Here is a 54,185-nt window from a genome sequence, read left to right on the forward strand (position 1 = left end):
ATTTTACCCACCAACACATTACAAGATCCCGAAAGCTGCCTTATTGAACTTAAAGGTAAAGGTAAAGGTACCCCTGCCCGTACGGGCCAGTCTTGACAGACTCTAGGGTTGTGCGCTCATCTCACTCTATAGGCCGGGAGCCAGCGCTGTCCGCAGACACTTCCGGGTCACGTGGCCAGCGTGACGAAGCTACCCTGGCGAGGCAGAGCCGCACATGGAAACGCCGTTTACCTTCCCGCTAGTAAGCGGTCCCTATTTATCTACTTGCACCCGGGGGTGCTTTCGAACTGCTAGGTTGGCAGGCGCTGGGACCGAGCAACGGGAGCGCACCCCGCCGCGGGGATTCAAACCACCGACCATGCGATCGGCAAGTCCTAGGAGCTGAGGTTTTACCCACAGCGCCACCCGCGTCCCATATTGAACTTATACATGAACAAAAACAGAATTTGACTGATAAACCTTTACTTTGATACTGACTCTTTACAGCACACATGGTTATTGCCATCATGTTCTTTCTGCTTGTAGGCTTCTCGGAGCAATCAGGTGACTCCACTGTGGGAAATAGGATGCTACTTTAGATGGATTTTTGGTCTGTTCTATCATGCTCCTAAGATCCTATTCAAACCTTCCAAGGACATGCAAAACCTGTTAAAACATTTTGAATAGCCTGTCTACCATGTATATTTAAATATGCATTGCCTTCCTAACATGATAAATTGAAACTAGAAGATTGAACCAATAGAGCAGAGCTTCCCAAACTGCTCCATGACCATCAGTTTCATTCCAGAGACCTGTAGGGTCTCAGTGGATTTGTGGTTGACCATGGGAGATGGCATATCCATCACACTTAATATTCATTATGACATTTAATTATATGTTTATTGCTTCTGTATTTTATTGTATTACAATTTGAATTCTACAGATTTACAATTGCTACAATAAGAGGGCCCTCAGCAATTTTCAGGTGGAAAGGACTGCAATGATTGGCAGTTGCATGACAAAATTGTTTTATGAAATAAAAGAAACAGACCATAGCCACTCTTTTAAAGCAAGCCACTTTCCAGAAGCATGTCACTTCTATCAATAAAAAGTTAGAAATTGGAATCTTGTACAAAAAATACCAAAGCCCTTGAAAAATAATCTTCCTGATTCATAGTAACCTTTTCTTTTTTCTTTTTTGCACCAAGCACATTGACAGAAATTTCATCGGGAAAGACTGAAGTCCCACTGATGGTTAAGACCACCATTATAGTTGAATGTGTGGCTCATTCAAATAGCCATCTGTCCATAGTCTTGTAACTCTGCAACTCTCCCATTAGCATGCTTTATCTTTGGACTGAGCCTAGCATTCATTTACTGATAGTGTTTTCAAAATGTGTCCCATATCAAAAACATTCACCCTCGGTCCTACTCAGATTGGGCATAATTGAACAAATGTTAGTCACAACTAAGAGCAGCAGTTTGATGCAAATTCTTACTGTGTAATTGGTGGGGTACACCTCTCTCAGAAGGGGCGTGATCTGTCCTTGGGGGGATCTACTGCAAGGCCTGCAGTCCACATTTTGGAGTCATAGGTAAGCTGAGAAATGACAAGTTAGGCTGGCTCTGTCTTGCAGCAGGCATAACGTGGGTGGGGAAAAGAAGGTAAAGACAGCGCATGTTCCCAGTGGTGAGCACTCTGAGGCATCACCCTGGTGAAGGGACATTTACCCAAGACAGTTCCGCAAACCTTCCCAACTTGAAAGAAACAGGGAGAGGAGCCAACCTTGGGCAACTGAAGATTCATTGATCCTAAAATCTGATGCTTTGGGACTCATGGTAAATCAGCAACCTCCTCAGCACCAGCCATAAAGATAGCTAATGCTCTGACCTAGGGTGAGGTCACCTGATGGAGGTAGATAGCAGAATGAGGAATCCTCATTCTAGCCTCAGAGGCAAGTACGCCACCCCATCCTCTTTGGAAAGTGGGAGATTAGGTTATTCCATTAACTGTTTCATCAGCCACTGTTTTGGGGGAGGAATTTAAGTGCATTCTCTAAATTTAGTTTTGCACAATTAAAGAAAGTTATAGTTTCTGTCACCATAGTACAAAAATAAACTTTTAAAAAATAATCAGACTTTTTGCAGTTTGGAAAGTGATGGGGAAATTCATAGAAAATTGTGGGGTGAACAAAGGAAGACATAAAAGCCTCACAAGCAAATCAGGATGAAATCAGCACAAATTATACTTATCATATAACTGCCCCACAAACAAAACAAATGCTCAGTAATGACCAGCTATAATCTATTTTTGTGTGCGTAAGCTTTGTACAAGCAAATGAGGATGAATGCTCAATGAACAGGTAATCTGGAGGACCCAATTGTTTAAAGGAAGTTGCAGCCCTTTATTTAAATCCATCCATGTTTTCATTCCTAGTGTTGGAAATGAGGCATTTACCCCATTGCTGGCTCTTTCTTCTCGATCCAAACAATAATAGTACAGCACAAAATGGCCATAGTAACCATGTGTTTCCTGTAATGTACTAAGCAGTGACACTCTATCAATGTTAGAAATGCCAGCTCTAGATCGTTGACATTTGTCAGTGCTGTGTTCTTCCCTATGTGTTCTATCTATCAATGATTCATTTCAAACTTTAGGTCCTCCTTTCCTGGAATAGGGTTGGATTATCCACCCACGTCTGTGTTCCGTGTTTGCTGGAATTGTGCAAACGGACTTCTAGCAAACAAACCAAGGAATTTGTGCAACAGACCCCTGGGTCAGCAAACTCAGATGTTGCACTGTGACTCTGCAAACAAAAGGGAAACTAATCATTAATTGTGGGGGGAGATGGATAGTTTAAATTCAAGGTTTAAATTCAACCAAAAATACCTAAGTGGAACACATCCCTTCCTGTCACATCCACAGCTTTTTGAAGATGTTGCAGTTGAGAGTCTTCTGTGCCCTGCTGTGCTTCAGCATCACTTGGGTATGAGTTCATTTTATATGATTCTCCTGTTAGCTTACCAGCTATGTTGCTTTTTGTTCTATTGGTCACCTGCTTGCTTAGAAAGTAATATATTTCAGCCCAAGTAAACCTCCTACTACCAGATGAACAGTGAAATGGAAGTGAAATCTGTGGGTTTCTCCTTTCAAATGCTTGAATTCGGGAGGGGCGATTCTTGGGGCATCTGGCTGCATCTCCATCTATACAATTTGTACTTGTTTCTATATGTATATATACAAGAAAAAAGTAATGCATAACTGGTTGCATATAAAAGTGGCCCCAGATAAGGGAATATGCTTTCTCAACCAGCTCCAGAGATTGCATCTCAGTGGGACCCTGACGAGGGTTTTGATGTGGATGCACATCCAGCTATGTCTCTGCATTGTCATCTGTATGTGTTAGCCTATCTCTGTGCATGCATCTTCCTTGCTGGACTGGGGCAAATGAGTGCTTTATAGGCATGTGTTCATAATAAGAGTCTTTTTTTATATGCATTATCTTTGAATTCTTCGTATGAAACCTAGTCAATGAAAGTTGTAATTGTATACAACAAAAAAACTTAACTGAGCTCTCAGTTATATTACAGAAAAGACCCCAAAATTAATTAAATTACGATGTGATAACTCCCCAAACCAAAGCAAACCCAAGGATAAATGCATTACCTTCATATGAAATCTAGCAGCCTTTCAGCATTTCATGAAATTTGTAACTGTATAAAGCAGAAATCAATCTGACAATCTATACTGCTGAGTTGCTGTTTTTAAGATTGAGTCTACAATTAAATCACAATAAAACGGAATGAATCACACCAGGGCATGGCAGATCTCAAAACTGAAACAAAATGCTTGAAGCAAAGATTCTTGTAATGTATGAGCCTAACCAAACCAAACGTTTCCTATGGAACAGATTCAGATAAGCCTCTCTTTAGCTACTAAGCTAAGAAGCCAAGTCAACGGAACACCCATATATAGCCTATTAAATTATGATTGATCCAATCCATTTGCTATTTTAGCCAGCTGTCTTGATGAAAGAGGCATACAAAACTTTGTGTCAAAACACACTGATTTTAACTGAGGAGGATTGCAGCCTACATGAGTGATAAATTCCTCTTTAGTTACTATACCTTTCATATACCTCAACTGTAACAGCAGTTACTTACTAATATTTGCTTGGTGATTTACTTGGCTTATTACTTTCCAGTTGCTTGGTACTTGACAGCATATCAATTGCATGAAGTTGTCCTTTGTGCCAGAAACACACGTCCAGCAAATTCACTCATGACTCACAGCACTTTTGCTTGCATTATACTCCACCTATATAGTAACATTTACCTTTAAAGGCGGAGCTTGAAAATAAATGACATTGTTTCTCTGCTGTGATGCTAGTGAAACAAGAGTTTCTAATTACTAGACTTCATTATTAGGGGCATCTGGGTATATTTTGGGTTGTTTTGGTAACTCAGTGAATCATTATTAAAGAGACAGTGTGGTGTACTGGTTAGAATGTCAGACTAGGACCTGGGAGACCAGAGTTCAAATTCCCATTCCGCTATGAAGGGTGACCTTGGGCCAGTCGCCAATTCTCAGCCTAACCTATCTCAGGGTTATTGTGATGATAATATGGAGAGGGTGAGAACCATGTATGCCACTTTGGGAAGGAAAGAGAAAGAGATACGTAACAATAAATTAGATTTAATAAGTTATAATATTGTTTTGATGTTTTTCCTCTCCTATGACAGGCAGCAGAAGGTGATGGCTCCTTTACAGAGCTTGGAGGAGGAGTACGTGGCCCAAGAATAGTGGAGCATAAAGCCCAGTCTGACTGCAAATCTGAAAAGAGTTGGCCAGTATGCTCTGATGACGAATGGGTAAGAGCGAACAAGCCTGAAGCACATTCATCACACTTTTGCTGTGTCCCACGGTCTCCATACAAAATCATAGTCATGGCACAATAGACCCTAATGACATAGATATACAATGATACCACAACACGCCTGCAATTCAGTAATTGCCAGAAAGGGTTTCTTCAAATTTCTAGATTAACTGAAAATCAAGGATGAAAAACTATGTATTGTTTAGTAATTAAAAAGCTTTCACTGATTATTAATAAAGTCAATTCAGACTACAGATATAACCCACTGAATTCAGTCAGACATCACAGCAGGAGCAAAAGTGTACAGAATCTAGCTGTTGAGCACCCTGTGTGCTAGATTTTGGGCACACACATCTTGGAAAAAACACACAGCACTGCGTTTCCTAAAAATATATTCACATGTGACAAAGTTGCTATAAATACAGAACAATGTTATTATTGCTAGGAAGTCAAATTAAACCAGCTTCTCCAGGTAGCATTCCTGCATAAGCAATGTGGCATGACAAGCAACCATGGTTGAAACTGGGCATGTGATTATAATTAAATCTCATGTGATAATTAAATTACATGTGATTATAATTAAATCTCTATTAGCAGTAAAAATAAAATAATGAACCTTGAGGACCAAATAAGTGACATGGCAGATGTTTCATCTGTAATTTTATTTTATTTGCTATTTCCTCATTTCAGGGCACTAAATGTCCTTCAGGATGCCGGATGCAGGGACTGATAGACGAAACAGACCAGGATTTTGCTGACAGGATAAACAAAATTAAGAAACTGCTTGCGGATAATCAAAACAGCTACAAGACATCAAACATTATTAAACAGGAAATCAATGGCTATCTGGATAGAAATTTGGCCAGTGAGCAACGTGAGTATCATCCACACGTGTATTGTCATCTGACTTCTCTAACAATTGCCAAATACAAACAATTGCTTGTTGCATCCTTCTTATATAAGACCAAGTGGACTCAATCATAGAACACAGTCACAGAATCATAGAACTGTAGAGTTGGAAGGGATCTCGAGGGTCATTTATTCCAGCTGCCTGCAGTGAAGGAATCTCAACTAGCTCATACATGACAGAATAGAATTGTAGGTGTTATAATTACACACAAGGAAGACTCATCAAGAGCAACAAAAACTTTCACAACACACTTGCTTTGCATGATTCCACTGTCAAAATAATCTCCTTTCACAAGCTGCCTCCATGCATAATCATACAAAGAGGGGAGCAGGATCACACCAGCTGGCTGCACCCCTGGGCCCTGCACTCAGAGCCAAAGCTCTGTAGAAGGGCACCCACTTCTAGGTGCATGTGCCTAGTGGGTCTATATCATGAGAAAGGCTGAACGCATAGGATTCTTGAACACACGGTGTCAACCTGCATATCCAGTGTAACATTAGTTACAGCAGGCCTTTAACAACTGTCTGAGACAATTGGGAGAGAAGCACCCTTAGCCAAAGCCTAATCAGCAGCCTCCCAATTTACAATTATCACATCATCTTCATTAATTACTTTGCTTTTAACCAGGCATGGCTATCTGTTTTGGCATCAAGGACCACATGGACTCATGACCAATCCTCCAAGTTGAAACATTATGGCAAATGTGGGCTTGGTCCAGATCTCCCTTCCAAAAGCAGACCATGTGATATACTTTCAAATAATGTTCTAAAATAATTCTGAGGATTTATCATAGACTCTGTTTCAACAGTGAAAGCTTCATTCTTCAAGGATGAATATTCACTTATTGTCTTAGTATCTACAGTGTAACGACAACAAAAAATGCTTTATTCCTAGATGTGTTGTTGAAGCTGAACTTAACTAGAGATGTCGTGGGTTGAACTGGGGCCTTTTGCATGTAAAGGATGTGCCCTACCAGTAAGTTGGGCCCCCGATATTCTTCCTGAATATTTATGGCCTAGATATGAGCAGAATTCATGGCTCATTATTACTTTCTTCCAACATTTCTTTAACAAATTAAGATCTAACATGAATGGAATACACAGAAAAGGGGAAATAAAAAAAGCTAGGATTCAAATGGCTACAAAAGAGAGTGCCAGATCATGCAGTGAGGTTTTTCAGCACCTCTCTCTAAGAGGTGAATTTTGTGGGTTCCAGTGCAGAATTGAAGGTTGGAAGATTAAGTAATAGGGATGCATAATTCAGGCATACATGGATGCATGCGTCCTTGAGCCTAGCAAAAGAGTTGACAGTACTCAAGTGCTTTTATCTACAAATGGCACCCACAGGGCACCTTGATCTATGCTGGGATCATGACTGGGGTGGGTGTGTCTTCAGGAGTGTTTTTCAATGGGAAAGCAGCATGAGGAGGGAAGGTAAATCCTCCCTCTCAGAGACTGCTGTCCTGATCCGGAGAAAAAGACAATATCATCAAGGGTCATTAACGTTTGGGCCTACAGGAGCCATTTGCTAATTTCCTCCTACCTAGTGTCCTTATACAGTATAATGTGTTGTTATTATCATTGTAATTCAATTTTTACCTTGAAAAGGAAAGACTAACCTATTGCAGCTTCTTTTGCTTCAGAAATTGATGATAACTATGGCCAAATATCTGACGATTTGAGAAGGAGACTTGTGACGCTGAAGCAGAGAGTCGCTGACCAAGTTAGCCGGATTAAAGTGCTGCAGAACACCATCCGGAACCAAGTTGTGGAGATGAAGCGTTTAGAGGTAGGCTGCAACCATTTTTAATAATAATAATAATAATAATAAATTCTTGTTCTGGGTTGAATTCCTCCCACTCGCCCTTTCTCAAGGGCATCCATCTTCTGTGAAAGTACAGTACAAGAGGCATTCTTCTCAACTTCTGGTGGAACTGGACGAATTCTAACTATTTTCTGTTGAGCAATGCCTTATTGCTATAGATGAGGGTTTGGCTTCTTTATTTTACAACAAAACCTTTTGGGGTCACTTTAAGCAGTGATGAAACTGCCATCAGCAATAGCCCAGCAGCATTCCTCCTTTACAAACAAAATAGCCCAATAAATAGTTAAGGATACAACAGCTTCGGCAGACTTAGAATCAAAGCAAGCACATTTATACTGAGGTTGTGGTTTTGTATTTTATACATTGCATTTTGTCTTATAGGTTGGTTGACCATAATACTGTAAACACTTGCCAGACTGACACACTTCTCTTCTTCTCCCATTTGTATTTTCACCTTTCCATCTCTGCCTAGGTGGACATTGATATTAAGGTGCGTTCCTGCAAAGGGTCCTGCTCTCGAGCTGTCAGCTACAATGTGGACACCGATAGCTATGACAAGATACAGAAGCTGCTTTTACAAGCCAGTTCCATCAACTTGCAGCCGGCATATCAAGCTGCTCCCTTGAGGGTACTGAAAATGAGACCTCTGAAGGATTCCACTGTCCCTAGCCATTTTAAAACGGCTCCTCTGTCGGAACAAGAAGCAGGCATCATTAATCGTATCAAACTGGTTGAAGTCGTATTGGAAGATTCAGAGGCTGCTGGACAACCACACACTAGCAAGTTAGTCACTCCTGGTTTTGGAGGGGATACCTCTGGCAGAGGCGATACCTCTAGTAGTTTGAAAATAGTCGGTCCTTCTGAGTCTCGTCTCTCCCGTACATGCGTCAAAACCATCACTAGAAAAGTGATCAGAGGTCCTGAAGGTCCCAGAGAAGAGGTTGTTGAAGAGTATAAAACATCTGATGGCTTAGACTGTTTTCATTCTAAAGATTTAACCAGAGAAGCAGGAGGCACCACCCACACAAGAGTGACCACTGGGACTGGTGGAAGTGGCTCCTCTGACTTTTCTACCCTGCCTCTGAATGCAAAAGAGTTTTTCACCTCAGGTTCTGGTGGCAGAATCCATAGCACAGGGACTGGCACCCACACATCGACCTTTGAAGGACGCGACATTTTCTCTGACCTTGGGGAGGGAGAAACCGACGACTTCTCCATCTTTGACCAGCCCTCCCCCGACTTCCATTCTCATACAAGTGGCAGCACATCCCATTCCAGGACGGTGTCCGGCAGCAGCAGCAGCAGCAGCAGCAGCAGTTCTAGTGGCTTCAACAAAGGGGGCTCCACTTTCGAAACCAAGTCAATAAAAATCCCATCAGTTGAGCTGCAACATGACGAGAGTGGAGAAGACAGACCTGATTTTCATGCACGCAGCTTGAGTGCAGGAGGAGTGAAGCAGGGAGAAAGCTACACCGGGACAGGTACCCACCCACTGCATGGAAAATAATTTTTGAGGGAGCAGCAGTGAAGTGTGCAACCAAACTGACACACAGGTTAAACGAGTGCAGTCCATGCCATTGTTTAAATAATAAGAGCAATGTGTCTGTTGGTTGCCATTTTGGAAAGGTGGGGGACATGGTTTCTCGCCATGAGTAATTGGATTACAAGGCAGTTGTGTACCTAACGTCATGGGTAATGAAAATGTGCATGTAAGCAATCAGTTTGGGGTGGGGGGAGAGTACAAGGATTCGTTCCACTGCAGCCCCAAATTAAGTGTAGCCAGTTGACTTGAGCATGATTACTGTTTGGATTCCTGTGAGCTTGTAATAAAGCTTAACCGAAAACTTCTGTCAACCAGATCAACTTTGTTTTTTTAGACTGTGAGGATATCCACCAGAAACACACTTCTGGTGCCCAAAGTGGCATTTTCAGAATCAAGCCAGCAGGAACCACTAAGGTTTTTTCAGTTTATTGCGACCAAGAGACCACTTTGGGAGGATGGCTTCTGATCCAACAGAGATTGGATGGGGCGCTGAATTTTAACCGGACCTGGGAAGACTACAAGAATGGTTTTGGCAGCGTGGATGGGAAAGGAGAGTTCTGGTTGGGCAATGAAAATCTCCATCTCCTGACCCAGAGGGACACTGTCCTTCGAGTCGAAGTAGAGGACTGGGAGGGCAATAAAGGTTATGCAGAATATAACATACACATAAGCTCTGAAGAAGAAGGCTATAGGCTCAGTGTCTCTGATTATGAGGGGACAGCAGGTGATGCTCTTATCAGGGGTTCAGAGGAAGATGGGGTTGAATACACCACTCACAATAACATGAAATTTAGTACTTTTGATAGAGACAATGACCAATGGGAGGAGAACTGTGCTGAGATATATGGAGGTGGCTGGTGGTACAATAATTGCCAAGCTGCTAATCTCAATGGGATTTACTACTCAGGAGGTCAGTATGACCCAAGGAACAACGCTCCCTATGAGATTGAAAATGGGGTGGTCTGGGTGCCCTTCAAGCCCTCTGATTACTCTCTCAAAGTTGTTAGATTGAAAATTCGGCCTATAGAGACACTCTAGATATCAAAGCAGCAAGAACAAGAACTTCCAAAATTATATATACCTCAACATTATGTAGTGTATGTCTGATTGTGTGTGCATTTTTTTTTATTATCCAAAACAACTGAATGCAGCTGCCTATAAAATAAATGGGTTCACTCAAAAATACATTTCTGGTGTGTTTAAGTTATTTACAAACAACAGCACAAATAGATATTATAAAATGTCAGTTGGGGATGTCTTCCTCAGTTAAGCCATTTGTATCTTTAAAGTTCTATAACAAACGTAGTATTAAACAACGCACATTACACACTGAGATCAAATTCAGAACCATTCCTTCGAAAAACCAGTGCTGGCTGAGCAAAGAAAGATAATCTATAGTATTTAAGTCATAAATGGAGAACCCTTTTTCAGCCTGAGGACTTCATTCCCTCATTGCCAACTTTCCAAGGTCCTCACATGCCAGTGGTGGGTGGGCCCAAAACAAAAGTGGGCATGGTCAAAGCAAGCAAGGACAAAGTAGGCACACATATCAGGGGTGACCCTATTATTCAAGAGACTGAGGCAGCAGTCTCAGTCAGCAGATGCTCATGAGTGCACCCTGCACCCACTAAGCTAGCCTGCTTCCCTCAGGTGTTGTTGAAGATGCTGTCCCATCATCAGTGTTGAAGGATGCCAGTCTGGTTGGCTTTTGAAAATGGAATGGGGTGGAGGGGCACCATCTTGTCTTTTGCCTCAAGCAGCAAAGTGTCTTCATCAATACAACAATCAACAAAACCAGTGTGTGCACAGGCATATCTGTAAATTCCCCCTTTCTCACACAGCTTTTTTTCAAGCTTAGTTGCTGGAAAGGTGGTGGTCCTAATGGAGACCACAGCCGAGGAGGGGAGGGTTAACCATCTACATAAATATTGCCTCCCACCCCACTCTCCATGCAGTAATCAGGCCTGAAACAACAATAGATGGGGGTTTACAAGCCCATTTGCCATACACAGCCTAGTCAGTTAATTTACTAATAACAGAATAACTTTCAAAGGTGGATTTGTTTTGAACTATATAAATTACTTCGGTGAAAGCAAGGCTGAGGTGATCAAAGCAGAATTAAAAGCAGCTGTAGAACAAATGGGGTTGATCCCTGGTCTCTAAATGTTGGAAGAGAAGCCTTTTAAGGGACAAACTAGATGTTACTTTAATTGCCCAGTCACCAGCCATGTCTGGTTTTTATTATTTACCACCAGCCATGGAGGCCCCTAGTTTTTATTGGGACTGCAGCATGAGGAGATGCATAACCCTCCCCTCCCTGGCAATAGGCCTGAAAAATTCACCCAATGCACTGCGAATAGCATTAGTAAAAAGGCTCCCATTAGTGATATCCCATGCTTGCTAGCCAGACAATTATAGGAGCATCTATGTTGATCCACCAATACACTTAAATAGAAAAGGCTTCTCCGGGATCTCTTATCAGTTAAAAATGAAGGTGGAAGAATCAAATAGCTCAATACTCCCTGACATCAGAAACTCTCTGTATTTAGAAAGTTAACATGTGTGGGGAAATATGCAGGGTGAGAGAGAGAGAGAATGGGGAGGTCTCTGAGTGCGTATGATCTCTGTGAGAGAGGTGCACTTGAGAAGAGAGAGCAAGGAAAGATGCTTATGTGAAGTGGGTGACTGGTCTGTGTATGGCGAGTGCTTGTGCATACTGTGTGTGTAAGCGAGGAAGTGTGGCATGGTCACCTTGCATATTTTTTCTGGTACTGGGGAATGATCCTTAATGTTGTTAAATGGCAACAGCATCTGGGTATATATGGATGTGGAATCAATATTGTGTGATCCCCATAGCTGGCATCAGGAGGATGTGGCTGACTTCTCAGGCTAAGCATGAGGTTTCCGGGGTGACGTGGTGGGGGGAAAAAGAGTTTGGATTTGATATCCCGTTTTATCACTACCCGAAGGAGTCTCAAAGCAGCTAACATTCTCCTTTCCCTTCCTCCCCCACAACAAACACTCTGTGAGGTGAGTGGGGCTGAGAGACTTCAGAGAAGTGTGACTAGCCCAAGGTCACCCAGCAGCTGCATGTGGAGGAGTAGGGACGCGAATCTGGTTCACCAGATTACGAGTCCACTGCTCTTAACCACTACACCATGCTAACAACTTTGAGAGAGTAATAAGAGGGCTTGAAGGGTACCCAGACCACCCCATTTTCAATCTCATAGGAACAGCAATGACGACTCTCTCTCTCTAATTTTGTGTTATGCCATCCTCCAATGGCAGCCATTTTGTATTCTGCCATGCCCCTTCCATAGCAGCCATTTTGTGTTAGTCAACACCCCATGGCAGTTGTTTTGTGACTGACATCCATAGCACTTGCTCAATATTCAAAATGTGCCGCTGGACCAAAAAAGCTGGTGACCTCTCTCTTAGTACAACTACTGGTGACAAGGATAAAAACACGTCTGCAAGTTCTTAGCCTGGGGTAGCCAATGTGGCGCCCTTCAGGTGTTGTTTGACTACAATTCCCAACATCCGTCACCATTGGCTATTTGGAGGGCACCGCATAGCTAGAGGGCAAGGACATACTGAACAGGGGGCTGTGAACTAGAAGGACTCTTGTTTTGTAGTCAACCAGAGAAAGCATTGATATCCCAGTATCAATTGTTTCTTGTTAGCTGCGTTGCATAATTATAGCCACAGCCCTGTTTTGTCAGGAAAGGCAGACTTCTGCAGGGAAATGTCTAACCGGACAAATGTTAACTGTTTGGTGACAATACACTTCAGCGAGGTCACATTCAAAATGTCCTGATGTGCGTTAGACATTTTTAGTGCAAACTGTGCAAGAGTGGTTCTGGTCTCAGGTGATTAAAAGGAAGTTGGGTAAAAAGTAGCTTGAAGACAAAATAATAAAAGTAAAGAAAAATCACTTATTGGAATTATTTTTATTACTATCATTTATTAAATTTATATACTGCCCTTCATCAAGAGACCACAGGACAGTTTACACACCCGTGTTCAGAGACAGTATACCTCTGTCACCAAACACAGAAACATAATAGGATCTCTGCTGGATCAGGCCAGTGGCCCATCTAGCCCCGTATCCTGTTATCAGAGTGGCCATCAGGTGCCTATCAGACGTCTGCAAGCAGGGAGACCCAGCTAAAGAAGCATCAAGGTGAGTTAAGCACCCATTCATTCATTCATTCATTCATTTATTTATTTATTTATTTATTTATTTAACACAGCAGCTCAGTTTGCTTCCCAGAAGCCTCTGGCTGACTTCTGGGAAAAGAATGCTGGACTCAATGGAACACTGAACAAATCCAGCAGGACCTCTTACGTTGTGAAGCTTTTCCCACAGAATTTGAGACAAGAACTCATTTCCTCACTTTGAATCTACTTTTGAATGGAGAAGTTGTGGAATTCCCTCCACACAAAGATGCAGCTGGCTTCTTTACAGTACAGCTTTTTTCGCAGCTCATTACCCTGGCCTTTGATAGCTGTGAGGTGTGATTTAAATTGTATAATACTTAAAATTGCATTAGATTTTCATGTAAATTCTTTTATCTGATTTTAAACCGTGTGACGGTCTTGCAACTTGCCCTGGGACCTTAAGGTCAAGGGTATGTGTAAGAAATCCTGTAATAAAGAAATGAAGTTATTGGAGCAGAAAATGTCAATTCTATAGAGGAAGTATGAGGTATTCAAAAGGTTTTTGTGTTGCCTATCTGTCACAAATGTATCCCAGGATGTTTGCAAACTATTTCAATGAGGTTAATCCAAGCCAGGAACCCCTGGAACTACCACCCCTGCAAGGTAAAGGGTTTCTTACTTGGCTTTGGGAAGGTTGTGCAAAGGTTCTGGCAGTGTCCCTGAGCTCTCCTGCAATTTCCCAAAGCTTGGCACCTTGCTCACCTTCGGGGAAGGGAAATAAATGGAGAGTGGGTTTTCTACCCCTCTCCCTTTATTTATTTCCCTCCCATCCCCATCTGCACAAAGCTGTGATCACATAAGTAAAATAAGTGTAAGATGCGACTTGCCTGTATAACACTTCTGCTTTTATTCACAGTGCATTTAACCAACATAAACATGGCAGAGTGCGTGTGTTTGCCAGTTAATGTTTTAATGCAAAGTTAGGCTCAAATATATCATGAAACAGATATGAGCACAAAAAAATTGCCACTGTTTATTTAAATAACAATCACTATTCTTGGATGATTGGTCTAATCTTCATGCTGGCTTTCTTCAGTGAATGCCAGGACCCTTTCCAATTCATCCATACTATGCCATCATCTGTTCCGTGTTTTGCCATTTCTGAGGTATAATGCCCACCCCAGTAGTATCTGCCATTTGGATTGGCGGAATGGCAACGATTGTACCACCAACCACCACCGTCTTCTTTTGAACACTGTTTCTTTGGGTCTGGATTTGGCCTGCGGGTTGAAATATACAAAAGGTATATTTTACATGCACCAATAAAAAAGTAAATGCATAATCTGCAAATCCAACATATATTAATTTATATTATTAACTGTTTTCAATTCTGAATTTTAAAGTGCCCTGGTGAAGGGCGGGTAATAGATTTAAATTAATAGTAATAGTAATGATAATGATAATTACAACCATAATAAATGTAATTGTGCACCCAGTAATAGCTGTATCTTCCTTGGACAAAGTAATCTCTATTAATCAACCAGGAGATCATCCTATGGTTCTCCGAATGATGACTTAAATAAATTATATAGTTTATAACTCTTAACACTAGGATACTTTTTATAATCTGTTCCAGCCTGAACATGTCTACATGTCTAATCAAAAGTAGCTCCCCCGAATTAGAAACATGCCCCCCCAAGCCTGACGGATGTATCTGTGTGCCCATCAGCCATCGGTGTTCATTTATTGCAATGGTAATAAACTATGTCAGCCCAACAGGATGCAGTTGTGTAACATCAAGAGTTGCAAAGGAAGCAATTCATCTCTAGTCAAACCCAAATGTGTCCCAAGTGTGTGTGCCAGAGTACAGTAGCAAACCAAGTACAAATGCATACACATACCAGCCATCATTGTCTCTGTCAAAAGTGCTGAAGAACATGCTATTGTGGATTGTCATTGTTCGATTTTCACCATACAGCTGTGACGCTCCTTCTAACAAGGCATTTCCAGCTGTGCCCCTGTAGTTACTAACTGAAAGCTGATACTTGTTTGCTTCCCCCTGAATGCTGAATCCTCCATAGTGTGCTTTAACCTTATCACCATTCCAGTCTTCCAGTTCAATTAAAAGCTCAGTGGGTCCCATTTTGGTAAGCTGGCTGATTTTGTCATTTCCGAGCCAATATTCACCTGTGGGATAATGAAAACACATTGGCTAAAGAGATCTTCAAAGGGGTTTCTTTGTCCTAAATCTGTAAAACCTGAACCAAACAAGGCAGTTCCAAGAATTATGAGAACACCTAGCTGGACAATGAGTTAAAACCATATGTCATTTTTTTAAAACAACAGAAACAGAGAAATCTTGCTTATCCCTGCTCTTCTAATCACCCCAATGCAACCAACAGTCTTTTATTGCTTTATGTAAGAGGAAAGTTCAGAGACTGTTAAGACAGCTACAGAAAACACTTCTTGACACTGTTTTGCTGTACAAACTTTATGCATCTATAGAAAAAAGAAGCAAAGGTAGTCATTATACTGAGTGGGACTATTGACCTACTTTGCTCAGTGCTGTCAGCACTGACTGGCAGCATCTGTCCAGGGTTTTTGGCAAGGGACTCCCCCAACCCTACCCAGAGAAGCTGGAGAATGAACTTGAAACCTTCCACATACAAGGCAGATGGTCTACCACTAAGAAGTCATGCACCTCCCAAGTTGCAGTATGTCCTCTCACATTCTTCACCAGCCAAAGCAGCTGATAATAGTTCATTAATAAGAAGCTGCTCAGAGTCAAGATTCTTACCAGGGGTGTCACAATAGTTCTTTCCACCACTGGATGCAACATTTCCAAACCCTTTTTTATAGGAATCCCATGTTCTTCCAAAGTTAACACTGCCATCTTGGCGGTTTTGAATAAGAAGCCAGCCTGGAAAAGGTAAAAGGATACAAAAAACACCAGTCATTAACCAAAACAAAGGAAAGAAGAAGAAGAAATATGCTGGCACAGGTCATTTTAGTGTATCATCAATATGGCCTCAATAATTTGTGTCTCTGTGTGTCTGAATGTACTGGTATATAGAAGACTTCAGTAAAAGAAATAGCTGCACGTCTATCTAAAGGACATGCACTGTCTATTTGGACATTCTCATATCATTTCAATAGCAGAACTTATCAGTGGATCATTGCTTGTGATCATTGCTTAACTACCAAATACTTAATTTCAAAGTAAAGTTGACAGGCTGTAACTGTTTTCTTGTTAACGCAAAAGCTGCAGGTGCAATACAGCTGGTGCAAATTCCTTTGCCACTCTTTCGGTTCTCTTTAATCAAGATAGTAGCAGCTTCAAATGGGCAGCTTCAGTGAGTCTTCTCCCTGAATAGCCTCCCCCTTTCTCCTTGCCACTGTCACCTGGACTTGCTCTCTCCCTCTGGGACCAATCCACACCACTGCCTAGAAGGCAAGTGGTGGCACAGTTCCTTCACCTTGCTCTTATCTCTGTTTGCATCCTGGAAGGGGCAGATGATCAGGCAGTAACAGCACAGATGGGGAGGGGCAAGGGGTCCTGGTAATCAGCAAGGAGCTCCTGTGGGCCACTGGCCTAACTCACCTCCATTGTCTGTTTTCATGTCGCAATAAACTCTGTATGGTTTGAAAAAAGGATCCGGTTGGACGAGATACATTTCAGATGTTTCACCTCCTTTCCGAATTATGTCTTCGCACTCTGCAATCAGAAAGCCATGATATATGTTGCTGAGCAAGCTACAAAAATCTTTCCCTCCCCCCAATAGCTTGGTATTAGCAGAACCAATTACATACAGGCGTAAAATTGTTTACTGCCTCCCACTTTCTTTCTAAAGGATGAATGAAATTGAGAGGATGAAAGGAAGGAAAGAATACAGTCCCTGTACTGTCCCACTCACATCCCTCAAACACGGAGTTTTCATAGGGTCTTTGTGTTTAGGGTCCACACCCAATACTTTAGGGGATCCTACTGATGTGAAAAGTCTTTCCTCCACCCGTTTTGTTAAAATACAAGGTTCCCTCAGTAGAATGAGGTAATAAGAGATTTTCATTAGCTTAAGCCGGCATGTCAGTGAACCAGTTACCACTAGGGCCATCAACCAATTGGTTGGTTGAAAGGAAGGAGAGGAGAACAGCAGGCAAGTTGGCCTTAGGCCAAGAATGTGGAACCTGCAGCTCTCCAGACATTGCTGGACTACAACTTCCATCATCCCTGACCATGCTGATCAGGGATGATGGGATCTAAGAATCCAACAATAACTGGAGGACCACACATTCCCTGTCACTGTCATAGACCTTGGGATGAAGTTACAGGGCTGCTGTAGCCAGACCATCACCAGCCACAATGGGCACAGAAGCTGTAGCTGAGGGTCAGATTGCCCTGCTCATTATTTGGTGGTCACAAGAGATGCCTCATTGGAGATGACAGTGCGGTGTAAGGGTCTCTGTGAATGTGCTGGTGGCACCCTCAAGGCTACCTGTGCACCTGTCAAACTGCGGAGCAAGACAAGTCAGGGAAGAGAGAGATTACCTTTGCCCGACACCACAGGTATATTGCATGAAACAGTACAGGGAGAGCGACAGTCTTGCAACTGAGAGGTGACAGTTTTTTGCAGCTCTTGTATTTTCTTTTGCAAACTATCCACAACTGAACGAAGAAGTCGCAGGTTAGTTGGGATGTTGTTGTCTAGGTTATCTTTGATGAAAGTGTAGTGCTCCTCAACCTCCTTGTTGTATTGAGAAATTACATTCTGGTTATCTGGGGGGGAAAACAAATTCATGTATACTTTTTTTTTAAAAAAAACTGCTAACAGAATAAAAGAGCATTTATTGTGTCAGTACATAGACCATAGCAGACTTTTTTCACCCAATAGGCTAGTAATCCGACACTGACTCCCACTGCCCTTGCATTCCTCTGCTGCATCCTTTGTGTATTTCTTTAGATTGGAAGCACCTTGAGGCAGAGAACTGACCTCTCATTCTTTGTAAAACAGCATCAGTGTTAATAACACTTATCCAGAGGAAACCCACTGAAGTTAATGGACACGACTAATTTAAGTTCATTAATTTCAATGGATCTAGTCTGAGTAGGACTTAAAGGTAAAGGGACCCCTGACCGTTAAGTCCAGTCACAGACGACTCTGGGGTTGCAGCGCTCATCTCGCTTTACTGGTTGAGGGAGCCAGCGTTTGTCCGCAGACAGCTTCCGGGTCATGTGGCCAGCATAACTAAGCTGCTTCTGGCAAACCAGAGCAGTGCATGGAAACGCTGTTTACCTTCCCGCCAGAGCGGTACCTACTTATCTACTTGCACTTTGATATGCTTTCGAACTGCTAGGTTGGCAAGAGGAGTAGGACTTAGCCGCATATGTATGGAGGGTACAATAGAAATGATAAATACTAATACAGTATGTTATAAACCATGATCAAAATTTCACTTCTGCTTTATCTCCTGGACAAGCACTTCAGATGTTTGTAGATGACATCTGCCTATCTGGTCCAGCACAAGAGTCAGGAATTATTACCCTGATTAGAGATTGATGGCTGGCTGATATGATCAAACTGCCATACTGCTAAATGTGTCATTTTCACACATGGTTCGTACATTCCAGTCCCAATATAAATCTATTCAAAATAGACAGCAGTGTTTAAGTTTTCATTTAATGCTATTTTTATGTATGATTTTAATGTCTCTCCTTTTTTCTATTTTTGTTGTGTAAGTCACCTTGAGATACCCAATTACAAAAATATAACTAATACATAAAGGTAAGAACTAAAAGAATTTTTTTAAGCATTCTGCTGTCCCACCACATGTTTGTGCGGGGAGTGTGGTCACGAATGTGCCCCCTGGTGGTCTTTATTATCATTCATCTTTCTCGAGAAGCCTTTCAGGATACCCAGAGCAAGGCAGTTTTGCCTATGAATTGATTTGCAGCACATGATAAATGACAATAGCAGGGTTTACCTAGTATTTGTTTCTGTTTCTTTGCTAGCCTCTCATCCAGCAGATGGGTATAAGAATATATAGTTGAAGTGGACTGCTCTAGCTTCTGCACTTTGTCTGTTAGATCCTGCACAGTTGGCTTCACCGTCCTTTCCTGTTTCAGCAGCGCAGTCCGCAGCTCACATCCAGTTGGGCATAAGACTCCCTGTAAAAAGCACACACACACAAACACAATGCAGCTGAATGCAGTAGGTTAGAGTTAACATGACATTAAGTACATTTTTTAAATTCAATGTGGATGCTTTTTTAAAAAAGTAGCGATGCCATCCCATAGTGCTTGGGTGTGGGTGTGTATGGAGTTCTGCATAGGTAAAAAAAAAAGAGAGAGACACATAATTGGCCCTGTCTTTCTGATTGCTTAATTCATACATGACCATGAGTGATATGGAACTGAATCACAAGAAGGTTACCTCCACAGAATTTCAGGCATATAGGGATCGGGCATACAAAGTAGGTGCTAACAAATCAATTAATTGGCTAGCCACACATTTGCAGCTGGTTTTGTCATAACAGATGGCTAGTAATTGGGGGAGATAAAGAATAGAATGTCTGTGTTATGATGTGTAAACAAGATGAGTTCTTAAACCATTAAAATAGCAATTGTTTTAAAGCAGCTGCCATATAAATACCTGATGGCCACACAGATGTTTCACTACAGACCCGGCAAAGTAGCTCTGATGCAAGCTCCCCAGCAGTGCATGTTTGTAATTTTTGAAATATCAGGATTACAGCCCAAAGCAAACCAACAAGAAATGGACTGATAAGCGCATATACTTTCCCACCAAAGTGCTTCCGAGAGGTAGCCGTATCAAAGAGGATGAAACCTACTACTTGCTCTTAAGAATTATTGTCCCACCACACTAGTAATGCACATAAACCTACCAGCTCTTCCGACATATGTTTGCAGCCTCCATGGTCAGGGAATACAATCTGCTCTCTTTTTCGGCCAGCCACAGGTGGTTTGGTTGGACGAGCCCGATATCGAAAGCCACTACTGGGAGGAAGAGGAGCTGGGCGGAGAGTTGGATATGGCTCCCGTTTTTTGTTCAGTGGCCTGTGACCTCGTGCATCTACTCCATCGCCGTCAACCTGTTCACCAACGGCAGTGGGAGGATAAACAATCCTGTTACTGTTATAATCTGCAAACAATTTATGTTATAAAAAGAATACGTCGTGCATCTACCGAAGTATTTATTCCTCCAAAGTTTTGTTCATTTTCCAGTTGCTCTCTCCTGTGTAGTTTGGGGAGGGGCTGGGGCTGCGTATTTTTAAAGTTTTTCCATATGTCCTTAATGGTTTAAAATGTTTTCATCTATTTTACTTATTTTTCTTTAACCTGTACTGTTTTGCTGCTTTGTCATGTTCCACCTGGGCTCCTTTGGCAGGAATGGCAGGATGGAAATTGAATAAATAAAGCTGGCAGGTTCACATGTAACCACAAGCCATAGTTAAAACAAACTAAGGTTTTTAAGCCAACAACAAACCATGGCTTCAGATTGTGGTTTGTTGGCAGTGAATAAAGCACAGTTAAGCACTGGGCAGGGTTTATGTGTAATACTAAGTCATGGTTTAATAAACCATGGGTTAGTATTATGAACAAACCAGGCCTGCTCTAGTATTTTGGACTGGAGCAGGGGGCACAGGGGTCATCAAGGAAGCTCAGAATAAAACTGTATGCGGAAATCTGTGGTTGGAGGCAAATAAATTCTTCAATATATTTGACATTCTTTTGAAACCCATTAAGGGATGGGGAAATCACTTAGCATGTGATCTGGAGAATAACAGCAGATAGAGAAATGCCTGCCTATTTATTCTTTGCTTGCAAATGCACCCTTCCCAGCATATTGTTAATTGGAAAAAACTGCATTGAAATGTGCACTTTGGTCCTAACAATTATGAGGTTTTGTGCTTACAAATACATAAAGATGCATAAGGAATAGGGCTAATATCCTTTAGATATTCCTAACCTAACATCCCAATGAAATGAACAAAACCTGAGAAAAAATGAATCCAAAAGCAATGGAAGGCAAAAATCAATTTTAAGATAAAATGAGATAATATATTACAGTACAAATAATTACCCATTGAACTTCATTCAAAAGATTAACTGAATTCACAAAAGGTGACAGTGTTCCCATAGATAAAGTTCATGTGCTATTGAATTGTCATGTTAGAGAAATTTTCTTCCCCCTGATGGTATCATGTCCTTTTCAGTATCTTATGTGGAAACAGTCAAACTATACCTGAATAATCCCATGAGGACCAGCAGGCCATCCTCACCCCACCCGCCAGCTTTATTTCAAGAAATGAATGATAAATGTCTCTGGAATGGCAATATTAAATAAATTCTTAAATTGGAGGTAAGTGCATTTTTTTCCACATACACAATTATTTGACAGCAAATTATAAGCAAATATATAAGTTTCTGGAACGGAATCCATAATTGTCACCATTATGTGGTTTGTTTTTCTTTAATTAAGAAGAAAACTCGGTCTTACCGGAGCTGCGGTTGTGGTTACCTATATAAAGGAAAAGGGAAGAAAGAAGGGAAAAGGATCAGCATTAATAACACATAACTCAAGAATTCAGCCCTTCTTTCCTACATGTTTAATTTGCAAATTATTATTTCCTTAATGCAAATAAAACAGTATTAGGTTTTGCCTCTATTTTCTGAAATCTAAACCAAAAATGCGAACACATAATTATTATTATTTTTTTAAAAAAACCTTTATATTCTAACCTCCTCTTCATCATCATAGTCAACAGCAGCCTGGGATTTAACGATGACAACAACAGAAAGGAGAAACAGCAACAGTAGTTTCATGATTTTGGGTTGCGGGAGCATCTTAGCAGCTTCTCTCCCCTCTGTAAAATCAGAGAAAGCAAGTCAGTGATCATATATAAATGAATCAACCTGAAGTATCTTAGCCGGTTAACGATAGGTCTGCCGTCCCACACACTGTTAATATTTAACCTAAATGTTCAGAGTTTGTGCCTGGACAAAGTCTCCAGTTGAGCAACATCTTTTGCTATGTACCATCTTCAAGGGAGGACAAATGGGTGTCATTTAAATATAGCCATGTTCATTTGCGGAAATTAAAAATGTTGTAGTCGTAAGAAATTGGGTAAAGAAAACAGACTAGCAGTGTTTGTAACTGTAATCAGGGTCTTGATAGTCTTGTTCCTTCGTCTCCTTTTTGCTCTTCAGGTCTCAGCAACCCTGACCCAAAGCTATGTATAACTACATTGTCTCAGATCTAAAGAAAATTAAATGTCATCCTTTAAGTCCCATTGAAATCAATAGGGAGAGTTATGTGTTGTGACTATGCCCCATTAATTCCTATAGAGTTGGTCTTTCCTTTACTCACGTGTAGTTTCCAGTCTGTTACTGTAATTTTACATACCCTTACTGTGGTTTTGGATATTTTTCATACTTTGTAAATTCTAACCTGGTCTTCAAACGGCATTGCATGCTGCCCATCCTAAACCACGTCATCTCCATTTTAAAAAGTGCAATTTATCCTTCAACCTTAAGTCTCACTGTGCAACAGATCAGCAGCTTTGAATGCTTACACAATGAGAAGAGCTTGTGCAAATCTTTAATGTGGCACATCTGCCAGATTAACCAGATGATGATTTTTATTTAAGCTTATTAGTTGCATGCTACCTCAAGCTTTCTCCACGCCAAACAAAGATTTATAAGCATCTATAATCTCCCTTCTAACAGTGCCTATCTAAGTGAGATTGAGTGGTATCAGATCTCCTGCTGCAATCCAAGCCCTGCTGGCTTGGGCCAGCCAGCACAGGAGATACATGTGTGACTTATCTCCTTTTTTCCTGACATGGCTCTACTTGGAGAATGGCCGTAGCTCAATGGTATAGCATCTGCCTTGCATGGTGAAGATCCTAGTATCTCCAGGAAAGGGTGGGAAATACTCCTGCCATAAAACTTGGGGGAGCCATTGCCAGGCAGCGCAGATGAGCCAGATGTACTGAGGGTCTGACTCTGCATGTGGTAGCTTCTATGTAAATTATGCCAGCTTCAGGAAGTCTAATCCTGGGGCCCAACAAACATACAGAGATGGTCTCTGTCCTACCAGTGGACATACTTTGGGGCTTAATATTGACTACTACTAGTGAAAGGACTGCCAGCGGTAACTCTAAGTCTGCAGAAATATCCATGAGTATAGTCATACCTTGGAAGTCAAACGGAATCCGTTCCGAAGTCCGTTCAACTTCCAAAGCGTTCGGAAACCAAGGCATGGCTTCTGATTGGCTGCAGGAAGCCCCTACAGCCAACCGGAAGCTGTGTCGGACATTCAGGTTCCTAAGAACAAACCGGAACACTTACTTCCGGGATTGTGGCGTTCGGGAGCCAAAACGTTTGACTCACAAGGCGTTCAGGATCCAAGGTACAACTGTAGTTGCTAGAATACCAGTTGATAGAATAACAGCTGCTGGGAACTTGAGCTCAAATCCTGTTTGCAAGCTTCCCAAAGGCATCTAGTTGAGAACAGAATGCTGGACTAGATGGGTCATTGGCCTGATCCAGCAGGCTCTTCTTATGTCATAATGTCGTGTAAATACCACTTCCCAGAACAGCAGTTGGAGCACACAGGATAAACAGAAGTTTGTATATAGCCAAAAACATGACTATCTGGAGATATTTAACACTTTTTAGCAAATGTATAGACATACAAAATTGTGCTATACTTGGAAGTCTCACTGAGAGTTCAATAGGACTTACTCCCAGGACCAGAGTTCTTGAAGCTCAGACTTTGGGACACCCATTCCTGAACATATTTACTGGTATCTATTATTTATTGGCTTGTCTCAGCCTAGGAGTATGTGGAAATGGAGCAGTGAATACAAGTGTCCCACAAACCCACCTAACCCTGCTCCCACTAAGGAAAATAAAAACCACCAGCATTAACTCTGGCTATAGCCATTAAAAGCTGGAACAAATAAAAATGTCTCCCAGCACTTCTTGAAAATGATTATGTTCAAGCCTTGAATATCTATGGGGTGGAAATTACACAATTTTAGGGTAACACCAAGAACCTCTCTTTGCATATCCTTGTTGTTCAAATATGGCAAATAGGTAATACAGTATGTTCATTTCCTTGACCTGTTATGAACTACGTTGCTTTTTCTTTTTTTGATGAGGCAGGAAAACGACCATCTTAGCAATTATTGGAAGGTACAGTAATTCATTCTACTGAGAGAGAATATGTAGCAGATTCTTCTAGCTCAAGAGGTGGAGGTGAAGAGTTTTTCTTAAAACAAGAAAATGTTGGCTGACATTTCTCCTTTTCCTAGGCTTTCCTCTTATTTACCTATATATTTGGACAGTGGAGAACAGAGATCCTAAACTGCATCGTTTGCCTTGTTGGTTTGTTCAGTCATGGTGCAATGCCCTGCTTTGACTGATAAGCCAAGGCCACTAGTTAGTGACTCTCAGATCAAATGATATGTCTGTGTGCAGCTCTGCAGAATTCTATGAGTAGGCCACAGATAAGCCACTGTGTTTGTGCAAGAGGGGGCTCTTTACTGGTTGTTAACTTATTTAGAAATGTCCTTTTCCCCCAAGCAGGGTTGCAAACCTACTCTGTCTTTTAAAAGAGCAGTGCAAACATGAAATCTCTCTCTGGCCCTCTCAAATTGTAGTCTGAAGGCAACAAATATTTGTAGTAGTTTCTCGTAAGTGAGAATACATCATGACAATATGCTGGAAGCAAGCAAGTACACACACACACTTTTAAAGATTAATGTGTGGGATGCTTCCTGTTTATTTTCATCAGCTGACTTAACCCGGTTGTGAAATTTAGCATGGAACTTGAACTAAACAATTAAAAAAAGCTTTGAAAGCTCTCCAGAAAAGTGGGACTCATCAAATGAATAAACAAACAATTTAAAAGACTTCTGTCCATATCCAAAATAGTTAGCTGTAAAAATATTTGGAAGAAACTATAATCTGATACGATCTGGGATTTGTTTGTTTTTTGAAACTTCTTCGAAGGAATTTGAATCTTGGCTATCTCTAGCTCTAAGGGCAAGCAAGGATCTTTTTTAGAAACAGTGCAGCAGCATTTCTACACATACATGCCTGGCAGCATGCATGTTTGCTCAGAAGTAAACCACACTGAGTTCATTGGGGCTTACTCACAGATAGGTATGTATAATATCAGAGCCAAGTAAATCTTGCCAGATTTCTAATGTTAAAAAAACAGAATCTTTTTCTTGGGGTCAATGAAAAGCTAACTCATGCACTCTTCTGTTCAGAATCTGTAACTACACTTAGTGCCCTCTGAGGTACAAAACATAACTGAAGCCATCCGATTAAACTTGTCCACAGATGTAGTGGAACTCAGTTTTACAATAATTATTACGCAATGCTGTACACACGCACACACAAACATTCCACAGCCACTTTTGCAATTCATTATATTCAGTGTATCTTGACGTAATGGGTGCTGCCTTGAGCACAATATTCCCATTTTTATTTTCACAAATTTGCTTTAAGCATTATTCAGTAGCGGCGTCAGAAAAAACTTGGTGAGCAAGAATTGAGTTGCCACCATTTCTGCAGAGCAAGCAGCAATGCTAACAGCTACGACATCTCAGAACTTAATTTATTTACTACACAAAGGTAGAAACAAATAAAATGATTTAAAACAGCAAAAATAAGTAAAAATCCACAAACAATAAATTACTGCAGTGACCCAGGGAAAATTAAAATATGTTACTATACCAGAAGTGAAGGCAGCCCTCAATATGAAAAAGGTTCCTCACCCATGATATAAAGGTGGCATTTGAACTGCTGTAGTGCATTACGGTAGTTTCAGCACACGGATAGTCATATAGCATTCATAGGAAGCTGTGTTATGTCAAGTCAGACCATTGGTCCACCTGGGTCAGTACCATCTGCATTGACTGGTGACTGCTTTCCACGGGTTTTATCCGTCCATCCAATGAGTACCTTTTACATGCTAAGGATGTGCTTAACTGCTGAACCACAGCTCTTCCTGGTTACTTCCCAACACTGCCACAGTTTAATACCTTTGGAAAACTATCCAGCATCACTGATGTACATGGGATTGGAGCAGCCTTATTCCCACTAAGTTTAAAGGGATTATTCCAAAGGACTGCAGCTTCAGTTAGTCAGATAGCACAGTAAAATCCAATCTGATACCTTACCCTGGCATGTTCTGCAGCCTTACTTAAACGGAATTGATTCCTGGATCATACCAAAATATGTTTCAGATGAGTAAATAACAATGATAAAATGTGTGTTTGAGTGGGAGGGGTGTGTTATTCTTGTTTTTATTATGTATTTTGTCTTTTTCATTTTGTCATTTTATATTGTGAACCACTCTGAAATCTATGGATAAAGGGCGATATACAAATTTAATTAATAATAAGTTCGCAATGGTCCTATGGCTCTGTGGCTTTCAGTTTCAGAGCATTTTTGTTCACAAACCTCCAAGCTCCTGATTATAAATATCACTGGATGGCGTGACGCCCCGTAGGTGTTTCTATGAGAATGGCTAATGGGGAAAGAAACAGAAACACGGGGGTTTGAATTGCATCCTTCTCACGCGCTTCCCTGGAAGTCCCACGGGGACTCGCTCTCTAGCCAGGCGCATATGGCATACGGCAAGGGCGTGAGGCTGCCGCCACACTGTCTTGAGCCATCAATTCATCTCTCTCCGGCTCTCAGCCCCCTTTGCTACGTGCGGGGTTGCCGTTTCGAGCGGGCAGCCCTCCGGTGACGCCATCAAGCGAGCGCCCGGCACTGGGTGGAACCGAAGAGGTTCCGCCCTAAACGCTGCCCCGCGCAGGCGCAGCAGAGGGAACATCGCGTCAGTTCCGGCGCGGCGACGGCAAAGCGCCGGAAGTGGCGCCTTCTTGCTAACGGGGCTGCGTCCGGCGTCGGTTTTGCCGCGGTTTTCGCTGAATGACCAGGTGGTTGTAACTGAGGAGGCTGGCACCATGGTGGAGGTAAGAGGATGGAACTGCCGAGGCTCGTGGCGCGACGAGTTGAGGGCCGTCTCGCTCCTTCGCGCCGCTTTTTTTTGGGGGGGGGGGCTCAGCTGCGCGAAAATTAGACCCTTTGAAATCAGCTGGATGAGGCAGTTGCTTGTCTTCGGTTTGGGCGAAGAGCTGGACCTGCCTTCCTCCAACGCCGGCTGTGCCTTAGAAAGGGTCGAACCGGAGCGTGTGTCTGCGAGAGAGGAGCTTGGAGAGTTGCGTTCAAAATCCTTCCCGATGCTGGCTTGGAGGAGGGTTTTCGCACATTCAGGGTGTCTTACAGGCAGATAGTAAGCATGAAACGTGAAGGTAGTCATGGAAAAGATCAATAACGAGTGTTGACTTGCGGAAATGGCAAAAATTTAACTGGGAAGCTCAGAAATCGAGACGACAAGAATGGGGAAAGTTTATAGTTTATGTACGAGACCACTGTAAGTAGCTTAAAACATTGGTAAAATTTTAATCACACTAGTCAAGTAACAGAAAGTATGGATAATTTAGAAGGACAAAAATTTGGGCAAGTATTGATACGCAGTTGTAAATATCATCATTAGGACCCATGGAAGGGATGGGGGGAAGACAGGAGATTCAGAGTAATCTCAGTATTTGGATTTGGAATTGATTTTTGTTACATGTTTATACCTTTTAAAAATCAAATTATATATATATATATATATATATATATATATATATATATATATGTATATATATATATAAATGAGTGTAGACTTAATCCCACTTCAGAAATAACAACTCATGGATTCCATCAGTACACGAACTAGCCCCTCTTCCTGGCATTCGAACATGCCAGTGAACATCCATCAGTGATAGTTGGTAGCTAAAGGGGCTCTCAGGTGGTTCTGGATTTAGGAATGATGCAGGAATGTTTGTTTGCTGCTGCTTTACCTTCATCTGGTGATAAAGACTGAAGAGTTATTTTTATATATATCTCTTCTGAGTAAGGAAAAATTGTTCACTTGTATACCTTGAATGCAGAAGGCCTCCCATTCAGTCACAGACCTGAAAAGCGTCTTTGGTGACAGAACTGGGAAACCAGAAAGGTCTGAGATCATGGAGAGTTACATCCATAATAAGCAATGCTGACAGTACAGGCTATATGCATAGTGTTAGTGTTTTTCCATTTCCTCGGATAGTGAGGTTTTTTTTAAAAAAAAGGTGTAAGTTTTTCTACACCCAAAAATAAATAACACTTGGTGAACTTTTGTTTGCTTACTCATGAAAAGTGACAGGAAAACTGCATTTCCTTTTTAAAACTAGGTGCAGAAATGTTGGGAAATCCTTGTGCCTGGTCTGAGCTTTATTGGTGTGCTGTGCTTACATGCTCATAATCCTTTAAAAAAGCTGCAATTATCCCCAGATCTTCTTCATTATAAAATAAGCTGTCTGTAAGGCACACATACTGCCCAAGTGCTGTTCTTTTTTTATTCCTCAAATACCTGACAGGTCAGGCAATAGGAAGATGAACACTGCTGTATCCATCTTGCCTGTACACATACGTAGAGGGATGCTGCTATTACATGCTGGGTTATGCTTGTATGGGGCCCATGTGAGATAATTATCCCATGATAAACCATGTTTGTGGATGAATTCTACAAAGAATTCTAGAGTATTTAGCTTTTCTGCATTTTGCTACCACTCAGACAAAAGTATTCACTGAAGAGCAGGGGAAGAAGTTTGTGTGATAAATGAGTTACTATTTACCCAGATCATCATCAGCTTCTAGGTTTCAGACCCTTTTTTCCAAGTACTAAAGATAATGCATAAAATGTCTGGTCTCATTTGCATGTTAAGTTAAGCCAAACCAAACCATGGCTTTGGATGCCAACTAAGTGGCCTTGCATTGATACAGGAATGCTAGTCTCCATCTTGCAACAGCGCAGCCAGAGGTCTTAACTTTACACGGGTGCAAAAGCCCAAGAAGGCTGTGGGTGTAGTGCAGGGCCTTGCACAAATTGGGTTTGATGGCAGAGGGACAGTGTACCTGACAGCTATCCATTATGTCAGATTTGGTATCTCATTTTGTAGCCCTGAAAAGTTTGAAAGTTTGTCTTGAAGCACAAACTCTAACCAATACAGAGTCTTGTAGGATAAACAGCATCATGCACCTTTCACCAAGTAGCAAGAATATGAATGGCACGTTTCACAGACATGCAGCCTCCACATCCACAATTTCTCTGTGTGTTAGAACATGGGAGACATTCCTGAACAACATGGGTCAGCAAAGAAATTTGGGGAGCACAAAGTGCATACAGAACATTAGTGTTAAGGGACAAGAGAGAATGGAGGATAGGATAAGTAAATGCAAGTGCCCATTTTCCTAGCTGGAGAATAAAATCAGGTTGACAAAATTGCTGTTAAGATGTTTAAAAGAGGCAGAGATTTTATTTATGGTGTAATGGAGTATGGAAGGAAAACAGTTTCATCTACATGGTGAACGGCAATTGAAGTAATGAATGCATGTTACTGAATAACATTCTTTGTTATTAATAGTAGTTGGGGTTTCATGTGTGAACCCAAATACTTCCATGCTTCCACATATCATTTTGGGCGCAAATGGGTTTAGTCGGTGCTTTTGTTAAGGAGTAACTGACTGGGACAAATGTGTACACCCCACTTCCACTGCATTCGAGCATGCATCAGTTCCTTGGTCTTTTATTCATCATTTGTTTGTCATAGCTGCTTTGTCACATAAACAAGGTAGGAAATTCCAGTATCACCAATGTAATTGACATTGGCTTCCCAGTGTAGGATAATAGTAAAAAGCAGTTTAATGTGGCCTCTGTATTAACATTATCATGCTAGCCTGATCAACCAAGCAAGTAATAGTTGATTGGAGCCAACAAAAAATGAGAAACAGTTCTCTGACTGGGCGTGCAGAAAGCTAATGGATCATGTTTAATGTTCTGTAAATAATGTCCTCACTCTGTTTGTTTTTATCCAGTTTTACAATGACAATAAATTTAGGGGAACTCTGGCCTCTAAATGTATATGAAAGGTGACTTGCCAGAAAGGAAGTGCAGAGCTTTTATGTTTGGATTTACACCCAGTTCACCCTAGGATGGAAAACAGACTTTTGACCAAAGCATTAGTCTAATGTCTTTGATCTTGACACTCCGGAAAGGAAGAAAGTTAACTTAATACTTCATTTGGAAAGTTCAGTCATAGTTTTTAACACTTAGCAGATTCTGTTGCAGAGTAAACAGGTACTTATTAGGATGGGGGCAAGAGCTATGCTCCCTTTTCTCATTTGTTTTTGGTACTTTGCCTTCTTTTTGAATGGAGGTGGGGAAAGTGAGCTACACTTGTTCTAAAGGAGAACAAAATAAAGTCAAGCTAGCCACGTATGCCTAAGTACTGTTAGTCTAATACCTTTTATTGGACTCAATTAGAACATCACAATACTAGTGAAAGTAACATTTATGGGTTATATTTTTCTAAGTACACATACTACTGCAAACTATTTTTAAAAACATTTTACATTTTAGTAGCTATTGTACTTCTGTTTATTTCTAGGACACATTTCTTTGATATACTGTAAATTAAAACAAAACTAGAATTGTATAACAATGTTAACAAGCAGCTAAAAATACATACCAAAGAAGTTCACCAAAAAAAGTATTTAGTAAACATTATTATTTAGTAAAGATGTATCAAGTACATACATACTTACCGTAGATAGTTAAACACAGTGAATTGTATCCAACTCATTTATGCTCAAAATAGTCCAATTGAAATTTTAATGCTACAAATACAATGCTCAGGTTGATCGCGATCTACTGGTAGATCCCCGCGAGGTTTTGCTAGATCGCGGTCAATCTCTGGCCCCCTTTCCTTAGCGTCGCTAAAACTGACTCCTGCCTCGCACCCTCGCCCCGCCCTCCATTGTTGTTTGATCTCTGGAAGGTAAGAGCTTTCTTTGTGTTGCTGTTTTCATTCATAGCGATCTTTTTGTGAACGACTTTACCCCTTTGTCCCTTGTCTTTAACCCCCCCAAAAAACGGAAGTCCCCCCCAAAAGCTATATTTTTAACCCATAAAAACTTTGAGCTGAACCCCCAAAAAACAGGGGTAAATCACTGCCAGTTTTTAATTCTGAAAGTAGATCACAGTTTCTTGAGAGTTGGCCACCCCTGCTCTAGGGGAAGGAAAGGTCTCTCATGTCATCATGCTGAACTTTAGACCTGAAATAAGTATTTTGTGTTTTCTTCTGTCTACTCCCAAACTTGGCAAGGTATGAAGACTCTCACCATTTGCCTCTTCTGACTTGGCAGAGAGAAGGCTGATTTCTCATATAGTGTTTATGTCTGAATCAGATAGAAGGGTATGAGATTTCTGTCTACTCTAGAGATCAGGAGAAATGAGAACCTTCCTTGAGTTATCTGACATGTGCAAAGGACTTGAGGAAGAGATGTGGGGGTGGGGGGATCAGTGCTCGTCAATGTTCGTTGAGCATTTTTAATGAAATAGGTCTTGCTAAAGATGTGTCTGAAACTTTTCTCCCCTTTAGGAAGTACAAAAGCACTCTGTGCATACCCTTGTTTTCCGATCTTTGAAAAGAACTCATGACATGTTTGTGGCTGACAATGCAAAACCAGTATCATTGGATGATAGGAGGTAAGGAGGATTGCCAGTAAGCTATTGGTGCTTTTGAAGCTACAAACCAGTCTAAAAACTTAATCCATTACTCAGTAACCCTATTCCATAGTATCACAGTATCATCTTGAAATGAACTAGTTCTTGAGGGCTTAGAATCAACATTGGATTGTGTTTACAGTGATGGAGGATGAAGTTAAAACTCGGCTATGTACCCAACTAATCCTGTGTTTGTATCACCCACTGAGTTTATGCTGAAGTATCAAAAAATATTTGGTGGGATATGCATAGTCAGAAATGCATCGTCAAAAAACAACAACAAAAACAGAAGGGGCAGATTTGCTTAAAATTTGTACACTGTATGCCAGCACAGGTGTACAGATGCAAACTTAGAAACTGAACTGTGTCCTCCTGGCAGTGGAACAGATGTCATTGGTGGAGCAGAACTATCCCCCTTCTGCAGCCTCCTGGAACCCCCAAAGTCTGTTCTGGAGGTTTGTGGACCCTCTGTAGCACATTTGGGCAGTGTGTGGAAGCTATAGGAGAGGAAGGGAAGTTATGTCTCAGAAGTATGGCACTGTATTAAGTAGAATACAGTTATATCTCACTATAGTTGGAATAACTGTGACCAGGTGATCTGTGTGCCTGTTCAGCCTGTAGTCCAGGTGCTAACTATTGATGGGGAAGGCTCTAGCTCTCCGTTTTTAGAATTATTTATCTTTAACCTGGATTTTGACTGGGCAGCCCTTTAAATAGAGGGCTTTCCTTTATAAACTAGGGCCTATGAACACCTAGGGTGTAGTAAAATCTAGAAAATTATAACATTCAGTAACATTCCTGTTTGCTGGAATATTTATCTAAATACTTAGCATACTGCATCCCAATATAACTCCACAAGAACATCAAAACTGTTATCAGAACTCCTAATTGTGTATCTTACTTAAAGCATGAGTTTGTTATGATAATACAGTGCATCAAAAATATACATGTACTAAAGTGTTTTCTTATGCAGCCACAAAGTAAAGATGGCCGTTAAACTTCGTACAGAGTACGGTTCTGTGCTTCACATGCCTGTATTGAAAGAAAATGCTCGAGAGAAGGGTGCCCATGGTGTGATTGATTCTTATGGACATAAGCAGTATCTTCAGAATCAAGGTATGGCTACAGTTATAATTGTATAAACCTGAGTATAGACATTTGGGCCCCACTGCACTTTCAGTTACAATGTGGTTACACAATTATTGTGCTGCACTTTCAGTTACAATGTGGTTACACAAATGAGGACCCTGGATTTTTTTTTTTTTTAATCTTAATTTCCTGTTCTTCTGTCATGGACCCAAGGCAGCATACATGTGGTTGACAAAGACATGGCAAGTGGAACTGCATATTAAATATTTGTAGAACAACACGTCAGAAGACTGAAGTTTTTCTTCTTCTTTCACATAGAAAGTCTTTGTGTATCTGACAGTGGCATTGGCACATGGCATGATCTGTGACTTGCCATGCTGTAGCAGCTGGTGATCTTTATCCTAAGTATAGCTTGCTAGTGCAGAACATGTTATTATTAATTATATTTATATCTGACTGTGTTTATTAATGGTTTATTGATACAGTAAGCAAGACATTTAATAATACTCCTCAAAGAAACAAAAATGGAAATAAATGCCACTGTGCCAGAAGAATGAGTGGAAAAATGTGAATTCCTAAGTTTCTTGTTAAGTGTATAAGCAGCGCATAATGCATGTGCTTACAAGGTAGACAGTACCAGCAGTTCTTGTTATGTGCAAATTATAATGAAAATTGTATAAAGGTGTGTTTAGGAATTCAAGTAATTATCTGTTTACTATAATATTTATTAAAGTAATAATCAACAAATCTCTTTCTTTTTAGGTGATGATGATGAATATTTGATAACAGGGACACATCCATATCCCCCTGGACCTGGTAAGATTTTGAACAAACTATATGGGTGAAATTGAGTGCAATTTTAGTATATATATTTTCCCCAGGAAGATGCCACTAATGATGCAGTGCTTGATAGTCACTGTCTCTTAATGAAGTTAGAGGATACAATACCAAAAATAATTGGGTGCGACTTATACATGCAAGTTACACAAGTAATGTTTACTGAAGTGTGGTTTGCATCTACCTAATGAGTTCTTACATGTTATAGTGGAAGTGCACTAGGCAAATTTTGAAATGTTTAAGTATCTTTCATTATTCCATCACTACTTGAAATGAAGGAGATGCATTTGTTCTTAAACATTTGGTTATTAAATCTTTGGATATTGGCTAAGAGATATGATGGTCCTGGAAAATTGGGGGAGGTGTTTAGTGAAAATTAACAGGGAGTATTTCTCTCATGGAACACTTTGAACCTAAGAATTTCATAATTTAAACTTAAATTTTTATATATATATATATATATATATATATATATATATATATATATACACACACACACACACACACACACACACACACACACACACTGGAGCTTAAGTTGTTGTTAAAGTATCTAAAGTGTCCAAATGAGCATTACAAGTTGTCCGGTATACTTAGGTATCCAGAGTATCACGAGTTATATTTTTTTACCTGCATTATAGAGAACTATAGTTTCAACCTGTTCCAAAGAGAGAAAATGGACTCTTTGAATTTTAAAAGCCAGTTTAGCCCTGTTAAAGTCAGGTAAAATTAAATCAACTAAAATCTTTAGATCCATAGCATTAAATACATATGATCAATAATGACTAAGTTTTGAGGGCTGGCTTTTGTCAGCAAGAATAGATTGATCAGGATTTAGTTGGTAACAAAAAGTAATTAAGATTTGTCTTAACTGTGTGTATTTTCTCTTTTATAAGGAGTGGCTTTGACTGCAGACACTAAAATTCAGAGGATGCCTAGTGAATCAGCAGCTCAGTCATTAGCTGTGGCGTTGCCACCTTCTCAGTCCAAGTAATTATATTCCGTTAAAAGCAAAATTATTCTGTGTTTTTAACTGATGATTTTAGCTGATGAAGTTTGCATGGAAAATGCAATGTAAAGAACAGCTATTTAAATCTGTATTAATGGAAATAGAATAATGTGTTCGATCTGAAACTGAACTTTTGGATTTTTTCATTGATGCAGCTTCATTTGTTTTTCTATATTGCTGAAATTTAAGAACTGAATGTTGTCTGATGAGATGGTTTGGAATTACTGTGAGAGCCTTTTCCTTGTACAATTGATCAGCATTTCGTCTCTGTGGAGATGAGACGAAAAAGGGGGCTTTGGATTAAGGAGTGATGTGAAGACAATGGCATATGTTCAGTTCTTTTCCATTTTTGAGTGAAGTCTTTGCGGGACCTTCCGGTAAAAGCTAGTTTGCAAGGATTTGAGCTGTGAGCCACGAAGTCCTGGTTCAGATTTCACCTGTACCCACTAACCATGCAGTTTACTAACCATGTTCACTCAGAAGTGAGTCCCATTCAATTCAGAAGGACTTCCTAGTAAGCGTGCTTAGGTTTGCAGCCTAAATGGCTGCCTCTTAAAAACCTTAGCCCTTCATCTGCAGTATGGAAGCAGTAATGCTGACCAACCTTACAGGACTGTTTTAAGGACACTTTTTGTATTTTTACATTTACATGTACAAGATTTTGTCAGTTACTTGAAAAGAAGCAACTGAAAACAAGCGTCTGCTAACCCTTTGTAGGATAATGTATCTTCACTTTCTCTGCCTCACGTCCACTCCCCCTGCCTTTCCAGAATGGAATCAAATCGAACTGCTTCTAGTGTTGGTGATATATACAGACATGCTGGAATTCCTGAGCGCTCACAGCCTCCAGGTTTGACTCTGGTAAGTCCCCTTAATTGAAAGCCTCTGATGGAGATGCAGTAAATTTACCAAATTGTATTCTTAACAGTGACTTTGTTGGGAATAGGGTTGTGACAGAATGACACTGCATAACCATATAGGGATAGTAGAAACTTATTAGGGCAGGGTGGGATATTTGTTGAGTGTAGTTTTAAAATGTCTGTTCCTTTTATAGGCTATGATGGAAGCTGGTGGGAACAAAAATTCTGCATTAATGGCAAAGAAGGCTCCGACAATGCCAAAACCACAATGGCACCCCCCATGGAAGCTGTACAGAGTAAGTAGGGAATAAGTTGCAAGGATTAATCTCAGGATAAATTGATTGCTAAGCACTGGCAGGCTCAAACCTAAGGCCCGTGGGCCAGATTAGGCCCAATTGCCCTCTGGGATAGTCTTGGAATCGCCACTTAGATTGGTGTGATTGTTCAGACTGCACCATTTTTTTACCATTTCCCCCCGGGCGCCATTCCCCCCACACCGCGGCGGCACCTCCTCCCTCCCTCCTCCTGGCTTCTCCCTGCCCTGTGGAGGAAGGGAACTGGGCTTTGATTGGTGCAAGCCAATCCGAAGCCTCGCCACCCGTGCAATCCATCTTATTTTATAACAATCCATCTCATTTTATAACAATTGCAGGTTATCAGTGGACACTTAGGTTGGGTGAGATGTATTGCAGTAGAACCAGGAAATCAGTGGTTTGTTACTGGCTCTGCTGACCGAACTATAAAGGTAAGATATAGCAAAGAACTGAAAAACCACTGTCTGCTGCTATTGATGCTATTTTAGGTGCTGTTAAGTGTTTCATGACCAGCATAATTAATTGCCCGTCTTTCTTTCTGTTATCTAGAATTTTAGTTGCACCAGTGTGCTGGAACTGGAATTAAATAAAAAACTGAGTTTTCAGACTTTATAATTCTGTGTAGTGGTTAATTTTGTATGCTGCTTAGGTCTGGTTTTGTATGCTGCAACGTCCTTGAGATGTTGGACTTAAATGAGCAGTCTTTGATGTCTTAACTTTTGCAAAATCATCAAAACATTTGTTTTTCTTGCTTCAGATCTGGGACCTTGCTAGCGGCAAACTGAAACTATCTTTGACGGGGCATATTAGTACAGTTCGGGGTGTAATAGTGAGTGGACGGAGTCCATACCTTTTCTCTTGTGGAGAAGATAAACAGGTGAAATGCTGGGACCTTGAATATAATAAGGTAAGCTAAGCACATTGGCAGCAGCTGAAATCTTATTAGTAATTTAAAGATTACCTATTCATGGAGCATCCTGTTTTAACTGAAATATGTTTGATGTGTAGGTTATTAGGCATTACCATGGCCACCTGAGTGCTGTGTATGGCTTGGATTTGCATCCAACAATAGATGTGCTTGTAACATGTAGCAGAGATTCAACTGCACGTGTAAGTAAAACAGATATATCTGTGATGTATTTGATCTGTCTCTTCTTACGTAGTATAATGCTTAAATAGGTTTCCTGTCTCTTGCCAATTTGGATTCCATTTCAAAAGGTACAAATCCTACTCACCCTCCCTGGTTTAGGGTATGTGATTTGGTCAGATCTAAATCATGCAATGAAGACTGAAACTTGGCCTTTGAGCAGGAATGTATAGCACTCCCTGTATCTTACATGGACATAGTCTCTGTTTAGGCAAATTGGGGTATCCCACCATATGTGATATATGCTGTGAATATATGTGTGCATACCTGCTTGTCAATAATGTATTGCTACAGGAAAATACAATTCTGTGTTCTTCTGTATTATTCCCAATTTAAAAAAATACAAATAATGTCACAATGTAGGAAAAATGTCGCATGTGTGAATCAGCTCTTCAAAGCATATATGCCTCCTGCCTGCCTCCTGTTTAGTGAACATTTAATACTTGGCCGACAGCTTCAGTTTCCATCCTAGTTTATGTGTTTCATTATCTTCAGGGGCATTAGGGTGGGTTGTAACAGATACCTTTGTATGAGTTAATTTTTTGAAGGCTTCCTGTGGCCTAAGAGTTATTGCTTTGGCTACAGTTCAGTGTGTTATCTGCCACTGCGTAATACACAAATTGTCAAATGATTTAGGGCAATAATTCTTAAATGCTGGGCTCAAGTTCACAAGAAGATGAGGGAAGTTTGATGATGAAAGCCCAGACTGCTAACAAGTAATACTAGAACTAATAGGTGAGCAGAGGAAGAGTTGGCCTTCCACATCAGGAGAGACTTGAGTGATACATACTTTTGTCATTGGTTTTGATGGTGGATGGTGTATTTATCTGTTCTAATTTGCTTCTAACCTCTCTAGATTTGGGATGTGAGGACAAAAGCGAGCGTGCATACATTGGCAGGACACACAAATGCTGTGGCGACAGTGAAGTGTCAAGCGGCAGAACCACAGATCATCACAGGTATGGTGGAAGTTGTTTACCAAATGCATACAGCATATCCAGCAGTTCACTGTTACAGTCAGCTGGAGTATAGGGGAGGAAAACTGCCGTTCCAATTCCCAGAATCCCTTTGGAAACATATTGAGAACCAGAAAACAACTGATTTGCAGCGATGTTGTGAATTGAAGATGGTAGAATATGTGGCAGAGGGCCTTCTCGGTAGTGGCGCCCGCCCTGTGGAACGCCCTTCCAGCAGATGTCAAAGCGATAAACAACTACCTGACATTCAGAAGACATCTTAAGGCAGCCCTGTTCAGGGAAGTTTTTAACGTGTGATATTTTACTGTATTTTTGGTTTTTATGGAAGCCGCCCAGAGTGGCTGGGGAGGCCCAGCCAGATGGGCGGGGTATAAATAATAAATTATTATTATTATTATTATAGCCCATTTTGCTGCTTGATTTTCAACTGGAAACTAGCAGTGGGAGTTTTTACAATGGGTTGGTGCTAATCCACTAACCAGTAGGAATCTATTTACTTACAAATGTGTATACAGCAGATAAAAGGCCTTTTCAGAAAAGAAGTTCCTTGGCGCTTAGAAAGTTTTACTATTGGATAATCCTAAGTCCCCCCCCCCCCAAGACATTGAAATGCAAGTTAAGGTAACATCGATGCATATGATGATGCCTTCTCTGCAGGGATTCTCAGAAGTAGAGTTGTAATTGTGAAACTTGGAAGTATAACAAAATTGGAGTGTGTGATTCTTTAACATACAGGCAGTTCAGATACTTATCCCATCCACATGCCTTTCTAAAATCTGTTCTTATTATTTCGTATTTACAGGAAGTCATGATACCACTATACGACTCTGGGACTTAGTGGGAGGAAAAACACGGGTCACTTTAACCAATCACAAGAAATCAGTAAGAGCAGTAGTACTGCACCCAAGACAGTAAGATTTTTTTCAGGTTTTTTCCTGTCCTGTTAATGTAATGTAATACATATAATAATATTATAATATAACTACAACAACTGCAACAATGTATATTATTGAAGAAAGTGGTAAATTAAATTGTTAATCAGATATAGTAGTCTTTGGTTAACTGAACTTCCAATACACCTTGTTACAGGTACACGTTTGCATCTGGGTCGCCGGATAACATCAAACAGTGGAAATTCCCTGATGGAAACTTTATCCAGAATCTTTCTGGTCACAGTGCTATTATCAATACACTAGCTGTGAATTCAGATGGAGTTCTGGTTTCTGGAGGTAAATGAGAATTTTAGAAGTAGCTTGAATAGGAATAACTCTTTTTTTCATATTATTTACTGTAACATGCTGTCTGCAGGGCTGACTTATGCAGACAGTTCTGAAACTTCTGAATAGCTCAGACGTCACCAGTCCATTTTGATTGACTCCACAAATGTATAGTACTAGCATTGAAAGAGCTTTGTGTCCCAGACTATTCAAAATACTGCTTTTAACAATTAGAGCAGAGCTTTCCAAATTGTGTTTTGACATGTTAGTGTGTTGGCGTCGCATGAATGCTCCCTGCTTCTCCCGGGGCTAGAAAGGGGTTAGTTAAAGCGCTGGTTTGCTAGTAAAACTGAGTTACTGTGTCGTGAAATGATGCATGTCTAAAAAGTGTGTCACCAACAAAATTAGTTTGGAAAGCTTTGGTTTAGAGCAGGCATCTCCAACCTGTGGCCCTCCAGATGTTTTGGCCTACAACTCCCATGATCCCTAGCTAACAGGACCAGTGGTCAGGGATGATGGGAATTGTAGTCCAAAACATCTGTAGGGCCGAAGGTTGGGGATGCCTGGTTTAGAGCCATAAATGAACTTGGTCCAAGTATGTTGAGGGTGGTAATTGGAAGAATTCTTGTTCCAAATCCCACCTTTATCTGACATTTGATGGAGATGAGGTGCAGGGCCTTCTAAATGGTGGCACCTGTGTTTTACTATAGACTGCAGATGGCAAGCACAATCTTAAGAAACATCCCCCCTTTATCTTACATAAGACGAAATGCCTCTTCTAAACTGATGCCAGCTATGACATGTGCATGCATCATCTGAAAGCACAGTATACTTGCTTCAGAACTACTTGCAAACCAACAAAGGTTTAACTAATTGATGAATTGATATGCTGTAATTCTATGAATCTTTCCTGGGAGAATAAGCTCCATTGAACTCAGTGGGGTTTGCTTCTTTTTTAAAAAAAAATTTATTTTTTATTTTATTGTTAAAATAATTCAACATTAATACACATATATTACAAATATACAATCAAACAAACATACATTTCACACAACATACCTACGTACCTACAACATACCTACAACATACACTCAATCCCACAGATAATTCCTTTTCCCATCACCATCCACCACCCCTCACCCCACCTTTGTGTTAGACTTCTGAGTAAATGTGCATAGGATTGTGCTGATAGTGCTGTTGTGATTACATAGAGTAAGTGGGGTTTTTTATATATAATAAAAACATTAAAGTGAATTTGGGCTGTATATTGAATTGTAAAGCAGGTGTAACACTGATTTTGTTTTTCAGCTGACAATGGTACGATGCATCTTTGGGACTGGAGAACTGGGTATAACTTCCAGAGAGTGCATGCGGCTGTTCAGCCTGGATCATTGGACAGCGAATCTGGAATATTTGCGTGTGCATTTGATCAGTCTGAAAGCAGGCTGCTTACTGCTGAAGCCGATAAAACCATTAAAGTCTACAGAGAAGATGATACTGCGGTATGGAGAACCATATTCTTTTTTGCCACATATTTTATATATAAAACTAGGTTTTAAGATACTCTTAGGACAGAGATTCTGGAAGCATTATCCCTAAACACTGCTTACTGCTAGAGTGATTACACATTAGCTTGGGCAGCCGGCCTACTTCAGCAGCAAATGCATCTCATGGGATGGGAAAATGTAATAAAAAAGCAGTCGCTACAAATAGAGGGCAGTTAGGTTGCTTGCCTGTAACTTTCTAACAATGGAATAAAATGATTTCTAATTCCATTTTCAGCCTGAACAGGGTAGATTTTAAAAAATTGTTAAAAAGAAGAAAGTACTATGCATTTATTCAGAGCAGAAAATGCTTGATACTAGTTTCACAAGATTACAAAAGGACGTATGGATTTGGAGATGGCTGCTGCATTTTAAAAGCAGACAAATATTTCCTTAGCCACGCTGATTATCTGTGACACTTAGAGCACAATCCTGTGCATAGAAAAAAGTCCCACTGAATTCTTGTTACATGTGTGTAGGTTTGCAGCCTATTATCTGTTGTACAGAGTTCTGCTGCATTGCTTGCTCCAACTTAAGACTATAGTGGCAGCAGTCCTTCTGTCCATTATTATTTCCCTGTACATCAAACTACGCTTGTTTTACAGGGGAGAAAATCACTCTGGAATTTTTTATTGGGAACCATTGATCAAAGGAAACTGTGAAATATTTTTTGTTGCTTTATTTTCTACTTTTAAACAAAAGCTTGTCACTGCATATCTTGATTGTATGATGCATTTGAGCCACTTAAATAATTATAGTAGATCCAGTAAACAAATCTACTTGTGTCGTCATCTCCACACATTTGATGCATTGATCTATATTACACTCCAGCTGTGAAATGGGATTAGTGGCTTATCTTACCAGGCCTTTTAATTGATAAATTCTAATGCTTGTGTTTAGAAGTTGAAAGAAACACACAGTGGTTTCCAGTTCTGCTGCCTCCTCTGCCACCGGATACCACCCATAATAAACATTTATTGATATGGTTATGTATATTGAACCAAACTGATAACTTTTACCCTCCTGTTGATGGCAATATTTTTATATTGTTCTCTTAACTTCAGCTGGATCAATAAACTTAGTTCATCAAGAGTGTGATTTCATAGTAAAATTCAATGACACTGATCTTATTAAACATTCTGACTTTAACACAAGCTGGAATTCCAATATGTGTTTTTTTCTTTTCTTTTTCTTTTAAAAATACTTCTAGACTGAAGAAACTCATCCTGTCAGCTGGAAACCAGAAATCATCAAGCGAAAACGATTTTAATGAGAATCCACCTGAATAGCTGTGCCATAATCCTGACTCTGACTACAAAGCCTGAACTCTCCTCAAGTCATTGCTTTGTTTAGTTTGCAGTTTTTATATTATATATGGCTTCCCTCTAGGATATTATCCTCTCTCTGATCCCAGGAAATCAACTGCAGATGTTACGCACATCTGAAGAAGTGAAAGTTTCTTTTAATAAAATGGTAATGTGCTGGTGATCATAGTCACCCAGTGTGTGCATGTCATTCTATGTGGGCAGAAGGTGGTGTGAATCCCACCTGCTCTTTTCTTGTATCCCTCTTCTTTCCCCCGAGGAAAAAAAAACAAAACAAAACTCCTGTTTGGTACTTGATCCTACGGCACCAAATAGTAAAACTGTTGGGGGGGAAAGCCATTGTAAAAGTGATTTATGTCCTTAATACAATGTGCTACTTCATTGAGCTGTAATGCAATAAAATATAAATTTCTTTTCCAGTTTGTTCTTGGGCGTTAACAACTAAAATGCAGAACTGTGCTCTTATATGTTGTACGTGTGGTTCTGTTTCAGAGCAATGGTTTTGACCATCTCGTGTCAGAATCCTACTTAAAAATTTAATGAAACAACCTCTTTAAAATGCTTTCTGATGAGTGTCTATTATTTGATTCTCTGTTAGTCAAACTTTTAAAACACAAGTCTTTTTAAGACTCCACAGACGAGGTAGAAGAGCAGCTCTGAAACGACACAAGCTTTTTGGCTGAGATCAAAAGAGTCTTCTGAGTGAGTGGAAATGCTTCCACTTACAATGCGATGGTTTAGCAATTTTGCTTTCTGACTAGGGCTGGGCGATATATCAATATATGGTCCAAAACCAATTTGAAGCTCACATCGTGATAATTGTTTCATATTTGAGCAGGCAATATATCGCGAAGCATAATGTGTGTAAGGGCTAAGTGATACCTGGTTTTCACCATCACGATAACTCACCAGCTAAAGGTTGCACTGTACCACAATGTCTGAAATAAGGATGGAATTATACAGAGGTGGACAGGACAATGTCCAGGCAACTGCTACTACTTAAGAGGTCTAAAACGGATAAATGACAGTATTATCAATCACCACAAAGTCAGTTTCATCAGCAGGCAAGCCAAAATTCATCCCAATAGGACTTTTGGTTTGGGGCTTGGCTACGAAATTGTGGCATGTAGGACAATCCAAAGTACAGCAATGAGTCATAGTGAATACAAATAATCTGGGACTGCCAGGTCTCCTAGGTGGCAAAAGTAGCAGCAGCCGGGAGGTGGCAGAATCAACAGCGGGGAAGGGGCAGAAGCAGTGGCAGCCTGGCAGTAGTGGCACAATAATTGGCAGCCTGCGAAGCCTCGCCACAGCAGTAGGCAACAGCAGCCTCTGAGGTCTTGTAGTGGGGGCAGTAGTGGCCTGCAAGGCCTTGTAGTGGCAAAAGCGGCAATGGCCTGCAAGGTCTTGTCATGGCAGTTGCAATGACAGTGGCTTGTGAGGCTTTGCAGTGGTGGCAGGAGGCAGTGGCAGAAGCAGAGGTGGCCTGCAAGGCCTCACTGAGGCAGGCTGCCAGCTTCCGCCACTTCCTCCCACTACCCTCAAGAGGACTTGCAGGCTGCCGCCACTTCTTGCCACCATGGCGAGGCCTCGCAAGCCCCAATGTTTGTGTGGCTATGAGGCCTCGCAGGCTGCCACTACTACTGCCATCACCATTGCCAGAATATTGCAATATTATGTTGCTGCCGCAAGGCCTCGCAGGATGCTGCTACTCCTGTCACCTGTTACTGCCGCAAGGCTCCCCCCCCCCCCGGGTCTCCACCGCGAGGACTTGTAGGCCACTGCCACTTCTGCTGCCAAATCCTGGCACCACTGTGAGGCCTCACAGGCCAATGCTGTTACTGCTGCCACTCTTTGATAGCCAAGCCCAAAACCAAAAGTCCTGTTAGGATGCATTTTGGCTTGCCTGCTGCTGAAAGTGACCATGAGGTGATTGATAATATCATTTATCAGTTTTAGCCCCAAAGTAGTAGCAGTTGCCGGGACATTGTCCTGTTCACCTCTGCGTAGTTCCTTATTTCACATACTGTGATATATTGGTATATCGCCATGTTTAGCTGGTGATATATCGCAATATTGAAAACCAGTTATCACCCAGCTCTATTTCTGACTGCAGTTCTGCACGCGTCATTGAGTCCTGCTTTGGGATTCTTGTGATCTTCGCGCTTAGCTTTTCAGAGGATGGAAGGGGCTGCGTTGGAACAAATTGCTAGAAAATCCATTGTGTGCCAACATAACACTTTGGGTTTTGCCTTCAACTCGGAGAGCCCTCCCAAGGTGCCATTTAGGTGCATTGTTCCAGTCTTATACACTTTTTTTTAATGGGTTGGATATCTTCAACATCTTCACTTACTCTGTTCCAATAGCATTTACATGAGTATAACACGTATTTGTGTACATAGAAATTTAATATTGCCAGTGAAATACTTGGTTTGTAATATTGGTTGTTATCAACTGAAGTCCCATAAAACCACAAGCTAGTGTTAACTTACACATGAATTGTCTCTTTTGGAAAAAATGTTCTATTACAGTTAGAAGGTATTGCAAATGTGTGTTAATGTAGTTATGATGCAATTTAAACAAAAGTTTGACCTCGTGAAATAGCATTTAATTTTCTCCCCATAATCTTCACAGTGGTGTAAGTGCCAACTCCCTGGGTTAATACGATTAAGGATGTTTAATGCCAAATAGACATATTTATGGTGTGGTGTGCAAGTTTCATTAAAACATATTAAACAGCTCCGTGGCTGCACCATAAGATCAGCCAGGGACCTAATTTGAAAAACTGCTCAATTGGTTAGCTCCATTTGGATTCTCCTGTATGTGCACGATAACATCTGCTCATGGAAGAGCTATTGTACATTTCTCATCAGAGCATTATGTCAGGAAAAAACCAGAATAAAAATACATTCTACGGCTTGTGGAAACGTGCAGTATGCTCTAAGTTCCCGGTTTCATCATATGTGCACAACCTGTAGCACAAAGATTTGCAGAATAGGGCTAATGGCTATGCACATGGTTTCTCATATACTTTATGAAACAATTTCTTGTAATATGTTGAGCAATCTGATACCTAGTTTTTAACTAAAATTGGTTGTATTCCAGTTGGAAAGACTAGAGCATTCAACTAATTGCTGCTTGGCTAGTGTACTTTGTTGAACAAGTCAGTATATGGTAGTGTTTCAGAAAGTAACCACCTTTTACACACTGTTGGGATTCTGCTCCAGAAACAAGAGCCTGATCTGGTCCTTGGATCTCAGGCAAAATCTTTGTGCTTGGTTTTCCTAAAAGGCTCACTAAACAAGCCTCAGCAGTTAGTTAGTCTGCAACTGATCAACAAACACCAGGGATGAACTGAGATTAAAAGAAGATAGAAAAGTGCAGACCAGGAACTCAGTCTTGATGGTGAGCAGCAAATTAGTTCCTTGGGCAAATGTCAACATTTGCCAGTACTTTGTAAACGGCTTTAATTATGAAACCTGTCAGATGTGAAAGATCAGGTGCGCCATCATGGCATGTTTTAATGAAACAATCTGAGAACGTTTGTCAGGATCAGATTGTGAGTCATAACAACAAAGGCCTAGTGTCAGAGAAATCTGCTCTGTCAGCCCAGCAATTTATAGAATCAGCCAATTGTGTTTTGGAGGCTGGAGTAGAATTCTGGGCCATAGAAATTTGGAGTGATAGTAGTACCGTGGTACCTCGGGTTAAGTACTTAATTCGTTCCGGAGGTCCGTTCTTAACCTGAAACTGTTCTTAACCTGAAGCACCACTTTAGCTAATGGGGCCTCGTGCTGCCGCCGCGCCGCTGGAGCACGATTTCTGTTCTTATCCTGAAGCAAAGTTCTTAACCTGAAGCACTATTTCTGGGTTAGCGGAGTCTGTAACCTGAAGCGTATGTAACCCGAGGTACCACTGTACCCACGATTTCAGTGGGCTTTCTCTTGAGTACTGTTTGGATGTAGCAGATTGCAACAGAGCTCCCGTCGCTACAATTAGTGATGTCCCGTTGGCATATAATAGAATAGCTGTTACCATTTATGAATTCAGCCTATAATACTTTAGAAAGAATAGGAGGTATAAAAATCTTGGGCAGTCTTGCTGTGCCATAAATTGTTCTTTGTCCTTCAGATTGAAAACTTTTTATTTTTTAACCAAGCCAGTATTAAAACAAGTTTCATATGGTCAAGATTACTGACTCCAGGGGTACATTCAATATTACAAGTCTGCACACATTTCATTAAGTTTTAGAAGCAGAAAAGCTTTTGGCCCTTGCAACATGACAAATAGGAAACTGCAGATAATATTCCTGCATATTTTAATAATTTTATAAATGTCAGCAGTTGCTTTCACAAGGAACTGAGTGGCTCAAATATAGGCCTGAGGGAGGAAATGCAAAGAGCAGGTGTTGGAGAACAATGCTTACTTATTTGAACCTTTAATTAGTATTTTCAACAATCTTATTTACATTCACACTGTGAAAGGTGGCGATTAGAACAGTGATTTCCCCAGACAATAGTTTGGCACCATAGCCAGGAGAGCCATTATCGCTGCCAGGTAAGGATGCCTCTACAAACACCTATGGCTGCAATCCTAAACACACCTAAGAAAATAAGCTCCATTAGATACAGCAGAAATTTTAAGTAAACATGAATAGGATAGCACTATATGGCCGAGGGACTGCTAAGCCAGCAACAAATTTGGTGCAATGACAAAATAAATCTTAGATGCCAAGATCCAAATTTGGGGCAAGTACTCTGGTATCCCAGCAGAGATTTACAATCACAATACGCAGCAAAGTAAAGTATGGAAATATAGGTTATTAGAGCTTTAAAATATATCCTTTAAAGTGAGTTCCAAAAATGTTCCCTTAAAAGTTTGTTTCCAAAGTTTCCCTCTTCCTCCAGCATAGGGGGAAAAAACCCACACTTTTGGTATGTAAAGAAATGGTTTACTTACAAACGCTTCAAAGGTCAGATTCGTGTGCTTCAGAAAAGTTGCACAGGGAGTAAAACTTAGTTCAGTTACAAAGTGGCAAAAGCTCCTAAATTATTGGTCTAGGAACCTGAGCGGCTTGTAAAAGCCATGCAGCTAGAGGCAGCAACTCAGAGCTCACACACTGGATCCACATGTAGACTGAGGGTGAACAATAGACTTGATTACCTGTTTCCAGAATTCTAGATTAAGTCTGGCAGGACTGTATGGTATTAACCCCTTCATGCAATTAATTAGATTTAAGAATGTTGGTTAGATGAAGCTGGTTATCCCATAGAAATAAGTGTTGGCACAGAACAATGCTGTTGGCTCTAATAATTTTTCTTGCCTGTTTTTGTCCTTAGCAGTTTCTTTCAGATAACAAATCTGGAATACATTTTGTATGTTTTGCTCTTTTGTTAACTGATACAAGTGTGGAAATTTAGAAAGCTCCATGTTACTTGAGACTCAGAACTTGTTAAGTGTATTTCAAATTGGAATCAGAACTCCTATAATTTCCTCTTATCTGGTAGCATGTACTGTTCTAAGTGTGTAAAATTTCCTTTCCTACCAACATGACTTAAAAGGGTTTTGATTTTAATATTGTACATAACTATAAGAAAGGAAAACAATTTCTTGTAACATAATTGCAAGTTTTATGTGACTGATTAGGATCATAAAGCTTCAAAACAGGATTCCTGTATATGAAAGCATGCAGTGCGGATTAGAGTGGGGATGTTATCATTTGTTAATGGAAGATTGGGCAACAAAACTAAATATTTTGTGTGTTAAGTAAAATATGAATATTGTGTATTCTCTGCAACTTAATCACAAATAAAAATTTAATTACTGAAGCATGCGTGTGTTTCTCTTCAGAACTCAATCCAATTAATTTATTATGTTCATGTCATGGTTACATGTAAATAATGCAGGAAATGAGTTCACTCTCCGGAATATGCATTTTTTTTCCAGAAGGGGAAATGGGTTTTATGTTTCTTAAATAGATGTAAATATAGAAAGAGGCTTGGATCCATTCAACATATTTTGCATGTCAAAAAGGGTCTTGGAGAAATAAAAGTTGAAACAGCAGCAACTGTACGGCATGGAAAACATACTTTGCAGACTTCTGCAACTTGTGATAATGGCCTAGGATCTGCTGTTTGGATTAATCTACCTGAAACTCATCCATGTGCCTGAACAATTAAAGATTAGAACTGGATTGACTTGAGATTTCTCAGTGGTGGTATCTTGTTTAAAGAACTTGAACAGCAGGGGTGGGGAACCATTTTGGCCCAGTGTGCCAGATTTTTATCATGTTGACAGGCAACCTTTGACAAGGTGAGTGGAAACACCCACCTATCAAACCTGGGGTCTGCTGGGGTCCAGGGAACTACTGCGCAAAGCAGGGTTGAATTCTCTGTGCATCAGTTTATAAGCGCTAGGCTCATTCCTGCTTTGTGCAAGGTTCAGGCATGCCAGACACTTCCCAGCTGGAACCTGGCTGGCATGCCCAAATTGAACTGGGCGGATTTCCGTGACTTCTGGTTTGTTACCAGGGGGAAAGAGCCGAAAGTAGAATTTCACATACAGTGGTACCTCAGGTTACATATGCTTCATGTTACATACGCTTCAGGTTACAGACTCCTCTAACCCAGAAATAGTACCTCGGGTTAAGAACTTTGCTTCAGGATGAGAACAGAAATCATGCTCTGGCGGCACGGCAGCAGCAGCAGGAGGCCCCATTAGCTAAAGTGGTGCTTCAGGTTAAGAACAGTTTCAGGTTAAGAACGGACCTCCGGAACGAATTAAGTACTTAACCTGAGGTACTATTGTATAAGGAACTGACTAGGTCATAAAATATACATTTCCAACTTTTCTCCTTTGGAATAAATTTATTCTCCACATCACATTGACAGGGACAAAATTTCTATCTACTTTGAAGCAGCTGCTTTTAACAACACAATCAACTCATATTGAAAGATTAAACATCTGAGAACTAGAATGCAAGAGTAGAATTTTCAAGGTATAGATTGCCCAGTAAGCTGTTTATAAATTATTTCCTTGTGCTTTCTTATTCTACCTTGTTAGCCTTTTAAATAAATATTATACAGGTCTGATCCAAGCTGTGTTACCATTCTAGACTCTTTTGCCTGGCATGGATTCCACATACTGGATTGTACTGACCCAAAGCCCTGTTAAATCACCATGCCAGTATTGGCGGCTCGACCAAATTTGAGAATGCACCCCTGCATTCAAAGGATCAAGCAGGACTTATCCCCAAACACAATAAGCAATATTTGCAGTTGGCACACAGTATTAGATAGAACTCATCCCAGCAGACTCTTGTTTATGCTGGTTAGCCAGCTGGAAAAGCACCTGTGCGACCAGCCACCATAAATTGCAACTGCTGACAGAGAAGAGCTTTGCTAGCACTACCCTTTCTCTGTTGACACGCTCTGGTTGGCTAGAAGGGCCCTCTTGTCTAGCATAAACACCATGCACTGATAGAGAAGAGAAGGCAGCTTCCTCGCTAGCCAGAGTAGAAATACAGTGTTTTCTGGGAGTATCAAGTGAGCACAGGGCCAGCCCTACCATTAGGTAGAGTCAGGCATCTGTCTTGGGCAGCAGTTGCTGTGGGGCACAGAGGTAGGTATTGGGAGACAGCTGTAGGTACCACGCAGCTTGCCCTGCACCCCCAAGCCAGCCTGCTGCCCTCAAGTGTTGTGGTGGCCACTGGCTAAGGCTGAAGAAATAATTGAACTGCCAGGCTGGTTAGCTTCTGGACAGCCAGAAAAATATCTTGGTCCAGCCCTGGTTTGATGTCTTGCTTAGACCAGTGGTGCTGGCATCTACTGGGGCTGATAGGGCAGAAGGCAAGGAGACCAACAATGGGGGAGCAGGAGTAAATGATGTGTAAAGACAGCTCCTTCTGGTTTTGTTCTGATGCTCCTCCCTGCTGAGTTCTACAATGGGCAACACTGAGACTAAGGAAGAGGAGGAGCTAAATACTTTGAGGAGGCAGGCAGGTGGGGGCAGTTTGCTGGCCGAATGAGGTTGGTGGGGCTGTGGCCTGTTTGCCCTAATGCCACAACCTCTGCTGGCTTAGACTCTGCTTGGAGAAATGGAGGAAACCTTTTGGTTTATGCCAACAATTTGACTCAATTTCTTGTAAAATTCTTGCTTTGTTGTTTAACAGTAAATTGCATTGATTTTGAGAAGCTAAAAAAAAAGTCAAGGTCATTATATATACCCAAAATTTTTCTGAATCCTGGTGCATAATAGTCAAATAAGTATTTAAAATGTTTTGCAGTTGTCTTCTAATTAGACAAAAAAAAACATCTGTTCTCTTGCTGATTAGGAAAATCCCCTTTTATGCTAAATTAGTATGTACTTGCAGGGGAAAAATGAAAGAAAGTGACAATGGAAAATTTCACTTTAAACGCTTTGATAAGTACTAACTAAAGAATAGTTACAGAGTGATAAAGGAAAACACTTAATAGCAATTATTCAAATTAAATTATGCTTAGCAGACCAGAAGCTTCCCCATAAATGTAAACACAATTCGTTTGAAGTGAACTGAACCTGTACACAATGAAGAGAAGACATTTGCATAGGATCAGAAGTGATTTGGGACACTGGTAAAAAAAACAAGAGAAAAAAAGGTGAGTATATTGGCAAGCTTTTGATATACACAGACAGGTCTTCAGGATGGCAGATGAAAGTGTGACTCTCCCTGTTCATGCCTTCTGTGCAAGTTAACTGTTCATTAAAAAGGTCTAACTGGAATAATTTTATATACTCTTTCACATAGTTAAACTGTAGGCTTCAGTCCTACAAAGAAGGGATGGTCACCAACTTGGCTTTAAAAAAGATTAGATAAATTAAATGAATTCATGGAGGATGAGACTACCCATGGCTCCCTGTCATGAGACCTCCACCATCAGAGACAGTATACTTCTGTGCAGTGCTGGTAGGGAAAACATGGCTGCAGGTTGCAGGCTCTGACCCCTGGACGGTTAAGTCCAGTCAAAGGCGACTCTGGGGTTGTGGCGCTCATCTTGCTTTCAGGCCGAGGGAGCCAGCGTTTGTCTACAGACAGCTTTCCGGGTCATGTGGCCAGCATGACTAAACCGCTTCTGGCACAATGGAACACCGTGACGCACAGAAATGCCATTTACCTTCCTGCCACAGCAGTACCTATTTACCTGCTTGCACTGGCTTGCTTTTGAACTGCTAGGGTGGCAGAAGCTGGGACAGAGCAATGGGAGCACACCCTATCGCACACAGGAATTCGAACCACCGACCTACCCAATTGGCAAGCCCAAGAGGCTCAGTGGTTTAGACCACAGCGCCACCCATGGGCCCTTGGTGTGATCCAGAAAGGTTTTTATTATGTTAACAGATTGTGTAGTTTGGCCCTGACTATCCTACTCATTTAGAATCATAGAATCATAGAATCATAGAATCATAGAGTTGGAAGAGACCACAAGGGCCATCGAGTCCAACCCCCTGCCAAGCAGGAAACACCATCAGAGCACTCCTGACATATGGTTGTCAAGCCTCTGCTTAAAGACCTCCAAAGAAGGAGACTCCACCACACTCCTTGGCAGCAAATTCCACTGTCGAACAGCTCTTACTGTCAGGAAGTTCTTCCTAATGTTTAGGTGGAATCTTCTTTCTTGTAGTTTGGATCCATTGCTCCGTGTCCGCTTCTCTGGAGCAGCAGAAAACAACCTTTCTCCCTCCTCTATGTGACATCCTTTTATATATTTGAACATGGCTATCATATCACCCCTTAACCTCCTCTTCTCCAGGCTAAACATGCCCAGCTCCCTTAGCCGTTCCTCATAAGGCATCGTTTCCAGGCCTTTGACCATTTTGGTTGCCCTCCTCTGGACACGTTCCAGTTTGTCAATGTCCTTCTTGAACTGTGGTGCCCAGAACTGGACACAGTACTCCAGGTGAGGTCTGACCAGAGCAGAATACAGTGGCACTATTACTTCCCTTGATCTAGATGCTATACTCCTATTGATGCAGCCCAGAATTGCATTGGCTTTTTTAGCTGCCGCGTCACACTGTTGGCTCATGTCAAGTTTGTGGTCAACCAAGACTCCTAGATCCTTTTCACATGTAGTGCTCTCAAGCCAGGTGTCACCCATCTTGTATTTGTGCCTCTCATTTTTTTTGCCCAAGTGCAATACTTTACATTTCTCCCTGTTAAAATTCATCTTGTTTGTTTTGGCCCAGTTCTCTAATCTGTCAAGGTCGTTTTGAAGTGTGTTCCTGTCCTCTGGGGTGTTAGCCACCCCTCCCAGTTTGGTGTCATCTGCAAATTTGATCAGGATGCCCTTGAGTCCATCATCCAAGTCGTTGATAAAGATGTTGAATAAGACCGGGCCCAAGACAGAACCCTGTGGCACCCCACTAGTCACTCTTCTCCAGGATGAAGAGGAACCATTGATGAGCACCCTTTGGGTTCGGTCAGTCAGCCAGTTACAAATCCACTGAGTGGTAGCATAGTCAAGACCGCATTTTACCAGCTTCTTTACAAGAATATCATGGGGCACCTTGTCAAATGCCTTGCTGAAATCAAGGTAGGCTACATCCACTGCGTTCCCTTCATCTACCAGGCTTGTAATTCTGTCAAAAAACGAGATCAGGTTAGTCTGACATGACTTATTTTTCAGAAATCCATGCTGACTATTGGTGATCACAGCATTCCTTTCCAGGTGCTCACAGACTGTTTGCTTAATGATCTGCTCCAGAATCTTCCCTGGTATTGATGTCAGACTGACTGGGCGGTAATTATTTGGGTCCTCTCTTTTCCCCTTTTTGAAAATAGGGACAACATTTGCCCTCCTCCAGTCTGCCGGGACTTCGCCTGTTCTCCAGGAATTCTCAAAGATGACTGCCAGTGGTTCTGAAATCACATCTGCCAGTTCTTTTAATACTCTTGGATGCAGTTCATCTGGCCCTGGAGACTTGAATACATCTAGACTAGCCAAGTATTCTTGTACTATCTCCTTAGTTATTCTGGGCTGTGTTTCCTCTGCTGAATCATTTGCTCCAAATTCTTCAGGTCGGGCATTGTTTTCTTTATCGGAGAAGACTGAGGCAAAGAAGGCATTGAGGAGTTCAGCCCTTTCTGTGTCCCCTGTTTGCATTTCACCATCTTCTCCTCTGAGTGACCCCACTGTTTCTTTGTTCTTCCTTTTGCTACGAACATACCCATAAAAGCCTTTTTTGTTGCTTTTAACCTCTCTAGCAAGCCTGAGTTCATTCTGTGCTTTAGCTTTTCTGACTTTGTGTCTACACGTGCTGGCTATTTGTTTGAATTCCTCTTTGGTGGTTTCCCCCCTTTTCCATTTTTTGTACACATCCTTTTTTAATCTTAACTCAGTTAAAAGTTCTTTAGATAGCCACCCTGGCTTCTTTAGGCACCTTCCATGTTTCCGTCTCATTGGTATTGCCTGAAGTTGTGCTTTTACTATCTCCCTCTTAACAAACTCCCAGCCATCATGAACTCCCTTTCCTTTTAGTATTACTGTCCATGGGATCTCACCCAGCACTTCCCTAAGTTTTATGAAGTCGGCTTTCTTAAAGTCGAGAAATTGAGTCCTAGTATGCTTGGCTGCTCCTTTCCGCTGTATAGTAAACTTCAGAAGAGCATGATCACTCGCGCCTAATGATCCTTCCACTTCTACCCCACTAACCAGGTCATCAACATTGGTTAGGACCAGATCTAAAATGGCTGTTCCTCTTGTAGCTTCTCCCACTTTCTGGACAATGAAGTTGTCTGCAAGGCCAGTGAGGAATCTGTTTGACCTTATGCTCTTGGCTGAGTTTGACATCCAACAAATATCCGGGTAATTGAAGTCCCCCATTACTACTATCTCC

The 54,185-nt window shown here is 41.0% G+C and overlaps 3 protein-coding genes and 2 long non-coding RNA genes across 5 annotated transcripts; 3 read left to right on the forward strand and 2 right to left on the reverse strand.

The window, feature by feature from the left end:
- Nucleotides 1–2,855: 2,855 nt before the first annotated feature.
- FGA (fibrinogen alpha chain) lies at nucleotides 2,856–10,318 on the forward strand. Its single transcript, XM_053403064.1, has 6 exons — nucleotides 2,856–2,966; nucleotides 4,723–4,851; nucleotides 5,547–5,730; nucleotides 7,409–7,554; nucleotides 8,063–9,071; nucleotides 9,468–10,318. The coding sequence occupies exons 1-6, from the start codon at nucleotides 2,916–2,918 to the stop codon at nucleotides 10,169–10,171; spliced, it is 2,223 nt and encodes a 740-aa protein (XP_053259039.1). The 5' UTR covers nucleotides 2,856–2,915; the 3' UTR covers nucleotides 10,172–10,318.
- LOC128420959 (uncharacterized) lies at nucleotides 8,733–12,039 on the reverse strand. The gene is made up of 2 exons (XR_008332185.1): nucleotides 11,572–12,039; nucleotides 8,733–10,884 (listed from the first exon to the last, which is right to left on the reverse strand). It is a non-coding gene; the product is annotated as an uncharacterized LOC128420959 (long non-coding RNA).
- A 2,138-nt stretch (nucleotides 12,040–14,177) lies between these two features.
- On the reverse strand, nucleotides 14,178–22,217 carry FGB (fibrinogen beta chain). The gene is made up of 9 exons (XM_053403065.1): nucleotides 22,053–22,217; nucleotides 21,811–21,831; nucleotides 20,195–20,401; nucleotides 19,274–19,457; nucleotides 17,841–18,068; nucleotides 16,896–17,009; nucleotides 16,092–16,214; nucleotides 15,196–15,481; nucleotides 14,178–14,574 (listed from the first exon to the last, which is right to left on the reverse strand). Exons 1-9 carry the CDS (start codon nucleotides 22,155–22,157, stop codon nucleotides 14,346–14,348), a joined length of 1,497 nt encoding a protein of 498 aa, XP_053259040.1. The 5' UTR covers nucleotides 22,158–22,217; the 3' UTR covers nucleotides 14,178–14,345.
- LOC128420961 (uncharacterized) lies at nucleotides 20,866–22,185 on the forward strand. The gene is made up of 2 exons (XR_008332186.1): nucleotides 20,866–21,672; nucleotides 21,793–22,185. It is a non-coding gene; the product is annotated as an uncharacterized LOC128420961 (long non-coding RNA).
- A 4,962-nt stretch (nucleotides 22,218–27,179) lies between the features above and the next one.
- On the forward strand, nucleotides 27,180–42,733 carry PLRG1 (pleiotropic regulator 1). The gene is made up of 15 exons (XM_053403066.1): nucleotides 27,180–27,313; nucleotides 31,871–31,977; nucleotides 32,969–33,111; nucleotides 33,847–33,900; nucleotides 34,818–34,911; nucleotides 35,701–35,791; nucleotides 35,985–36,086; nucleotides 36,443–36,535; nucleotides 36,862–37,011; nucleotides 37,113–37,214; nucleotides 38,108–38,210; nucleotides 39,031–39,139; nucleotides 39,318–39,457; nucleotides 40,754–40,947; nucleotides 42,200–42,733. The coding sequence occupies exons 1-15, from the start codon at nucleotides 27,305–27,307 to the stop codon at nucleotides 42,257–42,259; spliced, it is 1,551 nt and encodes a 516-aa protein (XP_053259041.1). The 5' UTR covers nucleotides 27,180–27,304; the 3' UTR covers nucleotides 42,260–42,733.
- Nucleotides 42,734–54,185: the final 11,452 nt, after the last annotated feature.

The sequence above is a fragment of the Podarcis raffonei genome, chromosome 9, assembly GCF_027172205.1.
Source record: "Podarcis raffonei isolate rPodRaf1 chromosome 9, rPodRaf1.pri, whole genome shotgun sequence".
Lineage (NCBI taxonomy): Eukaryota > Metazoa > Chordata > Lepidosauria > Squamata > Lacertidae > Podarcis > Podarcis raffonei.

Excerpts from the sequence above, each read along its gene's own strand:
- FGA (XM_053403064.1), top strand. The coding sequence starts at position 2,916 with ATGTTGCAGTTGAGAGTCTTCTGTGCCCTGCTGTGCTTCAGCATCACT. Across the intron at positions 2,967-4,722 it reads TGTGCTTCAGCATCACTTGG|GCAGCAGAAGGTGATGGCTC; the intron begins GTATGAGTTCAT and ends CTCCTATGACAG. Across the intron at positions 5,731-7,408 it reads AAATTTGGCCAGTGAGCAAC|AAATTGATGATAACTATGGC; the intron begins GTGAGTATCATC and ends CTTTTGCTTCAG.
- FGB (XM_053403065.1), bottom strand. The coding sequence starts at position 22,157 with ATGCTCCCGCAACCCAAAATCATGAAACTACTGTTGCTGTTTCTCCTT. Across the intron at positions 17,010-17,840 it reads ACCTGTGGTGTCGGGCAAAG|AGTGCGAAGACATAATTCGG; the intron begins GTAATCTCTCTC and ends TTCTGATTGCAG. Across the intron at positions 15,482-16,091 it reads GAACTATTGTGACACCCCTG|GTGAATATTGGCTCGGAAAT; the intron begins GTAAGAATCTTG and ends ATTATCCCACAG.
- PLRG1 (XM_053403066.1), top strand. Across the intron at positions 38,211-39,030 it reads AGAACCACAGATCATCACAG|GAAGTCATGATACCACTATA; the intron begins GTATGGTGGAAG and ends TCGTATTTACAG. Across the intron at positions 40,948-42,199 it reads ACAGAGAAGATGATACTGCG|ACTGAAGAAACTCATCCTGT; the intron begins GTATGGAGAACC and ends AAATACTTCTAG.